The sequence below is a fragment of the Mytilus edulis genome, chromosome 11 (genome assembly GCF_963676685.1).
Source record: "Mytilus edulis chromosome 11, xbMytEdul2.2, whole genome shotgun sequence".
NCBI lineage: Eukaryota > Metazoa > Mollusca > Bivalvia > Mytilida > Mytilidae > Mytilus > Mytilus edulis.
Window position 1 is genome coordinate 26,891,995 of NC_092354.1, and position 72,089 is coordinate 26,964,083.

At 32.4% G+C, this 72,089-nt stretch overlaps 2 protein-coding genes and 2 long non-coding RNA genes across 4 annotated transcripts; all 4 read right to left on the reverse strand.

Annotated features, from left to right (window-relative positions):
• Window positions 1-14,736: 14,736 nt before the first annotated feature.
• On the reverse strand, window positions 14,737-24,017 carry LOC139495434 (uncharacterized). Its single transcript, XM_071283722.1, has 4 exons — window positions 23,991-24,017; window positions 21,627-21,745; window positions 15,761-20,903; window positions 14,737-15,074 (listed from the first exon to the last, which is right to left on the reverse strand). Exons 1-4 carry the CDS (start codon window positions 24,008-24,010, stop codon window positions 14,819-14,821), a joined length of 5,538 nt encoding a protein of 1,845 aa, XP_071139823.1. The 5' UTR covers window positions 24,011-24,017; the 3' UTR covers window positions 14,737-14,818.
• Window positions 24,018-36,254: 12,237 nt separating this feature from the next.
• On the reverse strand, window positions 36,255-40,831 carry LOC139495435 (uncharacterized). Its single transcript, XR_011657340.1, has 2 exons — window positions 40,710-40,831; window positions 36,255-37,727 (listed from the first exon to the last, which is right to left on the reverse strand). It is a non-coding gene; the product is annotated as an uncharacterized lncRNA (long non-coding RNA).
• A 2,005-nt stretch (window positions 40,832-42,836) lies between these two features.
• Window positions 42,837-44,596, reverse strand: LOC139495436 (uncharacterized). Its single transcript, XR_011657341.1, has 4 exons — window positions 44,396-44,596; window positions 43,953-44,017; window positions 43,347-43,538; window positions 42,837-43,036 (listed from the first exon to the last, which is right to left on the reverse strand). It is a non-coding gene; the product is annotated as an uncharacterized lncRNA (long non-coding RNA).
• A 57-nt stretch (window positions 44,597-44,653) lies between these two features.
• On the reverse strand, window positions 44,654-46,771 carry LOC139494123 (uncharacterized). Its single transcript, XM_071282298.1, has 3 exons — window positions 46,407-46,771; window positions 44,929-45,943; window positions 44,654-44,669 (listed from the first exon to the last, which is right to left on the reverse strand). Exons 1-3 carry the CDS (start codon window positions 46,684-46,686, stop codon window positions 44,654-44,656), a joined length of 1,311 nt encoding a protein of 436 aa, XP_071138399.1. The 5' UTR covers window positions 46,687-46,771.
• Window positions 46,772-72,089: the final 25,318 nt, after the last annotated feature.

Below are 72,089 nucleotides of genomic sequence, written 5' to 3' on the forward strand. Positions count from 1 at the left end.
TTTCACTGTAAATTTGACAACTTTTTCGATAATTGTAAGAGATGATATTTTAAATCGGTCATTTGATCAAGATTATTTTATTATATGCATTGACAATTGTATCTGAAGTAAACTTGAACCAACTTAATCTTTATTAGAAAAATGATTTTTTAGTAAATTTTGCTTCTTTTTTGATATTTCATTCTGATACCACATTCTAAGGATAGGTGTATAGATTGTAACAATAATCTTGCCAACGGTTTTCGTAATGATTTTTCTACATTTTACTTTTAATTTGACAATTTATTTTTATAATTGTATTAGATTTTACCTCAAATCGGTCATTTGATAAAGATAATTTTCTTTGTATCAATTTGACATCTTTTTTGATAATTGTAATAGATGTTACCTTAAATCTGTCATTTGATCAAGATAAATTTATTATATGTGATGACAAAATTGTATCTGAAGTAAACTTGAACCGACTTAATTTCTTTTAACAATATTATATTTTTTAGTGAATTCTACCCCATTTTGATAATTCATTCTGATATTACATTATATCGACCATATTCTAAAGATAGTTGTATAGAATGTATAACTAAACCTGCCAACGGTTTTATGAAAATTTTTCTAAAATTTCACTGTAAATTTGACAATTTTTTCGATAATTGTATAAGATGATACCTTAAATCGGTCATTTGATCAAGATTATTTTGTTATATGCATTGACAATTGTATCTGAAGTAAACTTGAACCAACTTAATTTTTATTAACAAAATTATTTTTTAGTAAATGTTGCCCCTTTTTTGATAATTCATTCTGATACCACATTATATTGTCCACATTTTAAAGATAGGTGTATAGATTGTAACAATAAACTTGCCTTTGGTTTTCGTAATGATTTTTCTACATTTTACTTTAAATTTGACTACTTTTTTTGATAATTGTATTAGATTTTACCTCAAATCGGTCATTTGATAAAGATAATTTTCTTTGTATCAATTTGACATCTTTTTTGATAATTGTAATAGATGTTACCTTAAATCTGTCATTTGATCAAGATAAATTTATTATATGTGATGACAAAATTGTATCTGAAGTAAACTTGAACCGACTTAATTTCTTTTAACAATATTATATTTTTTAGTGAATTCTACCCCATTTTGATAATTCATTCTGATATTACATTATATCGACCATATTCTAAAGATAGTTGTATAGAATGTATAACTAAACCTGCCAACGGTTTTATGAAAATTTTTCTAAAATTTCACTGTAAATTTGACAATTTTTTCGATAATTGTATAAGATGATACCTTAAATCGGTCATTTGATCAAGATTATTTTGTTATATGCATTGACAATTGTATCTGAAGTAAACTTGAACCAACTTTATTTTTATTAAAAAAATATTTTTTTAAGTAAATGTTGCCCCTTTTTTGATAATTCATTCTGATACCACATTATATTGTCCACATTTTAAAGATAGGTGTATAGATTGTAACAATAAACTTGCCTTTGGTTTTCGTAATGATTTTTCTACATTTTACTTTAAATTTGACTACTTTTTTTGATAATTTTATTAGATATTACCTCAAATTGGTCATTTAATAAAGATAATTTTCTTTGTATCAATTTGACATTTTTTTTGATAATTGAATTAGATGTTACCTTAAAACGGTCATTTGATCAAGATAAATTTATAATATGTAATGACAATTGTATCTGAAGTAAACTTGAACCGACTTAATTTCTTTTAACAATATTATATTTTTTAGTGAATTCTACCCCATTTTGATAATTCATTCTGATATTACATTATATCGACCATATTCTAAATATAGTTGTATAGAATGTATAACCAAACCTGCTAACAGTTTTAATAAAGATTTTTTTACATTTCACTGTAAATTTGGCAACTTTTTCGATAATTGTAATAGATGATACCTTAAATCGGTCATTTGATCAAGATTATTTTGTTATATGCATTGACAATTGTATCTGAAGTAAACTTGAACCAACTTAATTTTTATCAACAAAATTATTTTTTAGTAAATTTTGCTTCTTTTTTGATAATTCATTCTGATACCACAGTCTAAGGATAGGTGTATAGATTGTAACAATAAACTTGCCAACGGTTTTCGTAATGATTTTCCTACACTTTACTTTAAATATTACAACTTTTTTTGATAATTGTATTAGATTTTACCTAAAATCGGTCATTTGATAAAGATAATTTTCTTTGTATCAATTTGACACCTTTTTTGATAATTGTAATAGATTATACCTTAAATCTGTCATTTGAATAAGATTATTTTGGTTATATGCATTGACAATTGTATCTGAAAAAAACTTGAACCAACTTAATTTTTATTAAAAAACATACTTTTTTAGTAAATGGTGCCCCTTTTTTGATAATTCATTCTGATACTACATTCTAAGGATAGGTGTATAGATTGTAACAATAAACTTGCCTTTGGTTTTTGTAATGATTTTTCTACATTTTACTTTTAATTTGACAATTTTTTTTATAATTGTATAAGATTTTACCTCAAATCGGTCATTTGATAAACATAATTTTCTTTGTATCAATTTGACATCTTTTTTGATAATTGTAATAGTTGTTATCTTAAATCTGTCATTTGATCAAGATAAATTTATTATATGTGATGACAAAATTGTATCTGAAGTAAACTTGAACCAACTTAATTTCTTTTAACAATATTATATTTTTTAGTAAATTCTACACCTTTTTGATAATTCATTCTGATATAACATTATATCGTCCATATTCTAAAGATAGTTGTATAGAATATATAACCAAACCTGCCAACAGTTTTAATTAAGATTTGTTTACATTTCACTGTAAATTTGGCAACTTTTTCGATAATTGTAATAGATGATACCTTAAATCGGTCATTTGATCAAGATTATTTTGTTATATGCATTGACAATTGTATCTGAAGTAAACTTGAACCAACTTAATTTTTATTAACAAAATTATTTTTTAGTAAATTTTGCTTCTTTTTTGATAATTCATTCTGATACCACAGTCTAAGGATAGGTGTATAGATTGTAACAATAAACTTGCCAACGGTTTTCGTAATGATTTTCCTACACTTTACTTTAAATATTACAACTTTTTTTGATAATTGTATTAGATTTTACCTAAAATCGGTCATTTGATAAAGATAATTTTCTTTGTATCAATTTGACACCTTTTTTGATATTTGTAATAGATGTTATTTTATATCGGTCATTTGATCAAGATAAATAAATAATATGTAATGACAATTGTATCTGAAGTAAACTTGAACCAACTTAATTTCTTTTAACAATATTATATTTTTTAGTGAATTCTACCCCTTTTTGATATTTCATTCTGATATTACATTATATCGACCATATTCTAAAGATAGTTGTATAGAATGCATTACTAAAGCTGCCAACGGTTTTAATCAAGATTTTTTTTAAATTTCACTGAATATTTGACAACTTTTTCGATAGTTATAATAGATGATACCTTAAATCGGTCATTTGATCAAGATTATTTTGTTATATGCATTGACAATCGTATCTGAAGAAAACTTGAACCAACTTAATTTTTATCAAAAACATATTTTTTTAGTAAATTTTGCCCCTTTTTAGACAATTCATTCTGCTACCACATTAAATTGACCACATTCTAAGGATAGGTGTGTAGATTGTAACAATAATTTTGCCTTTGGTTTTCGTAATGATTTTTCTACATTTTAGTGTAAATTTGACAACTTTTTCGATAGTTGTAATAGATGATACCTTAAATCGGTCATTTGATCAAGATTATTTTGTTATATGCATTGACAATCGTATCTGAAGTAAACTTGAACCAACTTAATTTTTTATCAAAAACATATTTTTTTAGTAAATTTTGCCCCTTTTTAGATAATTCATTCTGATACATTAAATTGACCACATTCTAAGGATAGGTGTATAGATTGTAACAATAATTTTGCCTTTGGTTTTCGTAATGATTTTCCTACATTTTACTGTAAATTTGACAACTTTTTCGATAATTGTAATAGATGATACCTTAAATCGGTCATTTGATCAAGATTATTTTGTTATATGCATTGACCATTGTATCTAAAGTAAACTTGAACCAACTTAATTTTTATTAAAAAAAATATTTTTTAGTAAATTTTGCTTCTTTTTTGGTAATTTATTCTTATACCACATTCTAAGGATAGGTGTATAGATTGTAACAATAAACTTGCTTACGGTTTTCGTAATGATTTTTCTACATCTCACTTTAAAATTTGACAACTTTTTTTGATAATTGTATTAGATTTAACCTAAAATCGGTCATTTGAGAAAGATAATTTTCTTTGTATCAATTTGACATCTTTTTTGATAATTGTAATAGATGATACCTTAAATCTGTCATTTGATCAAGATTATTTTGGTTATATGCATTGACAATTGTATCTGAAGTAAACTTGAACCAACTTAATTTTTATTAAAAAACATACTTTTTTAGTAAATGTTGCCCCTTTTTTAATAATTCATTCTGATACCACATTATATTGACCACATTTTAAAGATAGGTGTATAGATTGTAACAATAAACTTGCCAACGGTTTTCGTAATGATTTTTCTACATTTTACTTTAAATTTGACAACTTTTTTTGATAATTGTATTAGATTTTACCTCAAATCGGTCATTTGATAAAGATAATTTTCTTTGTATCAATTTGACATCTTTTTTGATAATTGTAATAGATGTTACCTTAAAACGGTCATTTGATCAAGATAAATTTATAATATGTAATAACAATTGTATCTGAAGTAAACTTGAACCAACTTAATTTCTTTTAACAATATTATATTTTTTAGTAATTTCTACCCCTTTTTGATAATTCATTCTGACATGTCTGATATAACATCATATCGACCATATTCTAAAGACAGTTGTATAGAATGTATAACTAAAGCTGCCAACGGTTTTATCAAGATTTTTCTAAAATTTCACTGTAAATTTGACAACTTTTTCGATAATTGTAATAGATGATACCTTAAATCGGTCATTTGATCAAGATTATTTGGTTATATGCATTGACAATTGTATCTGAAGTAAACTTGAACCAATTTAATTTTTATTAAAAAAATATTTTTCTAGTAAATGTTGCCCCTTTTTTGATAATTCATTCTGATACTACATTAAATTGACCACATTCTAAGGATAGGTGTATAGATTGTAACAATAAACTTGCCTTTGGTTTTCGTAATGATTTTTGTACATTTTACTTTTAATTTGACAATTTTTTTTTATAATTGTATTAGATTTTACCTCAAATCGGTCATTTGATGAAGATAATTTTCTTTGTATCAATTTGACATCTTTTTTGATAATTGTAATAGATGTTACCTTAAATCTGTCATTTGATCAAGATAAATTTATTATATGTGATGACAAAATTGTATCTGAAGTAAACTTGAACCAACTTAATTTCTTTTAACAATATTATATTTTTTAGTAAATTCTACCCCTTTTTGATAATTCATTCTGATATAACATTATATCGTCCATATTCTAAAGATAGTTTTATAGAATATATAACCAAACCTGCCAACAGTTTTAATCAAGATTTTTTTTATATTTCACTGTAAATTTGACAACTTTTTCGATAATTGTAATAGATGATACCTTAAATCGGTCATTTGAACAAGATTATTTGGTTATATGAATTGACAATTGTATCTGAAGTAAACTTCAACCAACTTAATTTCTATTAAAAAACATATTTTTTTAGTAAATGTTGCCCGTTTTTTGATAATTCATTCTGATACCACATTATATTGACAACATTTTAAAGATAGGTGTATAGATTGTAACAATAAACTTGCCAACGGTTTTCGTAATGATTTTTCTACATTTTACTTTAAATTTGACAACTTTTTTTGATAATTGTATTAGATTTTAACTCAAATCGGTCATTTGATAAAGATAATTTTCTTTGTATCAATTTGACACCTTTTTTGATAATTGTAATAGATGTTATCTTATATCGGTCATTTGATCAAGATAAATTTATAATATGTAATGACAATTGTATCTGAAGTAAACTTGAACCAACTTAATTTCTTTTAACAATATTAAATTTTTAGTGAATTCTACCCCTTTTTGATATTTCATTCTGATATAACATTATATCGACCATATTCTAAAGATAGTTGTATAGAATATATAACCAAACCTGCCAACAGTTTTAATCAAGATTTTTTTATATTTCACTGTAAATTTGACAACTTTTTCGATAATTGTAATAGATGATACCTTAAATCGGTCATTTGAACAAGATTATTTGGTTATATGAATTGACAATTGTATCTGAAGTAAACTTCAACCAACTTAATTTCTATTAAAAAAAAAGATATTTTTTTAGTGAATGTTGCCCGTTTTTTTGATAATTCATTCTGATACCACATTATATTGACAACATTTTAAAGATAGGTGTATAGATTGTAACAATAAACTTGCCAACGGTTTTCGTAATGATTTTTCTACATTTTACTTTAAATTTGACAACTTTTTTTGATAATTGTATTAGATTTTACCTCAAATCGGTCATTTGATAAAGATAATTTTCTTTGTATCAATTTGACACCTTTTTTGATAATTGTAATAGATGTTATCTTATATCGGTCATTTGATCAAGATAAATTTATAATATGTAATGACAATTGTATCTGAAGTAAACTTGAACCAACTTAATTTCTTTTAACAATATTATATTTTTTAGTGAATTCTACCCCTTTTTGATATTTCATTCTGATATAACATTATATCGACCATATTCTAAAGATAGTTGTATAGAATGCATTACTAAACCTGCCAACGGTTTTAATCAAGATTTTTTTTAAATTTCACTGAATATTTGACAACTTTTTCGATAATTGTAATAGATGATACCTTAAATCGGTCATTTGATCAAGATTATTTGGTTATATGCATTGACAATTGTATCTGAAGTAAACTTGAACCAATTTAATTTTTATTAAAAAAATATTTTTCTAGTAAATGTTGCCCCTTTTTTGATAATTCATTCTGATACTACATTAAATTGACCACATTCTAAGGATAGGTGTATAGATTGTAACAATAAACTTGCCTTTGGTTTTCGTAATGATTTTTGTACATTTTACTTTTAATTTGACAATTTTTTTTTATAATTGTATTAGATTTTACCTCAAATCGGTCATTTGATGAAGATAATTTTCTTTGTATCAATTTGACATCTTTTTTGATAATTGTAATAGATGTTACCTTAAATCTGTCATTTGATCAAGATATCTGAAGTAAACTTGAACCAACTTAATTTTTATCAAAAACATATTTTTTAGTAAATTGTGCCCCTTTTTAGATAATTCATTCTGATACCACATTAAATTGACCACATTCTAAGGATAGGTGTATAGATTGTAACAATAAACTTGCCAACGGTTTTCGTAATGATTTTTCTACATCTTACTTTAAAATTTGACAACTTTTTTTGATAATTGTATTAGATTTTACCTAAAATCGGTCATTTGATAAAGATAATTTTCTTTGTATCAATTTGACATCTTTTTTGATAATTGTAATAGATGATATTTTAAATCTGTCATTTGATCAAGATTATTTGGTTATATGCATTGACAATTGTATCTGAAGTAAACTTGAACCAACTTAATTTTTATTAAAAAACATACTTTTTTAGTAAATGTTGCCCCTTTTTTGATAATTCATTCTGATACCACATTATATTGACCACATTTTAAAGATAGGTGTATAGATTGTAACAATAAACTTGCCAACGGTTTTCGTAATGATTTTTCTACATTTTACTTTAAATTTGACAACTTTTTTTGATAATTGTATTAGATTTTACCTCAAATCGGTCATTTGATAAAGTTAATTTTCTTTGTATCAATTTGACATCTTTTTTGATAATTGTATTAGATTTTACCTCAAATCGGTCATTTGATAAAGTTAATTTTCTTTGTATCAATTTGACATCTTTTTTGATAATTGTAATAGATGTTACCTTAAAACGGTCATTTGATCAAGATAAATTTATAATATGTAATGACAATTGTATCTGAAGTAAACTTGAACCAACTTAATTTCTTTTAACAATATTATATTTTTTAGTAAATTCTACCCCTTTTTGATAATTCATTCTGATATAACATTATATCGTCCATATTCTAAAGATAGTTGTATAGAATATATAACCAAACCTGCCAACAGTTTTAATCAAGATTTTTTTTATATTTCACTGTAAATTTGACAACTTTTTCGATAATTGTAATAGATGATACCTTAAATCGGTCATTTGAACAAGATTATTTGGTTATATGAATTGACAATTGTATCTGAAGTAAACTTGAACCAACTTAATTTCTATTAAAAAACATATTTTTTTAGTAAATGTTGCCCGTTTTTTGATAATTCATTCTGATACCACATTATATTCACAACATTTTAAAGATAGGTGTATAGATTGTAACAATAAACTTGCCAACGGTTTTCGTAATGATTTTTCTACATTTTACTTTAAATTTGACAACTTTTTTTGATAATTGTATTAAATTTTATCTCAAATCGGTCATTTGATAAAGATAATTTTTTTTGTATCAATTTGACACCTTTTTTGATAATTGTAATAGATGTTATCTTATATCGGTCATTTGATCAAGATAAATTTATAATATGTAATGACAATTGTATCTGAAGTAAACTTGAACCAACTTCATTTCTTTTAACAATATTATATTTTTTAGTGAATTCTACCCCTTTTTGATAATTCATTCTGATATAACATTATATCGACCATATTCTAAAGATAGTTGTATAGAATATATTACCAAAGCTGCCAACAGTTTTAATCAAGATTTGTTTACATTTCACTGTAAATTTGACAACTTTTTCGATAATTGTAATAGATGATACCTTAAATCGGTCATTTGATCAAGATTATTTTGTTATAAGCATTGACAATTGTATCTGAAGTAAACTTGAACCAACTTAATTTTTATTAAAAAAAATATTTTTTAGTAAATTTTAGGATATATATTAACTCTTTGATTTACTTGCAAAACGCAAATGCAGATCATAAGTGGCATGCAGTTAAGCTTTTCATTCAAAAGCTGCCATCGCATATCTTTCATTTTTGTTTTATTTAAACGTGAAACATAATGTTCTATGTATTAGGCAAAAAGGGTAATCCTCAAAGCCTTTTGATGACAAATTATGAAGGTAAAAACTTCGTAACGGGGAAATTTTGTGTTTTACCCGATTCCAATATCATACAACAAAGCGCTGATGAATGGATTATATCGTATCTACTATAAAATAATAAAACTACAATTTTTCTTTTCATGTACACTTGTTTTTATGAGGTCATCTTGTTTAAAACGATATCTTTTTTAATTTCAAAAATTTCTTCACATCAATCATTTACTTAAAGATATTCCGGATAGTTGTGTCCCGTCCATGATTGGGCTGGGACATAGTTTTCCTGTAATATTTGGACTTGATATTACCTGTTTTTGTTGATGTTTTATTGTTTCGTTGAATTATTTTGGTGTCCGTAATTCTTTTTTAAGTTTGTGTTATTTTGATTTTATTTATGTAAAAGGCGAAATTTTAGAAATAGGGATCCGACAAAATCCCAAAAAGATAACAAAACTTGAAAGTCCGTTGAAACTTTGCGTTATCATCTCAAACAAGCAAACATTCATTTTAATACCTTTAATATATACTGTTATTTTATTAAATACAGAAGAAGAATAATTGATTTATTTTTACAAACGTACAGTAAATTGAAGTATTTTGACACAGTTGATTGGTGTAATGATAAAATATACACGTCAAGATTGCGCATATAATTGTGACTTTAATTCATAGATGTACTAGCACATCTATCATCGGGTTCATTCTATTCGCTTGAAAATTCTTTAAAATAAAAATGGATACGAATGATGCATAAGTCTACATGACATAGTGATATCTACAGTTCGCACTGCAATTTGAAATGCAGAACCTTTTAAAGACCTAAAGTAGACCTTTTTGCTTAGTTCTATGATTTCAAAATTCAGATATATTGAAGATATAAACCTTAATTTCTCTTTTTTACCTAAATGTTAGCCAGTCAGTACTTACATTTCCCAGTTAGCTTGTGATAAAGGATACTACAGAAATTAGAATGTTCGCTTCATATCTTTGCCCTTGATATTGAGACGGATTGACTACAAACAAAAATCTATGACAAACTTTGGAGGGCGATTTTAACTTTCCAAATGTCAGTTCCCCCAGCTTAGGTCTCAATGTACTACTCTCCTCTGCGCCATCGTATAATGTGCACATATCTCAAATGATACCCTATTATGTTGCTTGTTGAGTCAATACAGTCTTCTTGGACATGGGTGTACCCCTGACTACTCAAAACAGGCCGCAGAATTATAAGTGATAATCAAACATATTAGTCGACGATAATATCTAGAAACGACATGTAGATTAGGAGAACGACGTAAATGACAAACAAAATTCTGCAAAACTCTACATAGACCCCAAAGATAAACACGAAACATACTGAAAATAAGGTTATCTCGTGTGCCCCCGGAAAGTTTAGTAGATTCTGTTTCAATTGTAATACCTAAGTGTCGAACATGTAAATTTAATTTTGGTGTCATGTACTTAATTATGAAGAACTTGCGACTGAAATAGACACAAAATGGTTTTTTTTTATTACCGTATCACGAATAATGATACATTTAAGCTCTGTCGTGACCTAACTCACTAGCACGTCTTTTTGCGGTTTACAATTTTTAGATACTAAGTGTCAGATCAGATCTGAAAATTTGCAATTAATTTGTGTTCCATTCCTGTTTGTAATATAATGATACTTTTGATTTGGATGACACGGGTACCATCTTGTTGACACAACCAAACAGAACTATTTTTAGTTTTTCCTGGAATTCCCGTAGCTTTGTTCAAATCATAACCATCGATAACTTACATACTGTTGCCTGTGTTTCCTTGAGACATACAGACAAAATGGCAGCCGGCTCAGGTAAAAAAACCGAAGTCACGGCTATCAAATGTTGTGCTATGTGTACTATTGTTTGTCTGTGTTTTTTCCTAATTTTTAGGCTATGGCGTTGTCAGCTTATTTCGACTTAATATGACTTTTAATGTCCCTTTAATATCTTTTGTCTCTCTTTCATATGCTTGCATCTATTGTAAAGAAAACTACAACCAAGACGAGGAATTTCATTCTCTAAAACAGAACATTTAAGTATTGATTGATTGTTGGTTGCTTAACGTCCAGTGGCAAATATTTCATGCATATTCAAGTTCACAATAAATACAATAGGTAGGTTGATACAATAAGTAAAGGCTGTTTAATGCTTATTTGTCATATAGCCACTATGAACCTTTACTGGGAGTCGAACAGTTGTATTCTAATTTACAACATCTTTTACAGAAGAAAGTTTTTTACCATCATCAGGGTGATATAAATGCTATCCCTAGTTCAAATATCAAATCACTTATACAGACCAGAGTGTAGGGCGACCACGACAATCGGAACATTGCACAAACTACAGTCATGTGATCATGGCTAGTGTACACTGTCTATAGATGCGGATCACAGATGGTTTTTTTTCTTGGCTTTTGTTTCGAGATATTTTGAGTTTCAAGCAGCAGGACAAGACGTTTCTTCCAATACAGGGTTCTTTTGACATTTATCCTAGAGGTGCACTGATGTTTCAGTTGTTTTATGTCCCCCATAAAATAGATTGACATAGCCAGAGTGTATTTAGCAATGACGATGATGTCCAATGGTGATGGATAAAAGCTCGCTATATGTGGTACACAAACATTTGACCACCACTCTTTTGCAAGGCACAACACGTTAAATGTCCGAAGTTTAACATTGATATTCGCAATATCATTATATAGGATTCGTGGCTTAAGAATTGTGTTGTGTTCACTAAACACTACTGACCAATTCTGACATTCGAGATTTGCTAAAACTTCCACTTGCGAACATACGTATTCCGGCCAATGGTCAGAACGTCCTTATAACGTCCCCACATTACAAAAGTCATTTGAGGTCTGAATTACTGATTAAAGTTAGGTATATTTAGTGCTATGTCAATTTATCCCCCGTAAAAGAAATGATCTTTCGTCACTTAGTTTGGGATTGAATAACCGAAATGTTCTTCATTTTCAAACGAATAATTCTATTCTTTCATAAAATATACCTGTTTAAAGTTTTAAGTTTATCTTAAAATGATTATTTTTCCTATTGATACAAATGTATTTGATAGAATTCGTCATGACATTGTCAAAACTCATCTATAAGTATGTTTTGAAATAATTTGTGTTCACGGTCTGTTTTGGATGAACCGAGTTCAACGTATATGGCAAAAACTTAAGTTTTCACTTTCATTGCTGTATACTAAATGGTTATATGAATAAATACATATTTTCTCATAATTTTCTATAAATTTTGTTAAGTTCTGACAGACGTTGTTCTTAATATTTGAAAAAAAAACACATCATGTAAAACTGAAAACGACCCCCCTTTTTGTACAGTCGCATACGTATGTTCGAAAATCTCATATAATGATGGATTTCCACTTTTTGGATGAAAAATTGAATAAGGAAGAAAATAGATTTAAGTTTTCAATCATTCTACTGTAAACAGGGTATTTAAATTGGAGTTAGATATTCAATTTTAATTTTCCTTAAAAACGACATATAACCTTTGATCAAGATTTCTGAAAAACTGCACCATATTTTAATTTGACGACCAGAAGAATCTCAAAGTACACATATTTCCGTATCCAATGATATATGATATAACCGTGTACAATTTTTGACGATTAAAATTTTATAAATCCGACTTTGGTCACCGGCCTACTAGTTGTTAACATGAGTATTTGCTAGAGGATTGAGTCACGCAAGTTGTTGTGATTTCGGAGCCTTTTACAGCAAACAATGCGTAAGGGGTTTTGCTGATTTTCAAAGACCGTACGGCGACATATAGCTGTTCGTTTCTGTGGTAAAGATGCTGAATAATTGTTATTTATCACATACCCAAATAGCTAGGATTTAACTTAAAATAATAGCATAAATAAAGTCTTTCAACAGAACGATGGTACCTTATTAACTTAAAATGTTGAAACGGTCTTTTTTCTCTTTAGAATATTTTTGTCAGCTTTAGCAATACTTACCACTTGGTGTTACTTAACATTATGTTTGAAAATTATACTGTAATTGTTCTGCTCATTTTGGGCGTCATGATTGGCAAATAAAATATTTGTTTGTTTGTATTAAAATTGAAATAATAAATGTAACATCTGGGGTTTTCGTTTCTTTGGCTCTTTTTGTACTGTCTTTCCTTTTCAGAAGCGGCTTTCGGCTCTTTTCTCTCTCCAACGTACTCAGCAAAAACTCGCCTTTTTTATATTTCTCGAAGAAAAACTCCAAAACCTCTTATTGAAAAATAACATATTCAACAGACATTATGTTCCCTGTGTTGGTGTTGTGTAATGTACAAATACAACGAAATAGAGCACTGCAATCATGGTGCAATGCATATGAGACATTCCACAGTACAGTGTATATCTATTGTGAAAGATGTCCAAATTGTAAAGCGTAGCATATCTTTATTTTTTTTGTGCAGCCTGTAAGATTGATATATAAATAATTAAACTACGTTGCTAGGAACATAACTTATACCGTTTTGGGGCATTAAAACAGCATTTTCATTATAGTGGTTGAAAGGTAACGCACGTTACTTGACCGATCAATATTCAGTTTCTATTCAAATCAGAAGAATAAATCTCTATCAAATGATGATGACTAGCAATTTCCAACATAAATGAAACATTTATTGTGCATTTTTGTTAATATTTTTCAACCATAGACGTCTACTTTTATCTGTTGACATTGTGCTGGTAGTGTGGTCATACTTCATCTACATTGTTATACTTATTATGAGAATTACTGTTGATTAACTGATGAAATAAGTGAATCTGAAAAGTTAAGAAATGTTTCTGTAAAATGTTTAATATATAAGCTAAAGAAAAGTCTGCAGAAACCCAACTATTTCATACAAAATAGTAACCTATGTTACGTTTGGCAATATAACAGACGTGATGTCAAAACACAACGTCTGTTACCTGTTTTTAGTATTTTCATTGTTATATTTGAACTATACTTAGTGTTGAGATATTTTCTATTGCCAAATGTGGTATACAAACAAAGTACAATACCCATCATGCGGTTTTTAGCACAAACAGAGAAAAAAAAAGATGACTAGGTATTGATTTTTGCCCATGAAATGTTAAGTGTATGCGAATATAGAAAAATAAGCTTGCCGAATCAATCAACATGTTTACCATATTAGCTTTATGAGACCTCAGCAAAAACAATGGGTATAGTGGCAATGAAGGATGGATGAAAGCAAATAAACAAAATACCACCTTTATACTAGATCGACATTATCAAGTTTTTTACCATGATAGTTCACGTGTGGCAAATACTAATTTTAATTTCCAACCTAGGCTCAAATGTTTGAGCTTCTGCACTTGAGGCAATAGTACCAAACATAACACATATTGAATGGTACACATTCACTTGTGTATTGGAGCTGCAAACACAAAAGGCCATCAAAAACCAAGGACAACAATAAGAAACGCCAACAAAAAGAACTAACTTGAATGATAGAATAATGTTGAAAGGATATATTTAGGTGTTTCCACATTTTTTACTACTACACCCATTAATAATAATAAACAATTATGGACTATTCAAGCAATTGTGACACTGTGTTACCAGTAAACATAGTAAGTCAAATGAATGAAAACATTTAATTATCAAATTTAAAGTGAAAGAATGTCTTGTTGTTTTTTTCAGTCGTATTTGGTTTAGCGAGTCTTTGAACAATATGTTCCTCAGGTTCCTGTGATGAATCTTCCCTCGCTGGCCACTTGTAACCATATTTACACTTCTGCATGTATCGCAGTATATATTCTCTCTCAACAATATCAACGATCTGGAAAAAAGACAAAAGATGTAACAATACCGATCAATTTAAACAAAATAAAAAAAGTTGATGTGTAAGACTTTTATAAAAAAAACTTAACTTGTTTAAAGACCGACATTTTAGTCCAAACCAAAACAAAATCAAATTATTGAGAACATGTGTAATCAGTTTAGTTCCTCAGCTAGCTTTCAGTTAATTAGCCAGCAAGATTTAGATAAAACATCAGTAATGACAAATAAAGTCCAATAAGACTAAACAATAGGCTCACCTATTATCACTGTACCAAAAATGAGTATTAAAACTTAATATTTCCTAATCTGAAACATGCAATAACAAAGGACACCAAATGTGATTGATGTCAATAATTAATCTGCAAGTAAAATAAAAGAGAAAGAACATCAACGAAACACAATAAACAAATAACAATAACAAAGAACCTTTTACCTCAGCAACAAAATTCTGTGTTTTTTTTTGTCCACATTGAAGTTTCACCAATACGAAATTTCCCACATCATGATGCATTAGCCTAAATTCATAACATAATTATTATAAAAAAAACTTGACATACCATTTCAGTTAATATATATCACACAAATACTAAAACAAATCAAAAAGGAGAGAAGTTTACAATTTTTTTTTCAAATAAAACTTCATTTCAACAATATCACAATTAATAAAGAATAATATTCCCTTACCTTTTGCAATCTGCTTTGTCTGTTGTCTCCAAGCCATCTACTTTCTTTGGAGTCACCATGCCATCTGCTTTCTCTGGAGTCACCATGCCATCTGCTTTCTCTGGAGTCACCATGCCATCTTCTTTCTCTGTTGTCTCCATACCATCTGATAACTCTGTTGTCTCCAAGCCATCTACTTTCTCTGGAGTCACCATACCATCAGCTTTCTCTGGAGTCACCATGCCATCTGCTTTCTCTGGAGTCACCATGCCATCTACTTTCTCTGTTGTCTCCATACCATCTGCTTCCTCTGTTGTCTCCATACCATCTGACTTCCCTGTTGTTAACAAGCCACCTGCTTTCTCTGTTGTCCCAAAGCCATGTACTTTCTCTGGAGTCATCATGCCATCTGCTTTCTCTGGAGTCGCCTTGCCATATACTCTCTCTATTGTCTCCATACCATCTACTCTCTCTGTTGTCAACAAGCCATCTGATTTCTCTGTTGTCTCCAGGCCATCTGCTTCCTCTGTTGTCCCAAAGCCATGTACTTTCTCTGGAGTCATCATGCCATCTGCTTTCTCTGGAGTCACCATGCCATATACTCTCTCTATTGTCTCCATACCATCTACTCTCTCTTTTGTCAACAAGCCATCTGATTTCTCTGTTGTCTCCAGGCCATCTGCTTCCTCTGTTGTCTCCAAGCAATCTGTTTTCTCAATTATCTCTAACCCATCTACTTTCTCTGAAGACATCATACCAACTGCTTTCTCTGTTGTCATCAAGCCATCTGAATTCTCTGTTGTCTTAAAGCTATCATATATCTCTGTTGTCTCCATGCCTTCTGCTTTCGCTGTTGTCTCCATACCATCTACTTTCTCTGTTGTCTCCAAGACATCTGCCTTTTCTGTTGTCTCCATACCATCTATTTTCTCTGTTGTTTCTAAGCTATCTGCTTTCTCTGTTATCTCCATGCCATCTGCTGTCTCTGTTGTCTCCAAGACATCTGCGTTCTCTGTTGTTTCCATGCCATCTGCTTTATATGTTGTCTCCATGCCATCTGCTTTCTCTGGAGTCACCATGCCATATACTCTCTCTATTGTCTCCATACCATCTACTCTCTCTGTTGTCAACAAGCCATCTGATTTCTCTGTTGTCTCCAGGCCATTTGCTTCCTCTGTTGTCCCAAAGCCATGTACTTTCTCTGGAGTCATCATGCCATCTGCTTTCTCTGGAGTCACCATGCCATATACTCTCTTTATTGTCTCCATACCATCTACTCTCTCTGTTGTCAACAAGCCATCTGATCTCTCTGTTATCTCCAGGCCATCTGCTTCCTCTGTTGTCTCCAAGCCATCTGTTTTCTCAATTATCTGTAACCCATCTACTTTCTCTGAAGACATCATACCAACTGCTTTCTCTGTTGTCATCAAGCCATCTGAATTCTCTGTTGTCTTAAAGCTATCACATATCTCTGTTGTCTCCATGCCTTCTGTTTTCGCTGTTGTCTCCATACCATCTACTTTCTCTGTTGTCTCCAAGACATCTGCGTTCTCTGTTGTTTCCATGCCATCTGCTTTATATGTTGTCTCCATGTCTTCTGCTTTCTCTGTTGTCTCCATGCCTTCTGCTTTCGCTGTTGTCTCCAAGACATCTGCTTTCTCTGTTTTCTCCATACCATCTACTTTCTCTGTTGTCTCTAAGCTATCTGATGTCCCTGTTGTCTCCATGCCATCGGATATCTTTGTTGTCTTCAATCCATCTGCTTTTTCTATACCATTAACTGTCATATTTTCTGTACCAATATCATTTACTGCACCAACGTCTATATCCATACTATCAATGTCATATGTCATTTCTAGAATATTTCCAAATACACTGCTTATCAGATCAGAACCAAATAAATCCATTGATAAATCTGGTGTGCTTTGTTCTTCCAAAACAACTAAATCATCGTCAAATGGTTCTTTTGGTTTTTCCATTTGCAAAAGTACAACAAAGTGATTTGGCACCCATTCTGAAGGTTTATCGTCAATTCCTCCTGTGTTTGTCCACATAATATGTGCTGGAAGTAGGTCTGTATTGTATGTCTGCTTGAATGGAAAAAAGTGTCTATGAAGGTCATTTCTGATGGTTAGTCCAGCATACACTGGATACACTGAGACAACCTCTCTGAGTAACGCATTGGAAATTGCTGCTATTTGCCAAATACCCATATAAGCCGCATGATGGGCGACACTTAGAACCTCTTGCTCAAATATGGACTCAATGTTGTGCTTTGATAAGTGTTGAACCATATAAAATGGCGAAAACATCGCATATTGCTTTGCTATATCCCTTTTTCTGGTTCCACCTCTCTCCAAATAATGGTCATCAAGGTATTTTTGCTTCTGCTGTACTAGCTCAAACACTATTCTAATTCTCATTTCCTTGAAGTGTTCTTCTGTTCCATATGCAATTAAACTTGCACAACGTGCCAAACAATTTCCATCCCCATAAATAGTTGTTGGATAAAATCCCTTATCCATATATTCTCCTGTTACAAGTGGCAATGAACCTTTGTCTATTTCACGCTTGTGAGACACAATATATATGTCTTGCTGGTTTGTCACTGGAGGAAGTTTCCCTACATCTCTAACAAGATCTTCAACCTGTTCATAATGAGTGCATGAATTTAACTGTTCATACAGATCTGGGAAAACTATATAATCAACAACTAATGTTTTGCTAACACCATCCTGTATCCAAACCTTATCCAATGTTTCAACACCATCCGGTGTCTCAACACCATCCACTGTCTCAACCTCATCCACTGTTTCAACCTCATCCACTGTCTCAACCTCATCCACTGTCTCAACACCATCTGGTGTCACCATACCAGCTGCATCAACGCCATCTGTTGTGGTATTCTGTTTTGTTTTGACTTCTTTGTTCACTGTTTGTCTTTTGTTTCTTTTCAGTCCTTTCTTAGGTTTACATTGGTCTTGTCCATTTCCAGCTTGCATTAATCTTGTCACTTTCCATTCATCCACATATGCTTTGTTGGTACAACAATTATAATTTTCAAGCAAACATTCTTCACAAAAGCAAGTCAAATTTCTGGTCTGGATCATGTTTGGATCATCTATAAGACTTTTGATACTGTGTATTTTTTGTGTTCCTGGCACTGTTTTACAATTAAAGCTTTTATCATGGTCTATTTCTGTCTTTCCTACTAAAATATAGTGTGTCTTATGGTGTTGATGAGCTTCCTTCTCATCTTTGCTATTCTTTGTAAGAAAATGAACAGCACTTTCTGCATTACTTATGACTGCTTGGTTTGATTTCACTGCTCTACTAAGCTTTGATTTCACAACTGCCACTACCTGGTCTCCAGGTCCTTTGCCATGACGACTTCCAAAGTAAGATCTATGAATTTTCACATTTGAGTTACAAATATAACTGAAGGGAATTTTGCTCTTATACTGTGATGAACACCCATCTGTAAATTCAAACAATGTGTCACACTGAATATTTTTCTCTTTTAAATGTTCAATAGTTTTATTTTCAAACCAATTAACTGCGTGTGCATCATGGCGAATATCTTCACTTAAAAACACAACATCTTCCTTAACTGTACTATTGCATCCATTCTCATTATACTTGTAATAACACACCACAGGGTGTACTGTTATTTGAGTATGAATCCAGTAGAGAAACTGTGGTTCATCTTGAAACTCACAAACATAGTTACGTCCAAAGTCTAGCACTGCAATCACACAGTTTACAGGTGGGTGCTGTGAAATATTCTGGAATTGACCTAATTCCCAATGGGCAATAAATAAATGTTTTTTCAGGAATAAAATCTCAGAACACAATTCATCAATTAAAGTGTTGCTGTTCGAACTTTTGAGAATGAGGCCTTTCTTTTTTTCTTTGTTGTCAGTGACGGCCCATACATAATAGTCTACCCCATATTTGTTGGTCACGTCCTTTAAATGAGTTCTCATCTTCTGTTCTCCACATATGTTGCAAAGCCCATCAATACAATCTTTCTTGTGGTACTGGTTATCCCCTTTTGGACACATAACTATATTAACAGCACAGTATTTGTCCTTGATTTTCAGTTCCTCTGCATTTTCACAAGAACGGCCAATTAATTTATTGACCGTCTTCAACTTCAGTTCTACATTTAAACAGTATTCACATAAACACTGCTGCAATTGTTGATCACAAAATGTTTTAACATTTTTGGGGCGCAGTGATGCAAACTTGCTTTTTCCTAACTTCACGCTTGGATTCTTTTCCTTATAGATTTGAAATGTGTCTAACAATGATCTGTGCATTATGTGTGCTGCTTTTCCATCTTTGTTAACCAACCTTTTGTCTGGCAATGGTGTGGATATCTGTGGGTGTAGAAAAAAATCTTTAACGTCTTCAGTTATTTCCTCAGGGATTTTATCTGATCTGACTTTGTATTCATTCAGCATGTTCAGTTCTGAACATTTATTTAGGTAAGACCATTTGATGCCCAGGTGTCTGCTTACATTCTTAGCACTTTTAACTTTAGACTGTATGCATGCTGATACTAATGCTCGACGTAAGGTTTTCTCAGATTTCTTATTACTGCTTTTTAGTCGAAATATTTGTCTTTTTATATTATTAAAGCAATAGGTTTCTACTTTTCTCTTTTTTGGTGTGGTTATTCCTACTCTTGCAAGAGCTGCATGTTTCTTGGGTGATGCATTACTTATTATATTCATGACTACTCTTGCCATTTTTTCTGCACATTTTGGGAGATACTGCTTTACTCTTTGTGTTGCTTTTTCTTCAGCTGAAGGACTACTAAAAACTGAATTACCATTTGCTGGCTTTGTTCTTGTCTTTTTGTTCTGCGACATTTTTCTCATTCGGTCCTTTTCCTTAACACGTCTTTTTTTCTGGCAAGATGATCTTCTACGAGAATCTTGCTTTTTTATTCGCCAGTATTCGCGCTGTTCTAAGATTTTTTGTCTTGTCTTTGGTTTTATTCTCTTCTTTTCTATTCCAAGGGCTTTTTGTTTTTCTCTATGTCTTTTAGCTCTAATACGATTTCCTTCTCTTATTTGTTCTATTTCTGTTTCAGTTTTTTCCTTCAGTCTATTCTCTTTGGCTTGCTCTGCATTCTTCTTTTTTATCTCCAAATAATCTAAAAAGAAAAAGAAAGAATCAAGGTCGACATACTTTTATTGTGATTTAAACATGGGTCTTAGCAATTGTGGGGGATAAAATATGCGAAAAACAAAGGCCTGTGTTTAAAATATTCAAAATTTATGGCCACAATGAATATTTCGATTATAATGTTGTTTTTTTAGAGAACATAGACTATACCGACATTTTCAACAATTTAATGAGGTTTTCATGCACTAACTATACTGTGATGTTGTCAATTTTAGTGTAAATATTTACACAGTCATATAGACACATCTTTGAAACCAGAATGCTACAGATGATTGGCACCAAATTTGGTAAATTTTTTACAAGTAGTTTCAGCAAAAAAGATGTTTTAACAAGAATGTGTCTATAGTACAGGGATGGCCCACTCCCACTATCATTTCTATGTTCAGTGGGCCGTGAAATTGGGATCAAAACTCTTAATTTGGCATTTAAATTAAAAAGATCATATCACAGGGAACATGAGTACTAAGTGTCAGGTTGATTGGACTTCAACTTCATCAAAAACTACCTTGACCAAAAACTTTAACCTGACACTGGACACGGGACAGATGGACGAATGAATGCAGAGACCAGAAAACATAATGCCACTACTATTGTAGGTGGGGCATAAAAAGTTTTCAATGCGTGACAAATGCCAAATGAAGCGTTAGTTCACACAGCCCTTCTGGCCAGATAACTTATTAGGAGTCCTTACCAGGTCTTAATTTCAGGTTTTCTCTGTATCTTTTTTGTTTCTCTGCATTGCTGAGTTTTGGTACATGCATAAATCCTTCTTCTTCAGCTGGTTTTTCTTTCCTAGGCCTCATCTCCATTCTGTAAATACCAAAATAAGCCAAATGAACTGTAATTCAAGCGTTTTCTACTATAATCAAAATGTCACATTTCTCTTTCAATGTATGAATGTGAAACACTGTTACTTTTTACATCATTTTATGGTTAAGATGTCCATAATCACAAAGCAAAATATTTTATATTTGTGGTTTATCATTATATATCTTTCAAATTTAACAGACTATAGGTACAAAAATGTTCTTCTGTTTTAAAAACATGTAGAATGTTTTCAATATTGCAGTCATAACGATGCTGATATGATCAATCATCATTATGTCAAAATGTTGCGACATTTGACACCATTTTGTTTAACATTAAAGGTCAATATTCACATATATAACCTAATTTGTTAACACTTGTTTACCTTGGACTATAAATATATTTTGAGACAATAATTCTGTTTCAAGAACACAAAAAATATGTTCTTTAAAATAAAATGATGACTGTTCTATTACAGTAATATAGTATAATACTTTGCCAAACAGTTGTTATTTGGACTCGTCTCTTCACAATTTTTTGTTTTTTAAGCAAGTCAACATCACATATGTTACTTCATTGTCAAACAGTATTAATTGAATAATATAAACAAGATTATATTTTTTGAAGCAAAAAACAAATAGATTGGAACTCAGGATTTTAACATATTTAAAGCATTATTAAACTGATTTTGTTACATTTTTTGGTTTGTCGAGATATGTCAAACTGCTGTGATTTGGACATACATTATTCACGATATTTAAAATAAAAAATGGTCAATTTTCACAACTGTTACAAAAAAATTGTAGAATGATGTTGCATAGAATAATTGCACTGTCTTTAAACGATAAAGATCATGACTTTTTTGTTTTAAAAGTATAATTATGACAAGAACATTCAAAGTCTAATGTTAAGTAAGTTTAAGTAAATTGTAAACAGGTTATGATTGACCATGATTTTTTTCCATAAAAGTCACATGTAACATTAGTTGTACATCTTAAGGTAAACTGGTAAATAACAGTCTTTCTTATATTATCATGATAGTTATAAAGAATTTTAAACCATCCTCTTTAAATTTAAATCTTTATCAAAGACTTCAATTAAGAACTACATCTAAATTAATTTGATGTCAAAATCATGTTATACTGGACATATTTTAAGTAAGACAAATATCTTTGATGAGTGGTCAAACATCACAGCTGTTGTTTTTTGTGTTGTAAAATTTGTTTATGCATTAAATGTACTTAAATGGTACATTGACATGTGGGTGATTTAAGATAAGAAAACAGAACTTTTGATACTTTCAGGTAAAGAGTATATTAAAAGTATTTTTGAACAGGATATGATAACACCAGTGTGCTTGACAATGTTAACAGGTTGAATTAAGTAAACAGATGTCATGAATGACAATGTTACACCAGCCAAGATCTAATAAATTAATTTCTTATTTGTAACAGTTATTTATAATTTTGTATACATTATCAATAATAAGCCTAAAAAAAAGAACAAAACACATTGAGCAATGTTTAATTTATTGTATCAGTCAGACACCAAACTGTTGTGATGAATGACAGTTTTTTCAGGCAAGAACTGAAAAAAATAAAAAGTCCATAATAACATTGTTATCTTTTTATGGGAAAATGTTCACATGTACAATTCAGATCTAATGAGGCATGTAATTTTCACCTTTATAAAACAGAAGTATGTAAACAAAACCCATTATAATGTGTTTAAAACATGTTATGATTGGTGATTGATAGAAATACATTGCTTAGTAACAACTGTGTACTTGACATTTCTGTCCAGGACGTTGAAGTCAACCATCACTTAGTTATTCATGGTTAACATAAACACACATCCCTATAGATCTATATTTCTTTTTGTTTTCAAAGTGTACATGTATCATAGTAGATTCTTTTTGCAACTTTTTCTTTATCATGACAAGCTTTCTTTTTGATGATGTGATGTACAAAAAACATAAGTGATGTTTGACTCTAATTTTAAACCAGACAATGTATGTCAATGATAACATGTGTTATCCATGTCAATACCGAAATCATGCGTATATCTCGTGTCCCTTTCCAAACTCCCCGGGTATTTTATATAAAGTTTGCACTCTTTAAAACAAACATAGCACATTAAAAACCACATATAAACACGGGACATTTAATGGATTATTTACTTATAACGGTAACTAATGTTATCATTCTCAACGAACGTGAAAATCCTCAATTTCTAACTGAAAACTTACCTGAGGAAATTGCTTGCCATCTTGTATTGTAATAACCAAATCAGATACGGTATTAATCCGGTCGTTTGACTTCCGGTGGAATTGTCTAGAACAATCAACTGCAGATTAAAATTCATTGGATAATATTGCATAAACTGCATCCAACAACCGTTACTTTTTTGACGGAATATTTTTTATTTTTTTCAGTTGTGTTTATTTTTTTAGGGTCCATTGCTCTGTACGCCATGCTATAAGAAAAACGTGTTATAACATCAGATGTTTTCAGTGATAACAAGTTTGCGTTCTTTTTATTTAACATTTTGCTTTCTGTGTGTCTTGTTGCTAACACTGTTATTTGACGGAAAATCGTAATGCTTGGGTTATCTAAATAAATCAAAGTTTTCCTAGAAAACACCACTAAAACAACTTTATGTTCATAATTTAAATAAAATATTGATTGCACTATGCTTTAAAACCATCAACTTGAACAGAAAATAGTATCATGAACCAAAAATTTTGCTGTGAAAATTTGACACTCTGTTGATTTTTGCATTTGTCCGTGATTTTTTTCTCAAAATTAACAGTTTTAACTTCAAATCTTTTTTAATATAACTCCAATCACCATGAAATTTTAAGAACTATCTCTTTATTCATTTAGTTTCAATTCTGATATCTAACACTTTTATTTTTATGATTATAATTTGCTCTACACAGGTTATAATGAATGTCACTGTAAGTTCCACTGTAGCGTGGAATGGCTCTTATACACAATCTCAATCATACAATTTGACAATTTTTTTCACACAATGCCTGAGTCTCCTAAAAGCGCCATTGGTGAAGAAAGATACACTTTGAGATCAAAGGTTTTTACTCGATTTTTTTTTTATGGTTAAATGTTTTGTTATCCGATCTTTAGTTTTCTGTGTCGCGATTTTGGCATGTTTGTCTTTTTGCAACATTGGTTTCCATTGTTCACCCTAAAGCACAGTCCACCCGGCCAAGGATTGACAAATTGTTTTCAGGATGTAAAATTACCCAAGCGGACCAATACATGTTAGTAAAATAGAACGTCTGGCCTGTTGATTTTAAAGTTTATCGCGAAGACTTGGAGTCTTTGAATTTTCTTGTCAATTTACTTCTGTGGAGTAATGCATAAGACATGTGTTTGCGGGGTAAAAGTACTGTGTCTTGTATGATTATGACATATTTGAAACTATTTTTTTAATTTGTTCTTTGTTTTTGAAATTTGTTTTCGGCGACATTTAAAATTCAAGGTAACATAATATTCATCAATAATATAGCTAGAACAAAATAGCTACATCACACTTTTTAACAACTGTCTGTATAGCAGTCTGCAGACATGTAAACCTTTACTTTTTGCATTTCTGACATTCCCATAGGCTTGATAAAAGTATTAGTTTTCTAGGCCAGTTCAGATCTACCTGATAATAGTTGTTACATGTATGGCATTCGTATACTTTATTTAGTAATAATAGTATTATCAACTGGCTATTTAATAATTACGTTTAGCAGTCTTTGTGCTTAGCCACGTATCTGACCGCCCATGGTTGTTAAAGTGCTTTTCTGGCTGTTAAATCATCTCTACAGGACAACAGAATCTAACAGATTTTTTGTTGGGAAAACTGAGCTCTATCGTCTAATAAAAGTCAGTCAATATTGACATGCATCCCTTCATGTTTTACTCTCAACAATAATTTACTATTTACCGTTGTAATCGGATATATGCTTCTTGTAGAATGCATCTTTGTCGAGGTTATTCTCGCACCAAAATTGTGCATCAGATTCTGGGCTTATTCTCTTTCTATTTTGAAACAAAATTTTCTGTAAAATTCAACATTAAGTCCATCTAGACCAGGAGCTTTATTTAGTTTCATTTTGAATATTGCATCTGTGCATTCCTGCACTGTGATTTTTCCTTCACATATATCACTATCACTTAATTTTGGACATTTTTTAATATCGTTAAAGTACTTAATGGTATCTTCTCTATCTTGTTTAGTAGAGGAATATAAATTTTTATAAAAGTTAACTTCAAGGTTAAGTATTTTTTCTTGATCAGTAATTATATTATTGTTTACATCATACAATCTAGTGATGGGTTTTTTGCACTGCCTGGCTTTTTCAAGAATAAGAAGTAAGAAGTATTTTTTTCTCCCTCTTCAATCCATTTTACCCTTGATCTAATTTGATTGCCTTTTACTTTTGCATTGTATAAATTTCCTAACTCTTGTTCTACTTTCTCTATTTTTTCAATCAAGTAGGTATTTGTTTCATTAACTCTGATGTTATTTTTATGAATTTCATTGTTTAGTTGTATCAGTTGAATTTCTCATACATTGATTGAATCTTTTTTGTTTAACGCTTATTGTTATTTATTAACTAAAAACAAAAAAACTCTTTGGCGATTTATTAACTGGTGGCATATATTCAAATCCGTCAGTAGAATTGATTCTAAGTTCAAAATCATGTTCAGCCAATAAGATAACCTTGGAAATACTAATAGCTTTGGCGATTTATTAACTGGTGGCATATATTCAAATCCGTCAGTAGAATTGATTCTAAGTTCAAAATCATGTTCAGCCAATAAGATAACCTTGGAAATACTAATAGCTCAAACAAAATACCATTGAATCAAACACAAGCACTTCCACAATTAATTAAAAATTATTGTTTGAGAATAATGGCACTGCAGATTGGCTGAAAGAACACACGGAGAAGCAGAAAAACACTCTAATAGTTAGACGCAGGATAATGGGGACAAAAAGAAAGACAAAGAACCATCACAAGTTTCATCCAAATTTATACTGAAAACTCAAAATCATCAATTATTGAAGCCAGAATAAACGAAAAAGGAACTTAAATAGTTATCAAAAGTACCAGGATTATAATTTTATACGCCAGACGCGCGTTTCGTCTACATAAGACTCATCAGTGACGCTCAGATCAAAACAGTGAAAAAGCCAAATAAATACAAAGTTGAAGAGAAAGGAGATTAAAATGAGACAGATATGACAATGTAGATTTATTTTACCGTGTACAATATACGCGGATACAAATGACTGATAAACACTATTTTCAGTAAACTTTGATATAAATTGTATGGCAGAGACTGCTAGTAAAGTCTTTAGCACAATTGTCATAATAGCTTACATTTCTATAAACTGGGTTTAACTTATTATCTCTGTATACAAAGTTATCAAAGGTACCAGGATTATAATTTTGTACGCCAGACCCGCGTTTCGTCTACATAAGACTCATCAGTGACGATGAATCAAAATATTTATAAAGCCAAACAGGTAAAAAGTTGAAGAGCATTGAGGATCCAAAATTCCAAAAAATAGATACGGCTAAGGGAGCTACCACATGATTTTTATGGGGGGGGGGGGGGGGGTATAGGATGAAATTTGAAAAAAAAATAGGCAGGACAGGAGATTTGAGTAAAAAAAAAAGGCAGGATGAGATACTTGCAAAAAAAAGTCAGGACGACAATTTAGGTAAAAAAAGTCAGGATAAACTAAAAAAAAAAAAAGATTTCAAAATAAAAAGTGTATTACTAAAGAGATGTAAAGTTACCGTTCTTTACATAGCAGGTCTATATTCAGCGCAAAACTTTCTTTCTTGTATTTCGGAGGGTTTTGCAGGCTTTCCCATTTCCTCCCTTATTAATGCACTGACTTCAGTCTACAAGAAAAATCAAAACCATAATTATCTTGTAATCGTACAAATAAATGTATAGAAATTCATACAATTAATCGAACATCAATAAATGTGTTGAATCTTTATTCCATCTTTATGTAGTTGTATAGTTGTAGCTACAAACATATTTTATGCAACATTACACTTTACCTCAAATTTTGTATCGATAGAGCTACAAAAATATTTTTTTATCATGTATCCAATTTTACCTCGAAATATGCACACGCCTAGGCAAAAACAAGCCCACACTGGGGATAATACGTTTTAGAGCCTGTAAACCCTGATACACGGTAGCTATTTAACATAGGTGTTTATGATATCAAAATGGTACTTCATGTATCGAAATCGTAAATTTGAATGTACTGCTGACAACAATTTTTTTATTTACCTGTGTTGCAGTTCATGGTTAAATAATTCATTAAACTAAAGGCCATGGTCATTAAGAATTAATAATAATCATTGTAACAAATTGCTTGTAATTATACTGCTCTTTTAGGGCGTCCTTGATTGACAATAAAAATATTGTATTGTATTGTATTGAAAGGTTCTCGTTGAAAGACCTGTCCTGTGATGGTGAGGGTTGCTAAACCCCTCTTTTAAAAGATGGTGACAGAGTTGCATCTGCTGCTGTCTTCAGGAACAGAGCTGCAACTCTCCGTTTGCCATCTGATGCATCCATCTTTACTGCTGAAGCAGAAGCAATAATTTTGGCTTTGAAATTTATTGCTTCTTCAGATAAATCCAAATTTATTATATGTTCGGATTCACTTTCATGCTTACAATAGTTATCAATAGTACCAGGATTATAATATTATACGCCAGACGCGCGTTTCGTCTACATAAGACTCATCAGTGACGCTCAGATCAAAATAGTTGAAAAAGCCAAATAAATACAAAGTTGAAGAGCATTGAGGACCCAAAATTCAAAAAAGTTGTGCCAAATACGGCTAAGGTACAAGCTGTACGAAATACTAAAATTAAAAACCCAACAATTCTCAAAATTTTATATGTAATGAGGAATTTAAAAATTCTTCTGAAAGAAATAATATTTCTATGGGTTCCGAGTCCTGTTGGAATCCTTGAAAACACCTGTAGACCTTGAGGCAAAGAATGCCCTGGGTGACCCTCTATCTAACTGTGATATACCATATACTGATTTTAAATCTAATATCAGAGAATATGTTTTTAATATATTGAAAAATAAATGGAGTAAAAAAGATGATAATAAATTGCATGAAATTAAACCTTATTTAGGCAAACCTTTTAATAATATTATGTGCAGAAAAGATCAGTGTGTTATTACTAGATGTCGTATTGGTCATACTAGAATAACACACGAATTAAATATCTTTTAAAAAATGAAGATGAACCACAATGTGTTCCTTGCAATTGCAAGTATACTATTTAACATGTTTTAATTAATTGTATTGACTTTGATGATATTCGTAAGAAGCATTTCAATGTCAATAATATGTATGATTTATTCAATAATGTTCCATTAACAAATATTGTTGCATTTTTAAAAGAAATTGGAATTTATTATAGAATATAAAAATGTTCTTATATTTAAATCGTTTTTAGCTCACCTGGCCCGAAGGGCCAAGTGAGCTTTTCTCATCACTTGGCGTCCGGCGTCCGTCGTCCGGCGTCGTCCGTCGTCCGTCGTCGTTAACTTTTACAAAAATCTTCTCCTCTGAAACTACTGGGCCAAATTTAACCAAACTTGGCCACAATCATCATTGGGGTATCTAGTTTAAAAAATGTGTTCGGTTACCCGGCCAACCAACCAAGATGGCCGCCATGGCTAAAAATAGAACATAGGGGTAAAATGCAGTTTTTGGCTTATAACTCTGAAACCGAACCATTTAGAGCAAATCTGACATGGGGTTAAATTGTTTATTAAGTCAAGATCTATCTGCCCTGAAATTTTCAGACGAATCGGACAACCGGTTGTTGGGTTGCTGCCCCTGAATTGGCAATTTTAAGGAAATTTTGCCGTTATATGGTTATTATCTTGAATATTATTATAGATAGAGATAAACTGTAAACAGCAATAATGTTCAGCAAAGTAAAATCTACAAATAAGTCAATATGACCGAAATGGTCAGTTGACCCATATAGGAGTTATTGCCCTTTATAGTCAATTTTTAACCATTTTTCGTAAATCTTAGTAATCTTTTACAAAAATCTTCTCCTCTGAAACTACTAGGCCAAATTTATCCAAACTTGGCCACAATTATCTTTGGGGTATCTAGTTTAAAAAATGTGTCCGGTGAACCGGCCAACCAACCAAGATGGCCGCCACGGCTAAAAATAGAACATAGGGGTAAAATGCAGTTTTTGGCTTATACCTTAAAAACCAAAGCATTTAGAGCAAATCTGACAATGGTAAAATTGTTTATCAGGTCAAGATCTATTTACCCTGAAATTTTCAGATGCATCTGACAACCTGTTGTTGGGTTGCTGCCCCTGAATTGGTAATTTTAAGGAAATTTTACTGTTTTTGGTTATTATCTTGAAAATTATTATAGATAGAAATAAACTGTAAACAGCAATAATGTTCAGCAAAGTAAGATTTACAAATAAGTCAACATGACCGAAATGGTCAGTTGACCAATATAGGAGTTATTGCCCTTTATAGTCAATTTTTAACCATTTTTCGTAAATCTTAGTAATCTTTTACAAAAATCTTCTCCTCTGAAACTACTGGGCCAAATTAATCCAAACTTATCCACAATCATCTTTTGGTTATCTAGTTTAAAAAATGTGTCTGATGACCCGGCCATCCAACCAAGATGGCCGCCATGGCTAAAAATAGAACATAGGGGAAAAATGCAGTTTTTGGCTTATAACTCAAAAACCAAAGCCTTTAGAGCAAATCTGACACGGGGGTCAAATTGTTTATCAGGTCAAGATCTATCTGCCCTGAAATTTTCAGATAAATCGGACAACCCGTTGTTGGGTTGCTGCCCCTGAATTGGTAATTTTAAGGAAATTTTACTGTTTTTGGTTATTATCTTGAAAATTATTATAGATAGAAATAAACTGTAAACAGCAATAATGTTCAGCAAAGTAAGATTTACAAATAAGTCAACATGACCGAAATGGTCAGTTGACCCATATAGGAGTTATTGCCCTTTATAGTCAATTTTTAACCATTTTTCGTAAATCTTAGTAATCTTTTACAAAAATCTTCTCCTCTGAAACTGATGGGCCAAATTAATCCAAACTTATCCACAATCATCTTTGGGGTATCTAGTTTAAAAAATGTGTCCGATGACCTGGCCATCCAACCAAGATGGCCGCCATGGCTAAAAATAGAACATAGGGGTAAAATGCAGTTTTTGGCTTATAACTCAAAAACCAAAGCGTTTAGAGCAAATCTGATAGGATTAAATTGTTTATCAGGTCAAGATCTATCTGCCCCGAAATTTTCAAATGAATCGGACAACCCGTTGTTGGGTTGCTGCCCCTGAATTGGTAATTTTAAGGAAATTTTGCTGTTTTTGGTTATTGTCTTGAATATTATTATAGATAGAGATAAACTGTAAACAGCAATAATGTTCAGCAAAGTAAGATTTACAAATAAGTCAACATGACCGAAATGGTCAATTGACCCCCTAAGGAGTTATTGTCCTTTATAGTCAATTTTCAACAATTTTTATAAAATTGTAAATTTTTACTAAAATTTTCCACTGAAACTACTGGGCCAAGTTCATTATAGATAGAGATAATTGTAAGCTGCAAGGATGTTCAGTAAAGTTAGATGTACAAACACATCACCATCACCAAAATACAATTTTGTCATGAATCCATCTGCTTCCTTTGTTTAATAGTCACATAGACCAAGGTGAGCGACACAGGCTCTTTAGAGCCTCTAGTTAATTTTTATCACGTTATTTTACTGTTGATTTTTATTTGTATATAATTTGTCTTATTTTAAAAATATGCTATAAATTGTAAAAATATTCGAATTAGCTCTCGCCGCGATATAGCCTTTTGTGCTAATGCGGCGTAAAGCAACCAACAATCAATCTATCAATATTCCATCTTTATGAAGTTGTTTAGTTGTAGCTACAAACATATTTTATGCAACATTTCACTTTACCTCAAATTTTGTATCGATAGAGCTACACAAATATTTTTTTATCATGCATCCAATTTTACCTCGAAATATGCACACGCCTAGGCAAAGACAAGCCCACACTGGGGATAATACGTTTTAGAGCCTGTAAACCCTGATACACGGTAGATATTTGACATAGGTGTTTATTATATCAAAATGGTACTTCATGTATCGAAATCGTAAATTTGAATGTACTGCTGACAACAATTTTTTTATTTACCTATGTTGCAGTTCATGGTTAAATAATTCATCAAACTAAAGGTCATGAAAGGTTCTCGTTGAAAGACCTGTTCTGTGATGGTGAGGGATGCTAAACCCCTCACAACACTAAAGATGAAATGTTTGTAATTATACTGGCAGACATTTTATGTACAGATTATCGTATTATATGCCTGCAGAAATAAAGGATGCTTGACCTGTGAAATCAAATAAACACGCATCTGAATATTTTATATGCTTTCAAAAGATTGGTTTTAGCACCTGTATCGGTTTTGGCTTTCCAAGCAAGGCCACTGTTTTCTGCATCACCTAAATCATCTCTGACTGCAAGCTAAAAAATTAAAGTTTCGATCAAAAGTCCGAAAGTGTATGCAATGCAGACAAAGAAGGTATGTGTCCATGTAATGGACATTGATAGGGGAGCAATACAAAGTGTCGGAAGTTGGAGTTACCAAATCATGACACGTCTTAAATTTGTCTTCAATATTTTATCACACTGAGGACATTTTAAGGACATTCTAAAATACTATTCATCTAGCGTAGCATAGAAACAAAATTAAAGAGTGTCCTAAGATGACCGCATTAATTTTGAAATTTTATCTTCGGACGAATATATGGATAATTTCCAGAACACCACCTCTGGTGTTTTTTTTTTTTTTTTTTTATCTTTTGTCATTAAATTAATATAATAAGGTAAAAATAAGTTAAACTTTTTGTAGGAATACTTAATTACATACATATCTTCCTCTGCACATCTTAATTCCGGAACAGACAATTATGTAGCCCAGAATAACTACAAAGCATTAATTCATAAAAGATTTTCACCTTTTCCATTTAATCTAGTATCATACAAACACAATATACAAAATGTGCGTTACATAATAATCATCATTGTCGTGAGCACTCGTATAGATATTGTTAAATCCTTTACTTATGTAGTGGGAAGACTTATTATTTTTCGTTATTTTACCTGAACCTGAGCTGGAACCTCAGGAGCAGCGCTTGCTTTGCGGTATTGCTGGTGTTGGTCTCAGCTAGCCTTTCCAAAATCTTATCTATTTTAATATCCGTGTTCTTTACGGTTTGATCCAAATCAGTTACTTTCTTGAGAGTATCTTCAGTTCTGAAAGCACTTCCTGCAACAAAAAGTATTTTTAATATATAGTGTTTTCTATATAGCCCAGGTGGTCTAGCGGGACGGCTGCAGTGCAGGCGATTTGGTGTCACGATATCACAGTAGCATGGGTTCGAATCCCGGCGAGGGAAGAACCAACAATTTGCGAAAGCAAATTTACAGATCTAACATTGTTGGGTTGATGTTTAGACGAGTTGTATATACATTATGTACACAGCCATATATCACCATCATTGATGGCGATCCGATGGATACATCTGTTGTAGAGTTGTCACTGACTCAGACGTACTTATAAATATAATTATTTTCTGTGACTGTATCTTACATTAATTTGTAGGATCCTTAACTATAGATAATTTAGCTGATCTGTAACAATAACATCTTCATGCCTTATATATCATGTACTGTTGTACGCCGCTAGATTAAAAACTGACGAGGAAAGGTAACAAATGGCCAGCGAAAGCTCTATTATAGTAGAGCCCAGGTGGTCGTGTGGTCTAGCGGGACGGCTGCAGTGCAGGCGATTTGGTGTTACGATATCACAGTAGCATGGGTTCGAATCCCGGCGAGGGAAGAACCAAAAGTTTGCGAAAGCAAAATTACAGATCTAACATTGTTGGGTTGATGTTTAGACGTGTATATATATATATTGTTATTACACTTACGAAATTATCAATGCCAGTACATTATTTATACGAACCGTTAAATGTTTTTGTAACTGAAGTACGTTATACCAATTATAACCATTTCACAAAATGCATACGAATCGGAGGCGAATACACGCCTTTATATAAAACTAGTATCTCAATTGTTGGTAAAAAACTATGTTGACAAGTAAACAGAAGTCTCGACCAATCATTGAAAGGCCTTTCCTGTAAAAATGATATTTTTTTTGTGTACTTTGAACAACCTTTCGGTTGATATACGACAAGCGTACCTTCTGAAACTTTTCGCTTTTTACAATTAATGACTCCAATGTTCGAGATTGGAAATATCAGATTGTTAGTCCAGTTTATTGTAACTTTGTAATTTAGCTCCAAGTCGTAACAATAACGTGGAAATTGTAATTGGTGGCATGTTTGCTGGACTATTTCATTTTTAAAAGTTTGATTACCAATAAATTTTAAATCTGTTGAAGGCTATGTGAATTTAAACCTATGGTGAATATAACAAATGTAATTAAAGCATGAAAATCATTCTTAAAAACAAACTAACAAATTTAACATTTCTAAAAACAAGACAATTATTCTTTATATGTTTAGTTTTTACCTTTGTTACTCTACCAATTATGGTGGCTGTATTTCCTTTGACTTTAACTGCGTCGAATATTTTGACAGCCTTTGAAATAGCATCAATAAGTCTTTTCGTCTCTCGCCACTAACAGAGACAAGGACACCACAGTCGACCTGTTTATGATAATTGTGTTGTCTGCCTTTTTGATGTAGTTTCTCGGCCTCACACGTTTGTTCAGCATTGACATCTTGGCACTGTCATAGCAGATGGCTGTAATGAATCTGGAACCATCTGCTACAGTGATTTTTGTGGAGGTATTTTCAATCCCATGTCTCAGGTATTTGGTTGTCTGCAATCAACTTCACCCTTTATTGGTACGGGGTATTACAGGGCAATTTCATTAACTTTTAGTGGTGTTATGTATATAAACAATGATATAGAATCTAGATGACTGTACCCACGTGACGTCACCTTTTCACACTCTAATTATAAAAAATGAAGATTATCGCCATGTTTATGTTTGTTGTGAGTTGTTTATTATCATTTACCCATGCGAGAAGTCTTGCAACAAATACTGCTGAATGTTATAGGAGTGAAGACATATTAGATTGTCGAGGCAATGCCATTAAATTCTTTAGTGGAGAGATAGATCCTTCTATCAACCCAGTCCAAATGACCTATATTATGAAAAGTGAACAGATTCAAAATGTCCGCATGAATGCCACTTGTGTGTTCGAACTTACAATGTCTAATAAAGCTATGTGGCACATTGGAAGGAAAAATTATAGTGGTGAATGGGGAAGAATGTTCATCGTATGTAAGTACACTGAAAAAAATACCTAGTAATCACTACTAGGTAAACTAGTAAACTTACTGTCCATGAGATTACTAGGCCAGAAGTATATTTACTAGCCTACTTAGTAACTATACTAGGCCATCAAAGTAAATTTACTAGGCTACTTAGTAATTACACTAGGAGTCCCTAGTAATTTTGCTAGACTGCTTGGTGACTTTACTAGTCTGAATAAGTAATTTAACTACCTTTTAGTAACATAACTAGGTCCTCCTTGTGGCAAATACATGGTAAGACGAGTGATTCTACTAGTTTCAAGTAACTCTACAAACATTTCCTAGTAGGAATACCTCCTTCAGCTAGTAACTTTACTAGCTATAAATACTTGTACCAGGTCACCCTCGTGTGGTACTTTTTCGTACCTACATGTAGCAATGTTACTGGATTAAGGATTCTTTTTTATTTTGATTTGTATGCATAGTTTCATAGCAGTGCAATATCTTATAGCTATTTCTCTATTGTACTGGTACAAAGTTCAAAATGATAAATCCATTTTTTTAATAAGGGGGACTGCCATAAAAGGGGGCTCACTCAAGTCATAGTTTAATTTTTCACGGTATAATCAATTAAATTTTTCCCATGAAAGGGGCCCTAAATCCATCACTTAGTAAAATCAACAGGAAGCGTCTAGGTAGTTATATGTGTTTTTGATCTTTCAATTCAGGAAACACAATGACAATAGCAATAATTGTGAAAGATAAATATACAATGACCTGAAAAGACTAGCAAAAACATCAGCAATAGGTCACAATATCCTCAATATGAATTGACTTGCAATGTATACTTTGGTTGCCGATGAATGAAGATAAAAATTTGTTGCATCTGTAGTGATAATTGACCTTCAATGTCAATAAAGACAAAACTATTTCTTTTCACTCCTTGTTCTTGTTGTTTTCTCTTTCACACATTCTCACTTAAATTTCGCCATGTTAGGCCTGAAAGCTTTACAGTTACCTAACTAAATTTGTCAGTGTGTGAGGTTCAGCAAAATAATGTTAAAGATAAATCCTACATATTTTATTTACATAAGATGCATAACATCAGAACTGTAAAATACATTTGAGTAGACAATACAAAGTAGTTAATTTCAAGTATAGAAAAAGGTGTCCAACCAACAACAAATAGGTAACATGTTCTCAATTTACTCCAAAGTAACCATTTAAATTCATGTTTCAAAACCATTAATAAGCTGTACCCTAATCAATATTAACAATTATTCATACATGTATTTAGAATATTCAGTTTACAATTCTAAAGTTATTTCTATGAAAAAAAATTAAAACGTCAGTTTAAAAAATTATAACCCATCCAGTTATTGCACGGCCCCTGCTTAAATCAATCAGCTCTCCCTGCAAAACCAAAATGAATAAACTCTCCCTCGAATATTTATTTAAAAATAAAGAACAAAGTAAGACTTATCAGTTATTTTATATCTTCCTACTTCAAAGTTTACATTTTAAAACACTTAGAAGTAAAAATAAAATTGTCAGGAAAAGTATTTAGATTGTACCTAACAGTTTATAACTTTATAAAGCATGATCACTTATCATTTTTTAAAGCACTGTACATTTCAGTTTGAGCAAACAGATCCAACTCAATGTCACCCCTCTAGAGCACCAGGATCTAAATACATGTCGCCCATCTCATATTGGACTAGGATCTAAATCATTTTCACCGTTTGCTCCTACATTGATATTTTAAATTATGAAACTTTGTTTTATCTTATTTTGACCTTAATAAACTTGAACAGGCCTAGGTCAAAACTGATTTAATAGTCTTAATCTATTGAATTCTAATATTGGCTTGTATCAGTTTTTAGATGAATGAATAAGTTGACACAAAAGTTGGTTAACATTTTCACGGAACTGTCATGTATACAGATAACACTTTCTCAAAATTGTTTATACTATACATGTATATCATAGATCACAACAAAAACAAATAATCATACTTGTACTGAAACATCAATAGATATAAATATAAATGTTCATTATATTAAACTTTTCATGCTATATGTATCTGCATTGTTACATCGAAGGTCCCAATTCTGGCTTGAACTTGACGGGAGAGCGGACTCCTATTGACGGCCTTGGTGAGCTGTTTTGAAGCTCTCAACTGACTTGGTGCACACTACGTCTTCTTTCAATGAATCACAGTTTTGACGAAGAATGTGTTTTTAAATTGCTCATTTTCACAGTTTGTTGTTTCAATAGCCTTAACCAAATTTATAAATTATCACTTTCAAAGTCTGCAAAGCGTGTCGGCTTGATGTTCCTTTTTGGTAAAGATTGCTTGTTACCAATAATTTGTCAGGTTTGGATAGCTGGGACCATACCCTCAACCACTTTTGTACGGTAATACTAGTCTTTGGCTTGTTCTTGTGAATTGCAGGTTTTTCAAGTTCCAGTAAATGTAGCATGTTGGTGGTCGATCCTTCTTGTCTAAATTTATCATCCCCTGTGATTTTTTCAGAACCTGAAATTATACAAAAATCCATAATAAAACTACATGTAGTGTTGTCAATATTAATTAATATAGATTAACTAGAACTCTACTGTCAATTTCTACTAATACATTGTATTTAAAAAACTATATTTCACTTTGTTTCTTATGTGTGATAGGTGAGTCATCATGTCAGACATATATAGATACACACTGAAGATTATGTGCTTTTTTTTATAGCTTTTTAATGCAATTGTATACAAGTATTTCAAGTAAGACATTAACGAGTGTAATATGTATGCATTAATATTAAATCTACAATTATATAGCTATACAGAGAGTTAAAATACTGGCAAAAACAATAATTATCCCAGAGCCATGTTTAAAATATACTTTTATAAATATTTTCATATTTAATTAATAAAAACCCTGTTAAGGCATCACCCTTTCTAATCCAGTGTTGGTAAATTATCCCAAAAAACATTAGTAAATTCACGGCTGGTAATCTACACACGCAGAACATTTGGTTCTGCAATAAAAACCGTGCGAGGATTTTCCGGTTGTGCTTGAGTGGAGTAATTGTCACCGCTTCAAAAGGTATGTACATTTCTAAATCTAAATTTTCTTATTCAACTGATCAAAATATTGAAAATCGGAGAATGTCATGCTGTGGTGAATACTTTAACGAAGAGATACATGTATCATTTACTGTTGTACGTAGAGTTGAACTCCTACAAAATCAGTTGTCCCACAAGAAATTGCCTAAAAAAGTGACATTTCAATTTTGAAATGGTTCTTTTTACAGACCTACAAGTTCAAATTTAGTTTTTTTTCGGGCAATGGGTATGAATGTTGTTTTTGGCGGCGTGTGCGCTGTCCGCCGTTGATAGACATCTTAATAATTCCAAAAACTAAATTTTTTCATGAAGTCATGCGTGAGGGAATCGGTTCTGATTGAGGACATCGTGAATGCGTGAGGGGAGGTACAAATCTTATCTTTATATTCAAGCTATCAGTCGTTGAAACTTACCTAAATTTGGCTACATTGTTCATAAAAAAAACACATATGTGAGTGTGCTTAAAAAAGTTTACGAGATTGGATTTTGAAATAATTGTAGGAACTTAGGTTTAATAATATGTTTCACGAAGAATAAAGACAAAAAATGTTGTCAACGATTTTGTTTTCTTGCTACAAGTAAAAACTAGACCGATTATTTGCCCACATCTGCAAATTTGGAGACAGATTTGCAATTAAATAGTTAGACTTTTTTAACATAAAGAATATTTGGTGATTTATTGTATAAATCAAAATCTTTAAACAAATATCAAATTTTGTGATTTTAGAATCATCTTTTTTTTTTAAATAAACTATTTTAGGGGAGATAACTCCTTTCGTAAATGTGTAAAACATGAATCTTAATTAAGCTTTTTTCAACTGATTTTTATAGTTCGTTCTTATGTTGTACTGTAACGTTATGGGTCATCGTAAATTCGCATTTTACTAATTTTTATGTATTATATATAACTTGTTCGTCCGGTCACTTTTTCGTGGGGATCGGTTTTCTCGTGCTTGAGACTCAGTGTCCAGACTTATTTAAACAAATAATAAGTTTTCATTGGCGATATCATTTTCTTAGATATATGTGTCGATCTCTGTGACGTATATTTGACGACAGGACTACTCCCAGAGGGTTTAGTTCGCTTCGAGGGCGGGGATAACTTGTATCTCCATGGCTTTTTGTAGTCAGTCCTCTTTTCCTTTTTCCTTTGAACAATGGCATTTTCTGAAATTGAACAAACAATTAATAATTTGATTTCATTGAATCAGAGATCAGTTTACATCTATTAAAGTATAAGGATAAATATGTGCTTTTAATCAGCATTGATCACATTTATTGAGTCAACAAAAGTCACAAAGCCAAAGATTAAAAACAAATGTTTGTACTTCCCCTCACGCATTCACGATGTCCTCAAACTTCACGGAAAAATGTTGTTTTTGGAATTATTAAGACGTCTATCAACACAGGACAGCACACACGCCGCCAAAAACAACATTCGTACCCATTGCCCGAAAAAAAAACTAAATTTGAACTTGTAGGTCTGTAAATAGAACCATTTCAAAATTGAAATGTCACTTGTTTAGGCAATTTCTTGTGGGACAACTGATTTTGTAGGAGTTCAACTCTACGTACAACAGTAAATGATACATGTATCTCTTCGTTAAAGTATTCACCACAGCATAGCATTCTCCGATTTTCAATATTTTGATCAGTTGAATAAGAAAATTTAGATTTAGAAATGTACATACCTTTTGAAGCGGTGACAATTACTCCACTCAAGCACAACCGGAAAATCCTCTCACGGTTTTTATTGCAGAACCAAATGTTCTGCGTGTGTAGATTACCAGCCGTGAATTAGGAAAAGTTATGAATTTAAACACTTTCTACTAGAGACGGTTAGCTTTTTAGAAAAGCTATTACTTGTTTGAAATTAGAATGCATTTGTGCACTCGGAGTCAAGATGCAAGTGTACACCTACATAGTGCATGTGTGTCATTAAGTACATTCTGTGGTGCTTTCAAATGTTTCTCAATTTCATATTTGATGTGAAAATATTGAAGATATACCATGCATTGACTGTGTTAGTTTTGGCAGGTTCGTGAATATTTTTTCACTACATGGGCGCAGCCATATTAATTTCATAACGAGGCGCACTTTAATTATATAATCATAAAACGTTTCGGATTTAAGTTGCGGTTTTCTGTGGTGAATTAGAAGGATTATTAATTAGTTTTCGTATTAAAAAAGAAGAAAAGGTGTTAATATTAGAATAACGAAATCTGCATCTTGTAAATCTTAACTTAATAGATAAAGTTTGTTCCACGTGTCACAAGGTTATCTTGACCATCTTCTGTAGTACATTTTATTTTACGTGAAAGGCGAGATGATGTGGTTCTTTTTTTGTGAAATCAAGTTAAGACGATAAAATAAAACACAAATTAGTTAAAATACTTACAGCTTTTCAATGAATCAGGCCAAAAATCACTCAGGTTCTTTATTCGTTTGATTGCGGCCATCACTTCATGTACAACAGAACTTGGACACGCGAATATAATATCGTCCGGCGGGAAATTCTGTTATCAGTTGCACAGCTGGTTCCTGGTAATACGATGCATCCACGATAGTAAACATACTAGTCTAATTAGTAGTTTGATAATCTACTAGGGACTTTTAATGAAGTACTAGCCGAACTAGTAATATTTACTAGGTATTTTTTTCAGTGTACATCGTGTTTGATAAGATTTTACAAGTGAAAAGTAGTTGAACAGTTAGCATGATTACCATATTATGAAGTTAATTATATGACCATATAAGGATTGCATGTGATATTTTTGTATACCATATTAGGAAATGTTTATCATGTGACCATCTATGGAAATTAACCACGTGATATATGTTTTGATCTGCGCGAGGTGGCCTTCACGGCCGGGGGTCTGGAGGCCGCTCAAGGCCCCCAGAAAATTTTGGGATAAATGGTGCAAAATTATGCAATCTGGGCTATTCCTGGCACTTAAATTTAGTTTTAAAAAACATTGTTTTTATATAAGATTTTTCCCCATTTTTCAAAAAAATGTTCAATATGATATAACTTCTATCATTTTTAGATTTTAAGAAGAGAAAAAACATACTTTCTCAATTGCTGACAACTTCTGATAATAAATAGGAAAAGGAAATAATTAATATTTAATAAGGGTAAACATTTATGGTGTATAAATAATATATAATGGCAATTTCATTTCCATAATTCATTGATTTCATTGTCACTAGTGTCCTTTTGTCTTTTGAGAAGCTGAGGTAATGTGTCCTAATCTTGCTCTTTTGGCTGCTTTTTCAATCAATTCTTTTGCTTTTCTCTTGGAAACTGTTTTTTCCTGCGATTTGATTTGTAAGTTTGTTTTTTTTCCCTCATTGATTAATTTCTGTTTGAGCAGTTCTTCCTTGTACTGCTTACAAGCAGTTTTCATATTTTTACACAGGTGAGGATCTATCTTTTCATGTAATACATCTTTTTTCTTGTAGTACTCTACAGCTGTTTTCTCAGTTGCTTTCAAACTGTATTTTATATTCTGAATAGCATTGTATGTTGAAATGTTAATACTTCCAGATTTACAATCTATAATGTCATTCATTATGTTGAAACTAGATTCTACTTGTGGTCCATGAAAACAACTAAGCAGTGATTGAGCCATTTTTGAAAGAAGTGGATACTTCTTTACAATACCATCTTTGCCCCACCATACATCAATTCTTTCATCATCTTTCAACTCCACAATTGATTCATCTGTCTGAAATTTTCTAATTTCCAAATCATAGTTTTCTATTTCATCTTCTTCAAGCACATTTGTTGCAAGACTTGGCAATTTTTGTAAGTAAATCAATGTACAGGTATGGCCTTTTGTATCTGGGTGAATAGCTGAAACTGCTTTCAAGAAAACATTTGTAATTGGAAGCTTATTCTGAAGGGTGAGTTCACAATTTTTATAGGCATCTTGAACCTGAAAAATATTGTATAAAAAAAATATAACAATTGCTCAAATAAATTGAACAACCAAAACTTACATTACTGCACTTGTTATTTTGTATATAATTCCTTCTATAACCTAATATTTTGCATATACACATGTGATTTAATATAAAAAATGCAAAATTATGATTTCTTGATGTATATGTTAATGGACAATCATGTTAGTCGATTAATTTTTTTGTATGTTTTTCTTTGACAAACTGAGATTATTATCAAATTTGAAATGTTCTTGTAGCTTGTTATGTTTGAAATTTACACTTGTCAACTCATTGTTATTTGTTATTAGTTTTTGATATTGGATACTTTGTTCTGAGACTTCTGGTGACTTTAATTTAATGATTGAGATTTATCTAGGGTATATTTAGTGCTTGTTGTGTGGTATGGGCTCTTGCTCACTGTTGAAGGCCACAAAAGGAACCCCTTTGTGACGGCATTTTTGCAATGCTTTATTTTATTGTTATGTTGTCTTTTTGATGAATACCCTATATCCTTTCTATTTCATATAAAGTTTTTAAAAAAAACTTACATTATATATAGTTTCTAAAAAAACTTACATTATGCAAAAATGTTTTTACTGCCACATCTTTTTGATTCTTCTGTATTACTTGTGATGATTTTACCCCAATGAACATTTTATCTGCTTTCAAGAAGTTTGCTGTTGTTGAAATGTCTAATCTCTTTAATTTTGCTGATGTTGTTGCTGACTTCAAAATTTCAGGTTTCACATAACAAGCAAGAAACTCTCTAAATAACTTGACCTGTAAAGAATTATTATCATATTAAAATATAACAAATTTGTCTCTGTATGCTACACTGGGAAATTTGTGTTCATCAAGAAATATATTAACAACAAATAGTTATATATAGTCAGGAATATCGAAGATGTGGTATTTTGTGATATGTGTGGTATGAGTGTGAATGAGACAACTCTCCATCCAAGTCAGAAATCTGAAAAGTAAAATTATTAATTTAAAAGTATGTCAATGTTGAAGACCATGCTGAGCTTCATATTTTTTGGTGTTTTTTTTGCTGTATATATGGGACATTGTTTTTTGCATTTGCACTTACTAATTGCTCATGCAGCTCATGAATCATTGGCTCTTTCATTTCAAAGGTTAAGACAAACTGCTTCAAAAGAGGCAATACTGAGGAATACAGGCCCATTATCATTTTTGCATAACTTCTCTCGTAAAATACTTTTCCAACAATTCTCTTCTTTCTTTCAAGACCATCTTTTGTCAGATTTTTCTTCAGAAGACACTGTAAATGATAGTTTTAATTAATAAATGTCTTAGTATTAATAACAAGGCAATGGCAATAGTTAAATTGAGCTTACATATATTGACTCTTTGTCATTCCCAATATGTGTTGTTATGCATGTGATTTTTTGTGTTGTCAGTCAGTTGAATTTTCAGATTGTTTTCTCTTTAAGAAATGAAAAATGTACAAAATTTACTTTGTTTATTTTTTTTCCTCTCCATTTAAAATTCTAAGCATCTAAGTGGGTCAAAATTAAATGCTGAAAAAAAATTCAATAATTTACAAACATGATAAAGAATCAGTTTAAGAATGAACCCAATACTTGGACTTTTAATTAAGAAATAAATACCCTTCCACACATTTATTGAAAATTATCATGAACTGGATGCTGTACTGAAACCTTTATTTGCTTACTTAATACTAGAAGTTGTTTGGTGTTGCTTTCATTACTTTAATGGACATTGACTCCACATTATCCACTGTAAAAATAAAACAAAACTAAAAACAAACAAAAAATAATTAAATCAAAACACTTGAAACATTATAACAAACAAAAGAAAGAAATATAAGTATTCCTGTATTCAATTACAATATGTCAACAATAGTATTATAGAATTCTGTCTGCTTGTCATTCAACAAATAATTTATGTGAAGTCCATTTTATCAATGGGCTATTATATAATTTATATAACAGCCCATTGATAAAATGAACAATATAATAAACATTAAGTACTTTAATTTCTATAAAGAATACAGGTAATTTGTGAATGGCATTTTTGATAATAATTACAAATATTAATTAACAAAAATAACAATAACTTGAAAATATTTAAATAAAAATAAAATCAAAAACCCACCTTTCTTATTTCTAAAATCCTGGCTCTGGATGACTCTGATACACCTAACCTGTGGTACACTTCCACAACAGATATCAGGTATTTGTGACGAATCTTTTCATCTATCCATGGCACATAAAACACAGTGTATCCATCAAAAAGTCTAAGAGTATCTACTGTGACATCGTAAACTGAAAGCCATCTGTGACCTACATATCTTTGAGGCATGGTAAACTTTTAATATGTTGAGCATTGTACAAATTTCTTGAAAAAACTCTCTTAAATCTGGAGACCACTTGAAATCATTAAACAAGTCATTGTATAGCTGTTCTATAAATCCATCAAATGGCTTGCAGAATGCTTTGGCTGAGTTATGAACATGATGACAAGTATCACCATCAACATCCAATAAGTGTGGAGCCTTCTGACTTCTAATACGGGTCTCAAGTCTAGATTTCGAACCACGCATGACATTGCATGAATCCATTAAGATTGATGTCAAGTTTTTCCATGGTATGTCATTTTTTTCAAATACATCCACAACTTTTGTATACAGAGCTTCACTGTTTACAGTAACACATGTCAGGGAAGATAAATGCCTGACCACTACTTTGTTTGAGATTTTACAGAAGTAACTAGCAAGTATAGTTAGCACCTTTTGATAGTTAGAACTTGTGCTTTCATCCATATTCAAGGAAAAGCAACTTGTCTTCAAACATCTTATAAGATCTTCTTCAAAAGTTTTTCCAACGCCAAAACGGGTCTTATATGAAGCAGTGGTTCTGTTCATAGTGATGGAGTCCAAAGCCTTTTTATCATCAGATAAAGTTTTTGCCAATTCAAGCATTTTTGGCACAAGGGAAAAAAATCCATCAAATGGCTTGCAGAATGCTTTGGCTGAGTTATGAACATGATGACAAGTATCACCATCAACATCCAATAAGTGTGGAGCCTTCTGACTTCTAATACGGGTCTCAAGTCCAGATTTCGAACCACGCATGACATTGCATGAATCCATTAAGATTGATGTCAAGTTTTTCCATGGTATGTCATTTTTTTCAAATACATCCACAACTTTTGTATACAGAGCTTCACTGTTTACAGTAACACATGTCAGGGAAGATAAATGCCTGACCACTACTTTGTTTGAGATTTTACAGAAGTAACTAGCAAGTATAGTTAGCACCTTTTGATAGTTAGAACTTGTGCTTTCATCCATATTCAAGGAAAAGCAACTTGTCTTCAAACATCTTATAAGATCTTCTTCAAAAGTTTTTCCAACGCCAAAACGGGTCTTATATGAAGCAGTGGTTCTGTTCATAGTGATGGAGTCCAAAGCCTTTTTATCATCAGATAAAGTTTTTGCCAATTCAAGCATTTTTGGCACAAGGGAAAAAGATAGAGAGTTTTCGGAAGTAAATGCCACTACCATAGATTCCATATTTGTTACCCTATCCTGAAATGATGTAAGTGAAGCTGGTGCAGGTTGTTTTAGTTCTGCAGATGACTTGAACATTGGATGTAATCCATATATACCTTGGTGAGTATCTAATTTTGCTCCAAATGCACCTAAAAATAAAACAAGTTAAGTATTACAACAACAAGTCAATCTAGTTAAACGAGACTTGAGATGCATTTTGAAAAAATGTCTGACTACAGCATTAAAATGTTTTTATATTGTAGATTAAGTGGTAATGATTGCTTTTGTCAGGTTGGGACATTTAAGGGATATCCCTCTTTAGGGATTGTTCCCAACCTGTGTGTTGGTGTTCATCCCTTTGACTTATACATCATTTGAAGAAATATTTGCAGAAAAAAAAAGTCCAGACCTACAAAAAATTTGGGCATAGTAGCCCCTAGAAATTAAGAATTTATACCCCCCTATCCCCAATTTCCCAGGCCTTAAAGTTTGGTCAAAGAAAGAAAAGCAAAGAGAGTAGGACAGTTCTCCTTATCCTAAAAGAACATACCTCATTGCTTAAAAGATAGATACACAACATTTAGACAAATAAATAAAGAAATTTCAACGTACCAGACAGGCTGTGATTTGTTTTTCTCATTTTCAAATTGTCCAGGTGAAGTTTTTTGGTTAAGTGTTGCTCCAAACTTTTCCAGCCTCTTCCAGCGTAATTGATGTCTTTTTGACATAACTCACATCTGGCAATTCCTCTTGAGTTAATTTTCCTAATAAACTGGCCTACTGGGTTGCCATAAACCGAACGTTCAACCCAATCCCATTTCCAACAGTTTTTGACACCTTTGTCAACTTCCAAATTGTATGAGTCCCTCTGAAGTACAACACGGGAAACCATCTTTCATCTTGACTTTGAAATCTCGACCAATCACGTTCGTCCTTTTATTAAAACATAGCTATGGCCAATCAAAAATGAGCTTATTTCCGCTCTTGGAAGTTTTTTTATATAATTTTTATCGGATTCGGAGAAGAGCGGAAAAATATCCGGTTTTGCCGTGATAAATAAAAAAAACGGAATTCAAAGCAAGAAATCGGAAAGAAGTCGAGCGGAAAGCGGAATTCCGCTAAAAAACGGAAGAAAATCAGGTCTGCTAATGTCTGTTATGATATTTTATGATGTGTCACGATAAGAAAATAATGTACATGTAAATACATAGAAAAGTTATAAATTGGATTTTCTCGTGTTAAACAATTAAGCTTGATTATTGTAATATAAAGGATTATCTTTAAAAAAAAGAGTTATGCTTACATGTTTTTGTTTACTATAACTGCTAGTTATGCTTCCACACTAGTTATGCTTCCACAAGCAGCACTAATTTCTACCTCCATTGGTTCCTGTTCAATAACATGATTCTAAAAAGAAAAAGAAAATAAACAGTTAAGACAATTATCAATGTTTAGCACTCATTGTTATGACTATCTTTTTTCAGAATACACTTGAATGTTCATTAAATGAAATATGGTGATTTGTTTTGACTGTAATTAACATTTGGTTCTGATAATTCTTTTTTAAGACTTCAATATCTACTATAAATGTGTTGGTTCTTAATTTGTCAGAACTACATTATTATTAAAATAAATTATCAAGTATATTATGTATGGCCCGTTTTGACATTTAAAATTTAAATTAAGTGACATAAATATATACAACTGAATGCATCGGTTGTATGACAATTTTCATTTTATTTCTAAAATTGACCTACATAACAAAGCATTTGAAAATTAAATAGTAAGGTGTCTGATTTTGTAAGAACCATATTTTCTCATTATGTACATGTATTACTCATTTCGGAATTGTGCCTGTTTTTTCAGTAGTATGACCTCAATGCTCTTCAACTTTGAAATTGTTTGGCTTTATAAATATTTTGATATCAGTGTCTATGATGAGTCTAATGAAGACGAAACGTGCGTCTGGCGTACTAAATTACAATCCTGGTAACTTTGATAACTACTTAAACTGTTTATATATCAAGTGTCAACTCAACGGTCATATTTGATGGGAAGTCATGGTGTTGTGCCAGAATTTTTGTTATGTTAACAAACACCTTAATGCCAAATATTATAAATTTAAGTCAAATAATGAAATAATTTTTGTCTTGGACAAGACTGTTTGAAAGAAAAAGGATCCTTAAATTGATTTCATGCATCTCCTTGTTTTTATATTGTTACAATTAAACTTGTTTTTCCAGTACATGAATCTTCAACTGTGTGATTGTTTTTCGACAGCTTCTATATTTCCGTCAACATTTACATTCTTGACATCAATTCCATCATATCAAAAGCAGAACAAGCAGCTGAGCAACAAAGAATGCCCTCTTATATTTTTGATTCTCTGATAATAATGTGGTATTTCTAGGATCTACAACCTGTGATGCATTGCTAACTTTGTTTGAACTGTTACACAATGTCTTTCTTTGGGAAAACATTGAACTGAAAAGTCTTGTATTTGCCCTATAATAAGAACGAGTCTATCTGCTAACACATAACAAGTAAAAACACAAAAAAACTGACTCCGAGGAAAATTCAAAAAGGAAAGTCCCAAATCAAAAGTCCAAACACATCAAACGAATGGATAACAACTGTCCTATTCTAATGTAGAACATGGTGGATTGAACCTGGTTTTATAGCTAGCTAAACCTCTAACTTGTATGACAGTCGCATCAAATTCCATTACATTGTCAACGACGTATTGGGCTGCTATCGGGGCGTGCTGTTCACAAGAGTAACATAATAATGTACAAAGTAAAACATCTGGGCCCTGGTATTGGTTTTCTGGTTCAACATGTTCAATCTGTGCCTCTGGGGGCGAGTCTGGTGTAGCATAATTTGGTAGTGAAACGGAACCATGTCGCGACCCTTCGAATTTAGTGCGGCTCTTTCGAACTATGGGACAGCTTTTTGATTTACTCTTGGCTTGTTCACTGGAAAGTTTATGTTTTGCCTCTAAATGGTATGTCATGTATTCAATTCTGCAGTACATTTTTGTGCAATCTTCATACGAACAACACCGACACTGCACATATTCCGAATGTTTTTGATTTCTATGTCTCTTTAGGTTTCTTGGGCATGCGTATTCCTTCCCACAATCGACACAATCAAACAGTTTTGCACTTGTCATTGTTGCAATAAAATCTTTAAAACTTTCCTGGTACTTTAATTTGGCGTCTCCCCAAGGGTGACTGGGGTATAGAAATATGGTCACTTGGTCTTCTCCCGACCGGCAGTAAAACGCTTGCCGAAGTGGGGCGTCCGTTTGGCTGTGCGGGATGTATCAAGTTCGCAGTCACGTCCGTCAGAAGGGGACGTTAAATCCGATGCCTCGTGTAAAGAGAGTGCCACGCTCTTTGCACGTTAAGAACCCTTGCAACAACTCTTTGAGGGGTCCGTAGGTGGCCTGTTGCAAGGCAAAATTTCTGTCCCTATCCAATATACCCTCTTTTTCCAGTGGCAGTCCAAATTTCCCCGACCATCATCCTAGATGGCCTCTATTACAACAACCTACCTATTGTATTTATTGTGAACTTGTTCTCGTCCTGAATATGCATGAAATATTTGCCACTGGACGTTAAGCAACCAACAATCAATCAATCAATAATTTGGCGTCCTTTCCTCGTGGTGTAATGTTTATCTTTCCCACTGTTTTGATTTTCTTGCGCAGGCGCGACATCCGGTAAGAAGCTTATCAATTTCAGATGCGGAAGCTATAGGTTTATATAATATCTTCTCCATGCACTAAATCATGTAGTCGTGCCTGGTCTATACCTTAAACTGGCAGTCCATGAATCATTTTCTGTAACTATTTCTTAGTATAATCTTTTGCCAATATTGACAACATCTGTTTCTTCATGTTGAAACCATTGGTATTATCATACAGTTTAAAAGGGAGACTGGGGTATTAAAATATTCACTTGGTCTTCTCCCGACCGGCAGTAAAACGCTTGCCGAAGTGGGACATCCGTTTGGCTGTGCGGGATGTATCAAGTCCTTAGTCACGTCCGGTCAGAAGGGGGACGTTAAATCCGATGCCTCGTGTAAAGAGAGTGCCACACTCTTTGCACGTTAAGAACCCTTGCAACAACTCTTTGAGGGGGTCCGTAGGTGACCTGTTGCAAGGATACATTTCTGTCCCTATCCAATATACCCTTATTTTCCAGTGGCAGTCCAAATTTCCCCGACCATCATCCCAGATGGCATCTATTGTATCAGCCTACCTATTGTATTTATTGTGAACTTGTTCTCGTTCTGAATATGCATGAAATATTTGCCACTGAACGTTAAGCAATCAATCAATCAATGTATGAACTGGTGTCTATAAGTTGTTTGAAGCCAGGACCTTTTAAAATTACATCTAGCTCCTTTTTGTGCTTTCCATCTGTTAAAAAAAATATAATTTGTAGTTATCAAAGGTACCAGGATTACAATTTAGCACGCCAGACGCGCGTTTCGTCTACATAACTCATCAGTGACGCTCATATCAAAATATTTATAAAGCCAAAACAAGTACAAAGTTGAAGAGCATTGAGGATCCAAAATTCCAAAAAGTTGTGCCAAATACGGCTAAGCTAATCCATGCCTGGGATAAGAAAATCCTTAGTTTTTCAAAAATTCAAAGTTTGGTAAACAGGAAATTTATAAAAATGACAACATTATTGATATTCATGTCAACACCGAAGTGTTGACTACTGGGCTGGTGATACCCTCGGGGACGAAACGTCCACCAGCAGTGGCATCGACCCAGTGGTGTAAATAGTTATCAAAGGTACCAGGATTACAATTTAGTACGCCAGACGCGCGTTTCGTCTACATAAGACTCATCAGTGACGCTCATATCAAAATATTTATAAAGGCAAAACAAGTACAAAGTTAAAGAGCATTGCGGATCCAAAATTCCAAAAGGTTGTGCCAAATACGGCTAAGTTAATCAATGCCTGGGATAAGAAAATCCTTAGTTTTTCAAACATTCAAAGTTTGGTAAACAGGAAATTTATAAAAAAAAAAATGACCACATTATTGATACTAGAACACATCCGCGTTATCGCGGGCATTCACAGCGTAGTTTAATGTACGTAAAGTGTTGTTGGAAGAATTATGTAAAATATTGAATGACTGGAGAATTTCAGCAAAAGTATCATAAGTCATAGGTTATTGGGTACAGGAAAATGCTTTTTTTTTTATCCCTCCTCCTTTATTTCCAATATTCCCAATTTTAGGGTTTCTATCAATTTAATATGAACATACATTTAGTATGTTATGAACATTTAAGTAAGGAGCCTGTAATTCAGTGGTTGTTGTTTGTTTATGTGTTACATATTTGTTTTTCGTTCATTTTTTGTACATAAATAAGGCCGCTAGTTTTCTGGTTTGAATTGTTTTACATTGTCAGTTCGGGGCCTTTTAAAGCTGAGTATGCGGTATGGACTTTGCCCGTTGTTAAAGGTCGTACGGTAACCTATTATTGTTAATATCTGTGTCATATTGGTCTCTTGTGGAGAGTTATCTCAACATGGCAATCATACCACATCTTCTTTATTGTGTAATCAATGAATTTTGTAAAATATTTAATGACTGGAGAATTATAGAAAAGGTATCAAAAGTTCACATGAATATTTTTAGCGCTTATCTTTATATTATGAACATTCATTACTATATAAATATGGTGTATTTACTTTCAATTCTAAGTTTAATATTCTATTTAGTCCTTCTTGTAACTCGGTGAATGTGATGAATATTTTCAGATAAGATCAGACAATCTGTCAATTTCTATGTCCTTCCCACATACTCTTTCTGAAATATCATATACTGGTAGTTCATCTTGGTTTACATCAATTTCATCACAATCTTTTCTAATCTCTTCCAATAATAAATCTACAAAAAAACATACAATATATTTTACCGCTGGAAAATTTTAAGTGTTTTACTTCAAATTTAGTCAGACATTAATGAATCAAAAAATAAACTGTGATAAAGAGATATGTCTCACCTTTATGTATTAAGATAGTTTAATGCAAATGTTAAAATTAAAAGGGTCAACTTTAACATATAAGCAATCCAAAACATTCAAAGTCAATGAATCATGATTGAAGTTTCAGGGCCAAATAGCATCCATGGAAATGAGAAATACCAATACTTATAAACCCAGGAGGTTTAGAAAAAAATGATCACCAAATTTCACTACAGGCCCGTAGATTTTTAAGGACATGGGCTACTTCATTTTGTAAGTAGTTTCCCCGAAATAGTGTTTGTGAAGCGATATTCTTTTAGTTCAACCACTAGCTTAATGATGAAATTTGTCAACAGTTAATGTGTAACCCTAGTAAAACATATGACTCAGACTGGCAAATCAAAATCTAACCGAAAATGTAAGTAAATGCCAGAAAGGATTCCATTTCAGAAGTGGATAAGGCTTTTTCCAGTTGCAGATAATTTATGGATGGATTAATTGTTGTTTAACGTCAATTGACGTAAATTGACAAATAAAACTAAGCATATAAAAAAACATTAGTGACCTACCGCCTCACTTTCTTCCAGCAGGCTAACTTTTTTTTAAAGCTAATCACAAGACCAAAATACAGCTACTAAATTTAAACTCAGGAATTGAAAACAAAAGTATAATTGCATGAAAAAGAAAGAACAGGAAATATTTTAAAAAGAAACTCAAAGATTCATAAAGTCCAAAAAATTTCTTGTCAAAATCTAACTAGAGGCTCTAAAGAGACAGTGTCGCTCACCTGTATCTACTGTGGTTTTGGAAATCATGTAAAATAAGGTTAACATCATAATAAATGATATTAGATACCCTAATAATGATTAAGGCCAAGTTTGGTTTAATTTGGCCCAGTAGTTAAATTAAAATCAGAAGATTTTTGAAAAAGTTTACAAATATTACCAATAAATTGCAGGAAATGACTTTATAGGATAATAACTCCAATAAGATGTCAATTGACGATTTTGTTCATGTTGACTTATTTGTAGATCTTTCTTTGCTTGGTATTTTTACGGTTTACAGTATATCTCAATCTATAATGATATTCAAGATAATTAACAAAAACTGCAAAATTTCCTTAAAACGAGATATCATTGCAAAAGGATGCTGTCATGAAAGTCTCCCAAACGAACACCAATTGAATACCCTCCTCTCCAAAATGTGTTTCACCTAGGGCCTGTATAATGCTGGAAATGCCTTTAAATGTTTTTTGGAAACACCCTTCAAAATAAATTTGGGCAGGGGTTCCCTGCTTCTGTGCTTCCTCCTCTGTGCTCTCTTCTTCTGCTATCTTCTTAACAAGAACCTCCTCTGTGCTCTCTTCTCCTATCTTCTTTCCAAGAACTGTTTTAAGAAAAGTGGAAGAATTAACTATACATTCCACTTGTTGTTCGAATATAGGTTGTTATGATGTAAAAACCGGATGTTTCTAATAAAATCAAGGAGCCATAATTGTTTACCTACGACCGGGTCATTTTCTATCATCGTTTTTATGACAAATGAAATGTATTAGTTGGATACACTCGCTCGTGAAACGATTTTTGTTGGTAAATTTAACAATAAATTAAAAAAAAATATTTTTGTATTATTTTCTGGGCATAAGTTTATGTATTTAGTTGTAATTTAACAGTGGTTTCGAAGATACTTTGAGAAATAAATATACTTTTGTGTCTACATGCAATATACAGAAAGGAAAAAAAGGTGGGGGGATGATTAAAGACATCAAAAGATACAATATATCTATTTAGACAGAGATTCATAATAAATCTTACCTTTAACTTTGCATCCATTGATGCCTATGCCAGCCCCCGACCCAACCCGTACTACAGTGGATGGGGACTGACATATCACAATGGTGGTGGTGTGGTGCATCGTGATGCACCTCAAACCCCTTCCACATTTCAGTATTGTCTCAGATACTCTTGTGCAGACTCTAAACCCTCGAACCCATTTCTCTTCTTTTAACTGGGCGAAGGCGGCATTTATACATATGAGTAGTCCTAATGCAAAAATTACACGTCCTGCCATTTTTATTTCTCGGTCAATATGTGATAACGAGGGAGGAAGGATACACGATGCATGCATTTTTTACTATTTATTTTAGTAAGTATTTTTTATTATTATATGAATTTAAAAATAAAAAGTGAATAAATGAATATTTTTACGGAAAAACTATTCGAATCCAACTTTTACACATAATTTTTTTTGTTATCTAGTTTTTTCTAGCCCAGGTTATGTGTAAATTTCCAACAATCTATGGCTTCCATGAATTGTTTCTTAAATAGATTTATGCTAGGTCTTTTTAGTAATGGACAGTGATCTATTTATCTACACATTTTTTAATTGTTTTTTTTAAATTTCCTTTATATATAGATGTTAAATTGATTTTGATATCTTTGTTTAGGAAATTGAACTACGATGTGCAAAAAACCTAAAGGATAATGAATATTACAAACTCTCGTCTTTAAACCCAAAGACTCAATTCAGATGAAAAAGAGACAGGAACCAAAGAAGTAAGTGCAGGATAATTGTTTTTCTCAAACATTAATGTTGTGCAAACCTTTAAATACTATTATTGCATATAAAAATGGGTTTATAACCTGAGAACGGAAAGAGTAAATTATATGTATAAATAATATATTCATCCTCGATTCAAACTTGATCTGTGTTTTGTGAAAATCAGCATTCTTTTTAACATATTAATGTTGTATTTCTTTTATGTCGTAGTTTTCCTCTTATATTTGATGTGTTTCCCTCGGTTTTAGTTTGTAACCTTGATTTGTTTTTATTTCTCGATTTCTGAATTTCAAACAGCGGTATACTACTGTTGCATTTGTCACAACCGGAAGATGTAGGGTCAAATGAAATGTCATATTTATATGACACATATATATCAATATAGTACACCCCAAGGGTGACTGGGGTATAGAAATATGGTCACTTGGTCTTCTCCCGACCGGCAGTAAAACGCTTGCTGAAGTGGGGCGTCCGTTTGGCTGTGCGGGATTTTTTAAGTTCTCAGTCACATCCGTCAGAAAGGGACGTTAAATCCGATGCCTCGTGTAAAGAGAGTGCCACGCTCTTTGCACGTTAAGAACCCTTACAACAACTCTTTGAGGGGTCCGTAGGTGGCCTGTTGCAAGGCAAAATTTCTGTCCCTATCCAATATACCCTCATTTTCCAGTGGCAGTCCAAATTTCCCCGACCATCATCCTAGATGGCCTCTATTACAACAACCTACCTATTGTATTTATTGTGAATTTGTTCTCGTCCTGAATATGCATGAAACATTTGCCACTGGACGTTAAGCAACCGACGTTCAATTTTGTAAAACGCAGATTTTAAAATTCCTTTTCCGGCATCGTCCGGTATTAAGAAAACGCCATTGTAATGCTTCCGGCTGCTCGGAAGTTATCGACCTATCTTTTGGTAACTAACTGACTTCCGAAGAGGCAAACATGCATTTTATGAAATGGCTTTCCCCCTTTCTCTACTTCTCCTTGACAAAACGAAAATGTCCCGAGTCGGGACCATCCGCACCAAAAATTAAGAAAAAAGCACAGCGTTATAGGCGGAATATTCGCTGGAATACCCTTGCCTGATCAAGTCATCAAGGGAAGGTTTAGTAACGTGAACTGCACATATTGCAAACAAGATGTCAGTGTGTTGCATGGGGGTAGTGACGACTGTAAGCGGCATAACGAGTAAAAAAAACCATGACAGCAATGCAATGTTACAAGATGACAATTCTAAACTTTCATCAAGAAAAGAAGAATCCCCAATTAAAGTGGCAAATGCTGAAACTTTATTTACAAATGTTCCAATTGAACATAATGTTCCAATTGAACATAATGTCCCAATTGCAGTCGGTGAAAAAAAATATAATCATGATACAGTTCTTCACTCCTATTTGCTGATGATTGAAAAGTTTAGTGACTTAATTTAATTATTGTTTTTATCTTTGAACATAATGTTATGGTGATTGTTATCAATTTATTGTATAAGTAATACCCACTAATCAACAAGATAATCTGTTTATTACACCAGTAAATAGATACACTTTTTAATAAACTGTTATCACAGAGATATGTCTCGCCTTTTTGTAATTTTGGCAATGAATTGTACCAATTAATGTTAATACAATTGCAAACCAAATATCAATGACCTACCTACCACAAGTGGATCCCCATAAATTGACCTAATCACAAACTAATACATGTAATGTAAGCAAACCAATCAAAGTCAATAGACCATGACTGAGGGGGCGGAGCCAAATAATCTCCATGGCAATGAGATGTGACAATGCTAATACATCTGCATACCAATTATCATTGATGTACCACAAGTGGATCTCCATAAACTGACCTAATCACAAAGTAATACATGTAAAGTAAGCAAACCATTCAAAGTCAATAGACCATGACTGAGGGGGCGGAGCCAAATAATCTCCATGGCAATGAAATGTGGCAATGGTAATACATCTGCATACCACTAGTGGTTCCCCATAAAACTGAGCTAATCACAAACTAATACATTGTTGACGCCGTCGCCGACGCCGGAAACAGCATACCTATGTCTCGCTTTTTCACTCCGTCAAGGCGAGACAATAACACTTCGATTAGAAACGTAGACTTAGTGTAAGGAACTCTTTTCAAATGCAGTCAATAAACACGAATAAAGGACAATAAAAAAAATAAAAACTCAAGATATTATTTGTATTAGAAGTTATACCTACATCATCTCCATTAATATTGATTTAGATGTCGTACCCACACAGATTTAGTGAAAGAACATATAATCATAAACGATGACTATTGCCGGTAATAAAACATTAGCTTATTCAAGTGTGACGTAATGATTGTCTAAGACCAGGATCAACGCTTATATGCCAAGGGGAACTTGAAGAAAGGTGTTCCTGCCAGAAGAAGTGTTAATCTAGATAGTATAGGAGTAAAAATTATATGGATTCACATATTTAAAGCCTGCCTATTATATTAACTAGTGGGTAAATATTTTTTTTTACCAACCTCTCCCTTTTTACAAATAAATGAAATAAAAATATTAGCCATAGGAAATACCGATTTCTTTGCATTTGCATGTGGAGGACAACTATATAACAAAGGTGCAATCCATTTTTTTCAATATGTTCGACTGACTGATATGCATAGAATTCTGCAACTTAATGACAACAGCTCAGGTATAGAAAAGGGACGAAAGATATTATAAAGGGACAGTCAAACTCGTTGATTGAAAATAAACTGACAACTCCATGGCCATATTTCATTCATGATGGATAGTTGTCTTATTGCCGATCATACCCTATCTCCTTATTATTGGCAAGGTTGCGACTGTCGGACAGCTCAACATTGGGATAGTGTTCCGGTATTTGCGATGGCGTTAACTAACTTTTCGAAAGCTTGATATTTTTGAAGATGGAAGACCTGGATGTTTTATACTTTTGTTTAGAAGTCTCCGTCTGTCACATTTCTATTGTCCTTACCCTTACATGGTTCAGTGTCTACTTGCGGAAAAGTAAAGGTGAACATGTCCAACTGTCGGATGCCATCTGACTTTGATTTAAATATCCCAAAAACCCATGACAGGCTTTCAGTCACAATGTACTATTAATGATAAAAAAAATGGATTGATTGTTGGTTGCTTAACGTCCAGTGGCAAATATTTCATGCATATTCAGGACGAGAACAAGTTCACAATAAATACAATAGGTAGGTCTGGTCATAATAGAGGCCTTTTGGGATGATGATCGGATATGGACAGAAATTTTGCCTTGCAGCAGGCCACCTACGGACCCCATTAAGAGGTGTTGCAAGGGTTTTTAACGTGCAAAGAGCGTGACACTCTCTTTACACGAGGCATCGGATTTAACGTTCACATTCTGACCGGACGTTACTGCGAACTTAATTCTTCCTGCACAGCAAATCGGACGCCCCACTTCGGCAAGCGTTATACTGCCGGTCGGGAGAAGACCAAGTGACCATATTTCTATACCCCAGTTACCCTTGGGGGGGGGGATAAAAAAAAATGGAAGTGTGGCTTTTATTGTTTGGCTTTATGTACTATATTCAGTGGTATATTCAGAGTAACCAATACCTGAAAATGTCCGCCAAGGGGGAAAACTACGAGTTCAATTGCCAACAAGAACTCCAATTTAGTGCAAGAAAACCATACAGAGATTGTTGAAAGAAAATTAAAAAAAATGGTCAAATTGTATTGTAACTAATCAGAATCTTAAATATTGAAAAACAGATGTGGGCAAGTGCACAAAAATTGCCTAATTACCCCTTATGTTATTAATTAAAAAAAAAACAGCTGTAGCTTACATATTTAATTAATGTTTAATCTCTTAATTTTTTTCTATTGAATAGAATTATCATGGTTTTCCCTAAAATGTGTTATAAGTTCTGTTTTTGATGCAGATATTGCAATCATCACCTTGTTGTAGCAGTAGTTTTCTCAGCTGGCTTATATGCTGCACATCTTTAAGAATGTGGCCAAAAAGGGTTGTCCTGTTGCTTAAATACATCCAAAGCAAATTCTCAGCGCCTCCCTTCATCGGTTGAATGTAACCTATGCGGGAAATGGTTACATGATATGAATTCAAGTTAAAGCATAAAATATTAAAGGGCGATCCTTTTTTGTGGGTTTTGACAGATTACTTATTAGTATTTGCCCATTAGGGAGATATTTTTACTTACAAAAGTAACTTATTTTCGAAAAAAAATTCGATCAAATATTACCGGAAAATAAAACAAGATTTTTAAACGCATGGAATCAGGCTCATATTGTGGTCATTTGTCCATTCAAAATAATCTTTTTGGTTTTGTTTATCTGCATTCTAATTAACAACTTGTCTGAAATTGAGTATGCTTTATAAGTGCGTTTCACATTGCAATATGCAAAAATATATTATGGGTTTTGGATGGGGGTCCTATTTTCTTTATTTTGTATTTTTAGACCTTATTTTTATTTGCTCATTATCTTTTCATTATGTTTAATGACTTGACGAAACATTATCAAGTCTTCCGTATGAAGATGAATTTCCTGAAAATGAACCTGTAAATGGCACAGGTTTTGGCAAGATTTAATATAACTTATATGTTATTAGTAATTAATAACTGTACAGGCATCTGACAGTTCCTTTCTACTGTACAATCAAACTCACTCCCAATGTCTGCAATCCCTTCAAATGCATTTTTGTTTTTGTACTGGCCAGCGCATCTATCAGAAAACTGGATATGATGGTCAATTGTTAAACCTCTCCTTTGGATTAAATGTTCATTTTCCTTTCTTATAAATGTGCTTACAGCATAAAAGTCATGCTTTAGGTCTCCAGATAATATTACTATGTCTGCTTTGACTGTTTCACCGCATGTTTTGCATTTGTAGTAACAAATACTTGGGAGAACGATCACTTGTTCTGCAGACCAATGAGCTGATTGGCCATCATCCTGATAGAAACATGTATAATTCTGTCCAAAATCAAGAACCATAACAACCGTTCGAGGTTGTAAATTTGATGTTATATGGCTAAATTGTCTCTGCTGCCATGTTGCAACAAAGAGGTGTATTGAGAGTTCTGTCAATTCTTTCTTCAACTCTGCAATCAATTCAAATCCACTTCCAGTTAAACATTTCAGTCCTTTCTTACTTGTTATCTAGTGCCATCCTTTCTTGTTATAGTATCCCATTTGTACCAGGTCAATGTACATTTTTTCATCACACACCTGATTTACCAATTCATTTAACATGCTTACACCGCAGCTAGAGCAATCCCTGTAGATGCATTCCCTCTTATGGAACAAGGCACCATTAGGTTTGGGACATAATGTCTTATTAACTGTATTATACTTATTTTCTGGAAAACTTTTTATTTTATACTTCAGAGTTTTTATTTTCAAAGAAATATTGGCACAGTATTCACAGATACATTGTTGTAAAGGTGTATTACTGAATGTCTTTAAATTTGGTGGTTTTAAGGAGCAGAACGTACTTGTTAAATCCAATATGAGTATCTTGGTTCTGCTCTAAAAAATCAGTATGTGTTTGTTTTAAAGTCTTTTCTAATGTATACACATTTTTTCCTTTGATTACTTTGCTAATATCAGGTAATACTGTTGATGCCTACGGTCTCATATAAAAATCTTTGACCTTTTTCAAAACAGTCTCCTCAATTGCATCTTTTCTTGTAATCCACACTTCAGTATTCAGTTTTGACACTTTTTGTAAATAGTTGTATCTTAGGCCACACCAATTTGATTCCTTGCTTGACGGACCCGCCCGCGCCTATTTTTTTCAAAACAGAATTTTTTTATTTTTTTTATATTCCCGCATCCGGAAATGTAATCATGTCCATTTCCCGCACCGTTTTTTTTTGTTGTAAATATTATAAAAAGATATCAACATTTGTTTTTAAAATCACAGTCTAACCTGTATGTAACGATTTTAAACTTAAAAGCACCCCACCACACTTTGTAAATATCTGTGAGAATATTTGTTTCAGCATGAAACCTATTTATCCAAAGCGGGAGTGCTCCGATATAAATTTAGAAATACCTGTAAAGAAATAAAAAAAAATGGTTACTTTCCCCCTTACTTATATTCCCTATCAAAAAATGTTCGTTGTTAGAATAAAGTTCAAAGAACTTCTGAAGGATTTGCCTTCAACTGCAATTATATTGTATGCTGGCGAAACAAAACTATCCATAGCCGCTGCATGTTTATGCACCTGTCCTGATTGATTGAGGGGCCTGTCGTTCAGCAGTTATCGTTTGTTGATGTTGTTCATTGGTATTTTCCCGTTTGGATATACATGATATATAAATTAGATCGTTGGTTTTCCTGTTCGAATTGTGTACGCTAATAATTTTGGGGTCCTTTATAGCCTGCTGTTTGGTCTGTATCAAAGCCCTTTGTAAAAGGCCGTTTTTTTACCTGTGTTTGTTATTATCAGGTTGAGAACACTTGAACCCTCCCTCAGACAAGAGGTCATTTTACTGATGTAGAAAAGAAAATTGAAATGCCAAGGATTTGTATAGTTCTCTCTGTTAAATCTGGGAGAGGGTAAAGTACCTGATAACTTTACTTAAGCATGTATGTTTTATATAGACATCAACTCATATTTTTATAGAATTCATTATTGCAAATAAATAAACTTAGATAGCATATGCAATACTATTAGTTGAATATAGTTTTATATATAGAACATAATTGATTCATCATTATCATTTAGTTTGCAAATTGAAAATAGATTGTCAGGTCAAAGGTGACTTTCCCACGTTTTTCAAAGCTGCATTTTATCAGCGACATTCTCGGGACGACATTTTTGAATAATTCACTTAACAGATCATCCACGTAGTTGAAGAGATTAAAACAGACTTTGGTAAGCATTTTTACATTCTTATAAATATTTTTATTTTATGTTACCACATTTATAGACATTATGAATGTACCTTATATGATAGAAGGTTGTGTTGCTGGGAATATTCATCAGGGGTGCAATATTTTTAGGAACGCAGGTGTCCAATGCACGGCGATAGCATACATGGCAATTGTTACAATTTTTCTTTACAACTCGAATGTTCAAAATTCTTTAGGAAATCCTTTAAATAACTTTTCATCTCAGATTATCGACGATATTGTTGTCAACGGCAATCAAGTGTATGAAAATCTGTTAATAGAAAACGGATTTCCGGAAGGTCATTATCTAGCACATGACGGTAGTAGGTAATATTAATTCAGTGGTTTATTCAGACATGCTATATGGAATGATCGGCCAAACTACATACGAACAAGGTAGTGGTGCTCTTAACTTTCAAGAAGCATTTAATACTGGTTTTCAGGTATCAGATTTCTTGCTATGTACATTTGGGGACCTGTCCATAGCAGTAGCTCATGTTAATACCGTGTATTACGTATTTGATTCTCATAGTAGGAATACTTTAGGACAATTCAGTGAATCAGGCAGCTCAGTTTTATTACAATTTAATAGTATGTCATCAGTTGTAAATTACTTAAATAGCATGTATGGTGGTGCATATTGTAATATATCCCCTGTTATTCTGCAGTATGATGGCCATGCATGTATAAACAATGAGATAAGTATGAATACGACTACAACAGAAAATACTGCTTGTATGCATGTCAATGGCTCTGATATTGTGAATGAATATTTACAAAAGTCTGAAGATTTTAGAATGAATAGAAATGAAGTGGATCAAGCTACTTTAATAAATATTGAAGAAACCAATACACTGAAACGAAAATTTGACAGAAGTGATCACATGTATTCTTTATCATTAACCAAAAAACGAAAAAATTCAAAAAGAGTGAAAGTATCAAACAAGTCTGATTTTCATATAGTTATGGATATGAATAATGACCCAAAAAGAAATTTTATCACAGTTTTAAATGGAAGTGTGAGTGAAGTTTTAAATGTTTCATCCTCAGAATTGACACATTTAGATAAAAATGCAAAATCAGATGCAAAGTTGGTCAGACCAAATAAACCAAGAAGAGACAGACACAAACAAGGAAACATTCAGGAAAGCAATACTTTAAATTAAAGCTTGTGAATTGAAGTTAAAGAAGTAGATATTTCCATTCTGTTAAATGTCAGATTTAGTTGATCATTGCCAGGGGAGTTACCAACAAATATATATCTTGATATTAACAAAAAAAAAACGATTTAAGTAAATATTTCATGTGGCAGGCTTATATTCTATATATTGAGAAATTATACGATTCAATTTAGGTTAGCCCAGCAACTACAAAACCGGTAGGTGGAAATGATGTACTATTTCAAGAAATATCACTTAAAGACAGTACAGGAAAAGCGACAGTTGCAGTGTGGGATTCTATGGTAGACACCATACAGAAAGGCAAAGTAATCAACATCAGTAAATGTAGAGTACGACTTTTTAATGCAGAGAAAAAACTATCAACAACGAAGGCTAGTGTTTTAGAGGTTTGTACATGTATATGTTTAACTATAGAAAGTTAAGTGCAACTGCTTTATATAATAATTATTAGTGACAAAAGGTTTTTATCGCATTTTGTATAGTTTTCATAATAATTTATGAATCCAAATACACAAATAGAAGTTGCTCTTCTCTTGCGAGAAGGTTGCAATATTTAAAGTTTACATCTTCAATGTGCAAGCATATTAGAATTTAAAGTGTAAATTCTGTGACTGGACAGAAGGAGAATCTGTTTTCCTCTTTCATTTTTTAGATCTATTCAGAATAACTGTGTCCATGTTTTGCTTGCCACTAACGTTTTGAAAAACATGACATAATTATCAATTTCCGACAAATCACAAAACCTAAAATTACCATACATAAGACGGGTGAATAAATATAAGTGAGGTCTAGAGAGTTGTATTGATTCTGAAGAAATGAGTTGCACTTATATTAACTTAGTTATTCAATTAGCACATCTTTTAATTCATTGGTATTTAAGCAACAACTCTTCACTGTGTTTTATCATTATGTTACAGGTAGTTGCAGAGAGTGAACTTCAAGAGCTACCAATAAGCTCTGATGATGATGATGATGATGCTGACAGAACTGATGAAGCTGCGCCTAGTCATATGCCAGTTGGTAGTGTTATTGCAGTCTTCGAAGTAGATCCTTATCTTGCATGTCCTATCAACTCATGCAGTAATAAGAAATTAGTCACAGTACATCAGAATCAATTATATGTGATGAGATGTAGTAAATGTAATGGAACTTTCAGAGCATCTACTGCAAAAACATATTTGAGAGTAGTTGTCCTCTAAAACACAGAAAATAGAAACAAAAAATGTGCAATGTTTCTTCCAACAATTAAACAGGTGTTTCAGTCAAGTGTTACCTACATGTATATTTATAATTTTCCACATTTTACTATAAATTTGGTCGCTTTTTGGGATAATTGTATTTGAAGTAACCGTAAATCGGTCATTTGATCAAGACAATTCTTTAATATGTATTGACAATTGTATAAGAAGTACACTTGAACCAATTATAGCTTAATATAAAAAATTGCAACATTTTATTTTTAGTAAATTTTACCAATCTTTTTATATTCATTCAGATGTTACCTATATTGATAATTTTGTTACCTTTAACGATAATTTTTCCACATTTTACTGTAAATTTGTCGAGTTTTTGGATAATTGTATTTGATGTAACCTTAAATCGGTCATTTGATCAAGACAATTCTCTAATATGTATTGACAATTGTATAAGAACTAAACTTGAACCTCTTTCATGTAAACTGAAAATCTAATAGAGTGTAACAAATAATTCAAATAAAACATGTGTCCCGGACCGACCATTTTACAGGCATGTTTCTTCCGGAAATAATATATTTGATTCTGAATTTTGAGAAAAACATTTTATCTGGCCAGGTAAGGAAGATAAAAAATCTTATCTTGAATAATTACCACAAATAATAATAAGGATACACAAATGGTAGGTTCGTACTAGTTTAAATGTTTAACCGAAAATTTGAAAACTTTTTTTTATAATTGTATTTGATGTTACCTTTAATCGGTCATTTGATTAAGATAATTTTCTTTTATGTTCTAACATTTGTGTCAGATATAAACAAGATCAAACCACAGCTACGTTCAAAATTTACATTTTTCAGTTAATTTAACCATTTTTAGGAAAATTGTATTAGATAAAACCGAAATCGACAACTTTTTATGAATAATTGTACAGAATATGTTTTAAACCTGCCATCGGTATATTAATAATTTTTCACATTATACTGTAAATTTGACAACTTTTATAATAATTGTATTTCATTTTTACCTTAAATCGGTCATTTGAACAAGATAGTTTTCTTATACGTATTGACAATTGTATTATAAGTAAAATTCAACCAACTACGTTTATTGAAAATTTGCATCATTTTTCAACAAATTTTACCATTCTTTGGATAATTCAATCAGAATTTGTGGACGCTGACGAAACAGAATGTAGGATCACTCACTATGTCTCGCTTTTTTGTATTCACTCAAAGGCTCAACAAAAGTAATTTTTAAATGTATTTTAGTAAATAGTTTGTTATATTTTTTTTTTTAGCAAAAGCAGTGGGAAAAAACGATCTTTCCCATACAGGAAAGTTAGATATTCAAAAATAGTAGTGAATGATCTCCCCCTTGATGTTCTCCCCCTAACACCTATGTCAGATTATGAGGAGAAAAAAAATCAAAATAATTTTACAAATAAAGGAAATTTAGGTAAAAATGCAATTACAATTAGACATTTTAACTTTTATATCCATCAAGCATCACCGTCAATGGATGCCCTACCTCATGTAGTTGCTCGGGTAAGACTGTTGATTGCAGATACAGATCTCTTACGACAGTTCCATCTAATATACCGATCTCAACAACTAGATTGTAAGTATTTATTTTCATAAGAAACTTTTCAAAAGTGTTTCTTAAACTAAAAACAACATACGATACGTATTTTAGTGCTCATGAACAATCTTTATTTCGATGTCCACAACAAACGTCAGAAAGTCTTTTCGATCAAATATTGTTGTGAGTCAAATCTGTTGATACTATCTAGAATATCCGTTGCAGTATAACTGAAGGATGTATATTCCCTCACTTTGCAATTATTAGTAACATTTTGGACATTTTAATGTCAATATTTGCAGTATTAACGTTAACAAAAAAGAAAAGAAAAGAACGACTGTATTTTGACGCTTTGTTGCCTTTATTTGTACGTGCCATTTTTGTCGTGACAATAACTGTTGTATAAGATTGACGAGGCTAGGCAATATGCCTCTTTACATGCACTATGAACGAAAGGGCAAACAATTTCATCGTTCAATAATGGAACCAGAAAAACTTGAGCATGCCTTAAAGTTTATTTTTTTTTATCCACAGTTCATTAATAATCATTTCGAACCCGTGAACTTAAATTAGAAAATGGTGATAAAATAATGATTCCAAAAGGGAACTACGGACATGACATATAGTTCCAAATAAATGAATTATCCTGCAACTATGCCTTGAGATGCCAAGAATTTTATGCGTCTCATGGAATCTCATGGAATCCCAATTCTTCACATTCATTTGTGTTTAACTTTGCATAATGACTTTAAATACAATTTATGCCTGAGCTGCTCTGGTTAAGTTTTGCGTTTATGTTCTGATATTCTTTTGGAACTAAATATATTGCATCAACTAAACTTCTTCAATGGATGTGCCCTGGATAGTACTGAGCATTCACAAGTGATGACCTACATTTGAGATTAGGACTCTAGACTAAGTCATGTTTTGAGGTATTGTTTTTTTTTTCTTCATTATTCTGCTGCTCGTGAGATCTTGAAAGGACGCTGTTCAGATGAACGATGGTGAAGGTTGAACTGATGATCTGAGCTCTGGAAATGATGATGGTCAGATGAACGATCGTGAAGGTTGTACTGCTGATTTGAGCTCTGGAAATGATGATGGTCAGATGAATGATGGTGAAGGTTGTACTGCTGATTTGAGCTATGGAAAAGACGATGGTCAGATGAATGATGGTGAAGGTTGTACTGCTGATTTGAGCTCTGGAAATGATGATGGTGAAGGTTGTACTGCTGATTTGAGCTCTGGAAAAGACGATGGTCAGATGAATGATGGTGAACTGCTGATCTGAGATCTGTAAAGGAAAATTGTCCGATTGATTGATTGTTAGTTGCTTAACGTCCAGTGGCAAGTATTTCATGCATATTCAGGACGAGAACAAGTTCACAATAAATACTATAGGTAGGTCTTGAAATAATAGAGGCCATCGGAGATGGTCGGGGAAATTTGGACTGCCACTGGAAAATGAGGGTATTTTGGATAAGGACAGACATTTTGCTTTGCAACAGGCCACCTACGGACCCCTCAAAGAGTTGTTGCAAGGTTGCAAGGGTTCTTAACGTGCAAAAAGCGTGGCACTCTCCTTACACGAGGCATCGGATGTAACGTCCCCTTCGCACGGACGTGACTGCGAACTTGATACATCCCTCACAGCCAAACGGACGCCCCACTTCGGCAAGCGTTTTACTGCCGGTCGGGAGAAGACCAAGTGACCATATTTCTATACCCCAGTCACCCTTGGGGTTAGCTGTATTTAATGCAATTGCTCTAGGCCAAACTAAGGAGTTGCTTGAAATGGTTTCTCAAGAAAGAGTAATTAGCTTCTTAAGTAGACAATGTCAATTTAATCATCAGTAAAAACAAAACCAACAGAAAAGATTGATTGATTGATTGTTGGTTGCTTAACGTCCAGTGGCAAATATTTCATGCATATTCAGGACGAGAACAAGTTCACAATAAATACAATAGGTAGGTTGATACAATAGAGGCCATCTGGGATAATGGTCGGGGAAATTTGGACTGCCACTGGAAAATGAGGGTATATTGGATAGGGACAGAAATTTTGCCTTGCAACAGGCCACCTACGGACCCCTCAAAGAGTTGTTGCAAGGGTTCTTAACGTGCAAAGAGCGTGGCACTCTCTTTACACGAGGCATCGGATTTAACGTCCCCTTCTGACGGACGTGACTGCGAACTTGATACATCCCGCACAGCCAAACGGACGCCCCACTTCAGCAAGCGTTTTACTGCCGGTCGGGAGAAGACCAAGTGACCATATTTCTATACCCCAGTCACCCTTGGGGTTCCAACAGAAAAGAACAAAAATACAAGATTAAAAAAAAATTGAAACTAACTATTAAGATATGTGTTGGTTTTGTTGTGTGTTTTTTTTTCTCCTTCCGTTTGTTTGGATTTATATTTATATATATATATAGATGCGCGGTTAATACATTCTAAATGTAGATTTTGAAAAAAAAATTCAATTTAATCAAAAATATAATAACTAAAACAGACGTGACGCGACTCTACTACATCATAGTGCTTTAAATCCTGTACCTACAATACTATAATCAAACACATCTGGCCGTAGGTTAGCTCACCTGTCCGAGGCATGAGAATGTGCAATCATTTTGATTTTTTTCTTCCAATTTAATGTGACACATTCAGAAACCTATGCTTAGTCATATATTTAATAAATCCTAACTTATTCAAGTGTCATTATTAAAATATGGGATGACGTATCATATTTGATTTACAGTTTTATGCAATACATTCATAATGGTAAATAATATCCCTACTGATTTGTGTCCACGCTTTCTTTACCATGTAAAAGTTTTAATTCTGTTTTCGATAAACTTGTGTACCCTATAATTTACATTAGCATGTATTAGGCAAAATGTATTTTGTAGAAAATTCAGGCAGTTGCAACTTGAAAACTAAAGGTAATGATTTTTATTCTGAAAAGAGAAAAAAGGTAATGGAAGCATGGGACCTATTGAGAGAAAAAAACTGCTGATGACAAGAATTGAAAAATTCAACTTTACAATGTTATAACTACAGAAAAACATCAGAGGCATACAATTACCTTTTGTCTAGAAAAAAGCTTTGTTTAAAAATGTTAATTATTTAATCATGTCTTAGAATAGTTAATCAATAAGTGGACACCAATCATTCTACATCACATCAATGGACCAATCCTGATGAATCGATAAATAGAAAGGACAGAGATGTGTTGTCTTGCATTTAGGTTGTGAACAGTTTTTTCAATAGGGTTGCGATTTAGTATTTAAGGGTATGAGCACAGATGGACGAAATTACAACAAAGAATGAACGGTAAAATATTTTCACTTCATATTTTTTCAAGTGGTAATCATCATAACTGTTACTGCAGTTTATGGATGTATTTCAGATATCAATACTTTCACAGATTCTTCATTGGATAATACCTCTGTGCACCTCATGTTTAGTTCTCTTTGGCAAAAATTTATAATTTGAGCTTTTGCCATTACTTAAGTGTCCATTGTCATCCGAACATAGTAAACATATTCAAAGATCTTTTCTGAAGCTAAAGGACCAATTTCAACCAGTCTTGATCGATCCTTAGGCAGCAACCATTTGATGTTTGAGGGGGGGGGGGGGGGTGTCTATGGTTTTTTTTGGAAAAAAAAGTTTGTTTCCAGGTTTTGGTGAAAAAAATAATTTGTTTTGGACCCTGAGAAAAAAAATTTGTTTGTTTCACCCTCAGCTGCCACTATTTGTAATGCTAAAATTGAAAGAAAAAAATTGTTTTCGGTTTGTCGCTAAAAAAATAGATTGTTCTTTTGTTTGCACATAAAAAAAAAACCATAGCCCCCAAACCCCCCGAAAATCAAATGGTTGCTGCCTTATGCATAGAATAAATTATATGTTTTTTTCTAATTCGTTTTCTTCAATTATTTTTTTCGTCTTTTTCGGCAGCAACAGCAAAATATCCAATGCACAAACAAAAAATATAAAAATCAATAGATTGGCGGTGAAAAAAATTGTAAACGCAAATCCTCAAAAAAATTTGAAGCCTGGCAAAAATGGAGATTACCAAACTGCAGTTGAGAATAAAATCTATGGCGATCAAGCAGAGAGCGAAGAACATAAGAAAGTTGCAGATCTACAAACGAATAATCTCTCCCTTATTATTTTGTGTGGTGTACAGAAGAGGCAAATAACTCATCATTGATACCAGGACAAAATCCAAAAAAGTTTAAAAGGGCCAAATAAAGTACGAAGTAAAAGAGCATTGAGGACCAAAATTGCTAAAAAGATCAAATATTGTGGCCATTGAGAATTTCTCCACAGTTTGGTGTGTATGTGCTTAAACAGTGGGTATTCGCGAAATCAACCAGTAATTATGAATTCCTTCCAAAAGTACAGGCTTAACCTATAAAAGGTGTGACACCATCGAAAATATCATGTGGGCCTAATAAACTAGAGGACACTAAATCCAGTTGAAAATAAGACTTCATTTACATTAGGTAAATTAAGAATGTATATTTAAAATGAAACAAAAGACATTGGTCAGACTTTTAAACAAGAACAGATACCTGATAACGATGTTAACGACAATGTAGACTTGCATACATTCTGATAAAGAAAGACTTACATCAAGATTCACAAATATGACGATTGTTCGGAAAACTACGCATCTTGGAAGACACATTTAAATGTGAAGTAAATGAAATTAGTGCAACCGCCGATAACAATTCAAACACCAAAGGAAACATCAGTCACGAAGATTGTGTAAAAGTCATCTTGAATTATAATCCTGGTACCTTTGGTAACTATTTACACCACTGGGTCGATGCCACTGCTGGTGGACGTTTCGTCCCCGAGGGTATCACCAGCCCAGTCAACACTTCGGTGTTGACATGAATATCAATAATGTTGTCATTTTTTTTTTTTTTTAAATTTCCTGTTTACAAAACTTTGATTTTTTGAAAAACTAAGGATTTTCTTATCCAAGGCATAGATTACCTTAGCCGCATTTGGCACAACTTTTTGGAAATTTGGATCCTCAATGCTCTTCAACTTTTTACTTGTTTGGCTTGATAATTTTGATATGAGCGTCACTGATGAGTCTTATGTAGACGAAACGCGCGTCTGGCGTACTAAATTATAATGCTGGTACCTTTGATAACTATTTACTTGCATATGGATATTACAATGACATTTACCAAACCCTATATTATCGTATTTGCCCCATCAAAGAACACTTCAGGCATGAAGCTGGTATATTTTGAGAGGATAACAATGTATAGAAAAATGGTTTTCTATTGTGAATTTGGTTTCCAACACGTTATTGCACTTTTTACAACCATACTGTTAGTGTAATTAATCAAAATAGTTGGTAACAGCATAGACATAAAAAAAAAATACGCTCTATTTTTTTCACTAAATGTCTTGAAATTTCTTTTCTCTACACTGTCGTTCAAGAAACGATGCGTTTTAAATGTGAAGATTACTATGCATTTTTGAAATCAACACTGACTGATTTAATATGAATAGGGAGAATAATTTAACGACTGATTTAAGTAGCGGTAACAGGATAGACATGAACCTCCTGTACGCTGATTGAATTTAGTTTGTAGATAATCTGTTACATACAATGATAAAGAAGCTACGATTTTTCGTTAGAATTATAATTAACGTACTTAAAAAAGTCCCTTTTGCAGTTACCAAGGCGATCCAGAAAATAGGAAAAAAATCATTTGAAATGTGTTTTTCTGACAATGTACCCACACAAATACCCCCAAAATCGGACTTATGTGCAGTTTAATCTTATCAAAATAGATGTAAGGTGTGTTTATTATTGATGTTCTGAATTACAAATCCGACAAGCTTTCATTTAAACCATTACAACTGAAATTTCCATTAGAAATAATAATTTTAGCATGGGTGTACTGAAAATTCTACATTTTTTGAAAATGACCCATATGATTTAGAATCAAATTCGGTAACTTTTCGATCGGCACATGCCATACACGATTTTTAACTCGTTGGTAACACGCGGAGGTGACACTCCTTTATGTATTTGCGATAATCGTGTGAATAAACCTGGCATGACAATTACATTTTGTACGTCACACAGGTAAAATAATAAACTTGTCGTTCATGGTATGGAGAGGTGCATTAACACTGTTTTAATGTAAAACGAGACGCTCTGTGTCGCTCAGCTGACTCTACTTAGGTTTTTGAAATCTTAAAAAAAAAAATATGAATCATATCAGATACTTGAATAATGATTAAGGTCAAATTTGGATATTGCATTGCATTGCATTGCATTCTGTGGTTCTCTAAAAGAAGATATTTGTATGAATTTCTCATAAGGTCCTATTTTAAACCAAGTGCAATTCTGGCTGCCAGCTTGGATGGTGGATCTGAAACTAAGTAACAACACTTGGTCAGCACCTCATAAGGAACATTCATTCCATGTTCGGTTTCATTCCATTCTCTGATTCTCTAATAGAAAACATTTGTCAGTCATTCCCAAATAATCGGTACAATTCGAATGTAGACACTATTAAAAAATAAATTTCAACTGAGCAGAGATAGAGTACGTGCTGTTTTCTTCTGTGTCTATATCTAGTCTGTCACTTTTTTATTTTTTACTTACACCATTTTAGTTGTTTTTCAAGTTTGAGCATTTTTTGTAAGACGGTTTAAAGTATGAACGTATCGGAGGTTAGTGTTGTATAAAGTCACCTTAAAAATTACATTAGAGAGAAACACAAGATGTAAATCAAGACTCGTGTGAAATGGGTTACATTTACCACCATAACAAAATGATTTATACGTTTTATTTTGTATTTATTGATTGATTGATTGTTGGTTGCTTGACGTCCAGTGGCAAATA

Excerpts from the sequence above, each read along its gene's own strand:
- LOC139494123 (XM_071282298.1), bottom strand. The coding sequence starts at position 46,686 with ATGGTTTCCCGTGTTGTACTTCAGAGGGACTCATACAATTTGGAAGTT. Across the intron at positions 45,944-46,406 it reads AACAAATCACAGCCTGTCTG|GTGCATTTGGAGCAAAATTA; the intron begins GTACGTTGAAAT and ends TTTTATTTTTAG.
- LOC139495434 (XM_071283722.1), bottom strand. The coding sequence starts at position 24,010 with ATGGCAAGCAATTTCCTCAG. Across the intron at positions 20,904-21,626 it reads AAACCTGAAATTAAGACCTG|ATTATTTGGAGATAAAAAAG; the intron begins GTAAGGACTCCT and ends TTTTCTTTTTAG. Across the intron at positions 15,075-15,760 it reads GACAAAGCAGATTGCAAAAG|ATCGTTGATATTGTTGAGAG; the intron begins GTAAGGGAATAT and ends TCTTTTTTCCAG.